The sequence below is a fragment of the Durio zibethinus genome, chromosome 6, assembly GCF_047325235.1.
Source record: "Durio zibethinus cultivar Kanyao isolate XHJ-2024 chromosome 6, ASM4732523v1, whole genome shotgun sequence".
NCBI classification, from domain to species: Eukaryota; Viridiplantae; Streptophyta; class Magnoliopsida; order Malvales; family Malvaceae; genus Durio; species Durio zibethinus.
In genome coordinates, this window is record NC_143167.1 from 23,912,179 (window position 1) to 23,984,267 (window position 72,089).

Here is a 72,089-nt window from a genome sequence, read left to right on the forward strand (position 1 = left end):
AAGATATTTTGATTGTTTGACAGCCAAGTTCCCCGGACCATGTGGGAGCTCCAGTTGTACAGGGGGCAATCCTCAATGGAGTCAACTTGGTCAACATCAAAATCTGCAACAAAATAAGGCTTAATAATTATTCAGGGAATAAAACTAAAAGGCAAACTAATAAACAATCAGGGAGAGTAAAAAAAAAAAAAAGTATTGGAATCCATTAAAGAATATATATATATATATATATATATATATATATATATATACAAGCTAAGTGAAAATAAAGCTTCAAATACTCCCAACATATGTAGGGGCTGTAGAGTGCTAGAGGCAAGAAAGTTACCCAATGGAATCACATCGTAAGGGTTGTCTCCTAGTGGTAAGAAACCATAAAAGGTAATAAGATGTGAACCAGAGAAATTTCCATAACTAAGACAGCATTGTTCTCCAACAGTGCAAGGTCTTGATAGAGGAAATTTCAAGGAATTTGTTGCAGAATCTACTTTGCCATAGTGAACTATGTGTGGATGTAACTGAAAAGAACAATACCTGAATATCAACTAGAATAAAAACTTAGAAAAGACTGCAAATTAGATGAGAATAAGTCTTCGTATATATGCATAAGACATTGGAAATCATCATGGACTTGGTTCAAGAGAAACCTGGGATATGCTTAAATTAGATCTGAAAATTTAAAACATGATATGGTGACACGATATGAAAAATGAACACGAAGGTGACATGCTTTAAAATTTTATAACTATAGATAGATTTAACAAAATAAAAAAAAATGCATTTCTTGTTTTCATGTTAATACATATTGTGACACGTAATTTTCATATAAAACATGATACAAAAATAAGAATTTCAGTATTTTATACGACACGAATACACCAATCGCCAGTATAGCCTAAATATCTGCCTTAAAAATTGGTTGTACCTATATAAATGTTTGTAACAGCAATTTTAGGAGAACATATAAAAGTCATCTAAATAATAAAGAAAAAAACCAAGATTTTCTATACTAGCACATATAGGTTGGTACATGTGGTATAGGTGTGGTATTAGCAATACTAGAAAAAATAAATTGATAAACAACCAAACACCATAAAGGTAAACATGGTCTAAGATACATATTAGCACTTAATATGTTAATGATTCTCCTACCAACCAGTACTTCAATGGTATATGAAACTATCTCTGATGACCTTAAATTGTACTATAGTCATCTAACATCAAATAAGAAAAACAGATTGAAGGATGGTAGATAACAAGAGCAAGACTGACTTACAGAATGATTGAGAAAGCCTCCAACAGGAATCAAGCAAGTCCTCAGCTTTCCATCAGCAAACAAAATTTTCATGCTGTTAGAATACCACAGTTCGCAAGCCCATAAAAACTGCTCCCACGTGTAGAGCTCTGGTGGAAATATATCAGGATGTTCATTGGATAGTGCAGGAAATAACTCATCATATCGAAGATGCAAATGCTGCAAATTGAAAAAGACCAAAAAAGACGAAAGGTTATACATTATATTCAGAAAAGTTCACATCTGTCCACATAACGCATTTATCAGATAGATAACAAATAATAGTTGCAGTTTTCTTGAATGACCCTAATTAATATCACAAGATTGAACTTTGGTAAGCATAATATAATTCCCAAATGAACCTTGTCTATAGCTACTAGAAGTCACTTTGAAACAGCTTCAAGTCATAATTTGTCAAGTATTCAAGGTTTAAAACCAATGGCTAAAGCTGCATAAACCCAACCAAGGTAAAATACTGAGTGATGGAAATAACACCACTTAAAACTCTCCCTCATGTGTAGGCCTAATAGAACAACTAAGGCTCTGTTTGGCAAATGCTTTTGCTTTTTTTTTTTTTTGGCAGAAAATGAATAAAAAGGAAAAAAAAACCAAAAATAAAAAAATGAATAGAAAACCAAGGAAAAGTAGCAAAAGCATCTACCAAACACAATCTTAGGAAAACAAGCTTATTATACAGAAAAGGAAGCAAGAAGAAACCCAAGCTCTAACACCATGTTAATTATCCAACCTAAAACTAGTTGGCTACAAGTGGAGTGATCCAACTTTAATAGGAAGGAACAACAAAGCCGAATCCTAGCTGATGTGGCATATAAGACTACTTAAAAATCATCAAAAACCCAAAGATGCACAACTCTTCTAACATCTACATCATTTCTGCAAGTCCATGATCCTATCAGAAAAGAAAGTCATAACTCTCTAGTAGACTCTATATATGAAAACAGGGTATTGGACAGCATGATAATGGCCAACCTCTTTTGCTTGCATTATCTCTTCAAATAGCAAAGTTCCATCCAAAGCCATGATTGCTTCAACTCCAAAGCTCAATCCTGTAAGACCAAAAAAAAAAAATGGTGGACTCAAAAACTTAGGAACACATATTTTACTTTAAAAACATTCAAAAAGATAGAAACATTATATAAGACTGGTATTGCACCTAAAAGGATTATACTAACCTAGCTATTAGTTACTTTATCCTTGAATAAGATTAAAGCATTTATTAACTTATGCACAGCATGACACAGGAAAAGGAAAAAAATGGAGTCTTTTCCATTTGAATCTATAGCCTCTAAAATTTCAAAACCGTTGTCATTGTCAACAAATAGGACCTACTGATTTACAAAATATGGGTTTGCTAATGGGCATTGAAAAGTACCAACAATCCCTTTCTGTTTCATTCTCTATTTGATAAAACTCTTGATATAACTAGCATATTAAACTAGGGCAATTCCACCACCCTAGGTGTCTGATCCAAGAATAATACTTCTTCCTTATCCTTACTTCAAATTATCATTAATATTATCTTACCAATGCAATGATGTTGTACTAGAAAGCATAGAAGGCTTTCATTATCACAGAAAAATAAAAAGGCTAGATACCACTGAGTTCTCATGCAACTATTTTAAATTCTTTCTTGCATTGATGTGCTGCAAACATGATACAGAAAAACTCTAGTTCCAGATTATTCTGTTAGTTCCGTCTTAAGAGAAAAAAGGAAGAAAAAAGAAAGTGGGAAAAGCAAAGAAAAACAGCATCTAGGCAATCTGTGGTTCAGTGATATGATTCCATATTATCCCACAAGAATCCTTGAAGTAGAATATGTTAAGTCTGCAATCTTTGACAATATCCTCTTGGCTAATGAGGCTGGTGATGCGGGCCATGGCAAAGAAATGGAGAAAATTCTTGTCGAAAAGGTTTAATTCTAGGTTCTGGAACATGGTGGTTTTTTGTTTAACTCTATGCTCTGCAGCATGGGGAGAAAAAGTTTAACTAAGAAATTTTAGTCTCATATTTGAATTACAAATAAGAAAATAGGACAAAAATATTACAAAGACAGTGACTCTACCACTTTAAATTTAGTCCCATGTTCAGAAAGAATCACTCATCAGCATCAACAAATTTCCAGAGTATCAACGATAAAATTCAAGAACAAAATGATCCTCAAATATACATTTCAAATTTTGAAATAGTGTTTCAACTCTCACTTTATACGGGAGCAAAGCTTGTTACTATTTGAAAGAAATAAAACTAATCTGCTACAAACTAGATGTCATCAACAATGCACATTGCAGCTAAAGGTCAAACCTGTGTTAAAATTTTCTGGTAGCGTATCAAAGTAAATCTTGAATTGTGAATTACAGTTGTACTTCTCCTTCATGCTCCACAACAATGACATAGTCTCAGATGACATCCCATCAATCTTTGCTAATATTTGATACTGCAATCAGATTAAATAACAAACAATAATGTCCTCAGACTGTTAAAATATCTATGCTATATTATATGCCATATTCCACGAATTTATTGTCACCTTCCAGTAGCATAAGTTCCATATAAGCATAGCAGGTAAAAGTGACCATGAACCAGATATATGCCAGGAAATGTGATCCAAACAGATGAACACATGCATAGAAATGACTAAGGGACAAACAATGATGCAAATTATCTATAGCTTTTAAATGCATTGCAAAGATACCAAGTAAGACGTGCTATGTGTCACGAATCCCACATTGGTAAGAGAAGAGGGTGGTCTTGGGCTTATAAATCATGGGTCTCCCTCTAACTAATAGACATGTATTTTTGGTACGAAATGTGGATTCGTGAAAAGTGGTATTAAACCAGACTCAACTCTTCACTGATGAGGGAACCCCACAAGAGATACCAAGGTGGAGGTAGGCTTGGACCAAGGTGGGTACCTCTCCTCTGTGGGTGAAAGAGCCAGTGCAATGAGGGCGTTACAAAATTGGATGGGGGAGAATGTCACGAATCTCACATCAGTAAGAGAAGGGGGTCGTCTTGGCTTATAAATCATGAGTCTTACTCCACCTAATAGACATGTCTTTTGGGTGGGAATGAGCCCGTGATACTATGTCCTATTGTAGCAGAATTTATAGACAATATCAATTTGGAATAACCAAATAATATCCAGAAATCTATTAAGTCTAATATACTTCTTTTTTCCAAGTTTAGGAGATTTTGAAAGATGTTAAATTAAACTCAGGTAAAACTAATAATAAGCTAGAAATAAATATTTTGTGAAATTATGAAATGTACCATGTCAGTTTTATGTACAAGATCCTCGGAGATTATAATAGATGCAGGAATCTCCAATGCAATGTCTCCAACTTCCAGATCTTCCATTGCAATGGCTCCTCTACCAGCTCCTTCAATATCTGTATGATAGTGAATGCAAGAGAAGGAAAAGAGTAAAAATCTAAATATCCTTTTCTTTTTCTTTCAAAAGTATTTTTTGATTTTTTTTTTTTTTTTTTTGTGGTATGAAAGCATCATTTCAATGTTAAAGAGCTATTATGAGGTCCAAAAAAGTAAAGAAAAAGAAAAGAAGGAGAAATAAAACAAAACGATGTCCAGATGCTAACTAACAAGGAATCACTAAAATATCAATTCTAATCTTGAACTTACAAGCTATCTGCAATCTTGTTTTTCCACCATTGTTTTCAGCCCACCGTACTAAACGCTTCTCTTTATCACACTTGTAGTTTATATCCATTTTACTCTCCACTTTATCCTTGGCTCCTAATGCATGAATCCTATTAAGAATTGCATTTCGTAGATCTTGCAGGGCACGCATTTGCATGTGTACTTGACTGGAGAATGAGGTTTTGATAAGTGAAAGGATCAAATTTAGAGCCTCCATCTCATTCCTGGAGCTGTAGAATTCCTCTCCATCAGCTTGACCAAAATAAAGTTCTACCTGCATCCCAGAAGCCCATTGCTATTGAAGGGACTTTGTGAATTTGTGTCCTGGCACTTCATATGCCCATTTTGGTGTCACTAGTCATTCATCAGCATATTGAAGGGACTCTGTTGTTTTTCTTTCTTTGTTTTTTTTTTTTTTTGGCCAAAAGCTTATTCAAGAAGCCTTGTGACAATACGTTCAGTACCTTTTTTTTCTTTATCACACTTCAAAACCAAGAAAACAAAAGTACCGGCTACAAGAAAAAGTACTTGAGGAAAATACAGTTCATCAAAAGTTATTTCACTGTAATCCCACCATAAGAGAAAATAAGTGGAAGTAAAAAAGCTTAACCCCATATTGATTCTTTTCACCTGCTTCCTACCATGATTTGCAGTAAAAACCAATGGTTATAAAGAGACAAATTGCAACTTACCTCATCTAAACGTATAATTCTGGCTATCTGCAGCAGCTGATTCAAAGTAGCACTTAATGAATCAGGACCCAAAGAGCTCTTAATACATACAATTTCTTTGACACCAAATCCCCTATCACTGAGTAATCTCTGCCCAACATGGGAAAGAACAGCTAGTTAACAGAGAAGATCTTTAGCATCAGCTAATCTAGAAACCTTATAACATGTCTAGTCTCAACTTCTCTACTTCAAACTATTTAATAAACAAAAATCAGACACACCATACACTTGCTTAAAAGGTGAGGCATGTTACATATTTCCCAAGATTACATCTTATTCATCTTTACAACTCTAGAAAGTAGTGATAACTACTATTAACACTTTGAAAGGAAAAGTCCCAAGTCAGCATATCTTGAAAAAGAAAATGATAGAGACTAAAACATGTTTACTATTTTCTCTAACCTTCTTTTTGTCAAAGAAAGGGTCATCGTCAGAAAGCTCAATAAATATTGAATAGCCATCACCCATTTTTGCTGTATTATCACATGAAAAATGCTGCAGGAAACCAGTAAAAGAAAAAAAATAAATAATATTTTAAGAAGGAAATCTTAAACATGATAAATTAGTCAAAATTGTTAACCCTAACAATATTTGATGGAAATTAATATGTTTTTAATTGCTAAATTCAAAGAGAAACCACCAATCAATGTGAGCATGGGAGTGCATGAAAGCAGACCTTCACTATGCACAGATGCTGATAAGCATGTACATAAGTGTGCACACAGATCTTCAATATAGCATAGATGGAAGAGAGAGAACCTATGTGGCAACATACCAGCCAATCCATGGTGGTTAATTAATAAAGCAACAGTGGTTATTGAACATAAAAAAATCGTTTCACGTTCCTATATTTAACAAGCAAGTTTTCAATTGATTTATAAAGTGGAATTAACAGATAGAAAACAAGTTTTGAGATTTTAAAAAATTAGTATTCAAAGAAGTAAACTGAAATGACATAACTCTTAGCAGAAGTAGCATGATTACTTCATATTCCTGTTCAGTCTCCGAAGAAGGCAACATGCCAGTTACACATGCAAGTGCAACATGAAAAGTTAGTTTAATATCTCAATAACCCATTTCTAAACGACAAGGCAATAACTAAAATAGAATCTCAACAAAAAGAAATGAACCAAACAAAATTAGACCCATTAAAGTCCACACTTTCTTTTGCATATTCCAATTGAAATGTGGATATACACGAGGCTGAGGTCAGCTAAAATCTGTGATGAGACATAGCAAAACCATTACGCATTTCCAATTTCAATATAAGAAATAAAACTCACATTCAGAAACTAACCCCAAAAGAAAAACGATAAAGCAGAAGAGTAATACAGCATAAATAAAAAATATATAAACCCATAAAAGAGGTCAACTTTAACATAAATGGGCAATACAATATTAGAATCAAAGCTCATAAATATCATAAAAACACAATATTACACACCGATTGCAGATAATAAAAACACAAGTAGAAAATGAAAGTTTTAAAATTTAGTTCTGGTTGGTTAGTGACAAACATAGCAGCTGCAAAAGACAAAAAAAAAAAACAAAACAAAACAAAAGCAAGATCAAAACATCTAAAGCTAAAAGTGTTGGTTTGAAGTTAAAATTTTGTGCACCTGTTCAGTTTTTCTGATAATTCCTAGGGCTTTTACAGGCAATCCCAACAAAGCAAGAGAGAGAGACGCATAGTAAACAAAATTAAACTTGAAGAAACGGAAAAGAGAAGCGAGGTGATAAAGAGGTAAGATTTTACCTTTTCTTCCTCCATTGAGATGACTCTGAAGTGAATAGATAGGGAGAGTGTGTGTGACCGTAGGTGTTAGATTTTCGAGCGAGTGAAGTTTTGGGCGGCAACTGAACTGAAAAAACGCCAACAAGGTTTGGGAAGAAGCACTGGTTCACGAATAGGGACCTGTTCAGTTCAGTTAGTCCGGTTTGAAAGGGCCCAACGGGCCAACAATACCAACTGAGAAATAATTAGCAACATCTTTTTTACCCTCGATGATTAAACGATATTTGAACTTTCAAACTATATAATTATTTTTAAAATAATATCTAATAATTTTAAATTTTAATACTTATAATTTATTTTTTATTTTAGATGCGACCTTTTTATAAAAAAAAAAAAAAAAAAGAACTTTCAAATTGTATAATACGTAGTTTAACTAATCTTAGAAGTGCTTGTCGTTCTGGTAAACAAATCCATAATAAAATAAAACACTTTGCTTTATCGTTCACTATTTCAACCAATGCTGATGTTAGAGCCGACGATAAGTTGGCATTTGCAGAATTTGTTAAAGCCCATTCTCCAAATCCAAAAGGCTGAACTTTTAAATCTGAACTCCGCCCAAGAGGCCGAACTAATTCAAGGCAACCCAACTGAATGCATGTAAGCTCGAGGCCTTAGGTGGATACATATTATTCGGCCGGCCCCTATTAATTTTGTACATACCCTCCAATTCATAAGAGATTATAGTTATAACTTTTTTCTTTAAACATTTACTCATATCTCATATGATTTGTTAGTAAATTAATTTTAGGGATTAAAATTAAAATATTGTTAGCTTCAAATATAAAAAAGAAAAAGCTTGTATACGATCTTTTATCGCATACCTAATTAGTTTTTTCTTTAATTCTTGTAAGAAAAAAACCGTTACTCATAAAAAAAAAAATTTAAAACATATGTGATCATAAGAGTTTTTATTTGCTATAAGAATTTCAATATTCATATCCAACCTATTCTGCTGTCAATATTTATTGTTTGAAAAAATAAAATAATATTATTATTTTATTTATTTATTTATTGATATATTAATTTAATAAAATTTATAATTTATGAATAAATTCATTTAACTTAATCAAATAATGCTCGATTATATCCTATTGCAATGAGCCGAGCTTGAAAAACAATCTAAAAATCCTTAACAAACATTAATTGGTCATAAATAGTCTTAAAAATAAATGAACAATCATGAACATAGTCATGTTCGTTTAAGCTTGGTCTGTTTACAACCTAAGGGCCAGAGCCCAGAGTAGGCGAACAGTGAAAGATAACAAATTTGGCCATTTTCACAAAATTAATGCTAACAGTTATACTGCTTCTCCTATTCATACAATTAACTATTTTGTTTCCTCTTAGACCCAAGATAAAAAAAAACAGTAATAATATTTATTAAATGTAGAACAAATTCTTTGCCACTTGAGCTAAAAATATGCGCTATGAACAAAAAAAAAAATTTAAAATATGCACATCGCAATGCATCAGACTATGCAGATTTGGTTTAAAAGCTAAATATTACATTAATTTAAACCGTGCTTTTTTCCAATTAAGATATTGTCTAAAGAATAATGTACCCATGATAATAGAGATTCCACCTCTAAAATGCCATGGCAAATTTCCCTGGTAATTTATAACAGCAAAAACTATTAACAAAATCCTTTGATTTGCTTACCAAATCATATACCTGGTTCTAATATCTTGGGATCTTTTTAACGACTGGAAGGAACCAAGAAGAAAGTTCAGACATATACGGTGACAATTTCAACACAACATATTCCAAAGTCTTTTGCTCAATTAATCTTACTTATTGGCCTAATTAAGAATCCAGGTTCTTGGCAGCTTGAATAAATTAAAGGCTACAGTTCATTATTCATGGTTTGCACCATTCGGGTCTTAAGATTCTGAACTTTTCAGGTTTTGTATAATCAATGGTCTAATTTTTGTACTGCTTTGATTTTCCAATTAGCATCTGATGCTCGATCTTTTTCTTGTTTGTCACTTTGAAATTAACATCCACGGCTACCATTGAAGAAGAATAGGCACTCATAATAGCCGCAAAGAATGCCCTACCAGAGGCGGATCGATATAGCTAAGTATGGCCTTTATGGACACCTACAAAAATTAAAAAATAAAAAAAATTGAAGCAAATATATATATATATATATATTATAAATGAACACTTAAAAAAAAAAATTCTAAATCCACCATTGTGCCCTACATTAAGAATTTTGCTTGCAATGTTTGTAGTTTGATATGGATCAAATGATCATTTCAATTCACTGCTTTGGTGGCTTAACTTAAGCACAACCTAATTGAATCCAGGTTTTATGCGAGACAATTTGTTAGCTACTTATTTTATTTTATATTTGGAATTGTTAAGATTTAAATTTTTATTATTGAAATTAAGAGTTTAACGCTATACTTTCATACATGTCAAGGGTATTTTAACTAGAAATAAAACGCATCATCTGTTCAAATTATGAAAATTTTAATCAAAGTAAAATCTTGTATAACTAATAACTACGAGTCCTAAGTCTTTCATGTGAAAGATGCAACTTGGAACATTCAGAATTTATTCAAGTAAATGCGTTTTTTAGAGTAATGTGAAACAATCCGAATTGAGCTATTAGTTTGAATTGTATTCGACTAGCTAGATCCAATCAAACTTCAAGGACTATTCTTGGTTTTAACATATATATTTCGGGATTCTTATTTCTTAAATTAAAAAAACATGAAAATACAAAACAAGAGCGGTGTCTGTATGTTACTATTATTAACATGAACCCCTTAAATATTAAGTACATTAATTTGAAATATATTGGAAGTTGATAGTGCATATATTCTATTCTATTCTCTGTTTATATATGCCTTTCCAAGGACTCTTCGACACTCATTGGAAGAGAGTAGGTCCTCAAATTATGGACCTTTTCCGCATGATAGAAAAAGTTGGAATTGAAAGATAGGATTCGTGTTTGACAATCCGCTGCGAAGAACGTCGACCATTAATTTATTTCATTGTTATCAATCCAACAATTTTATGTTCTTGATCTCAACCCAAATCTTGGACTATCCGGTCTACAAAACGGGCAGTGTTTATCCATTAAGCACTTGTCACTTTTAGTCTAAGATCCTCATATTTTTGAAAATAACGCTGAAATAAAAAATAAAAAAAAAAAAGAAAGAAAAAGCCGGCACCTTTGAAATTATCCTTCTCTTTGGACTGGATTGTTGTAGGAGCATGGCAATGTACTTTGAATTCATTCTGTGGGACACTGCATGCTTCCATGTAATGGAATTCTAAGAAAATAATAAACTTTGGTTGGTATTTTTCTCAGCGAGAGAGAGAAATTTATGTGGAGGGGTTGGAAGTGCTTTTGTTAGGTAGAATGGGATGGCGATTTGTGCAGCGAAGGGCTGCTTTCTCATATATCCGCATGCTTCAATGTCTACCGGTGGTCCAATTCCATCGAAGCTGTGATCGGTTTGTATTCAGAGAATGTTGCTACCTAGCTCCTTACAGCTGTAATTCAAACTTGAATGCGTCAAAATATTTGAATATTAATTTACACTAATTTATACCCATAGTCAAAAAGGCCAATTTCTTCTTTATTTATTCAAATTTTTTTTTTAAATATATTCATTCCTTAAGTCTTACATTCAGCCGTTCAAAGTACTTTTTTTATATTTTTCCTTTTTTTATTTTCAAGTTATTAATCAGGTAATACTATTAATTTTTAGCGCAATTGTGATGAAAAAATTTATCACAAAAGACCTACATCTATTACAAATATAACTTGAAGATAAAAAATTGTGATGAAAATTTTAGTCCGTCACAATTTTTATCCAATTTCATCACAAGTTTAATGAAAAATATGTCCCTTACAAATGTTACAAAATTATGTCACAATATTCAATCGGCTCAAATAATCATTTATCGTTATATTTCGTTATAAAATTTAAAATTTTATCACTAATTTTGTTAAAATTGATTTGTCACAACTTATTTATCATTACTTCTACCGTAAATTTTTGTCACAATTAAAAATTATAATTTATTTATTCCTTCAAAAGTTATATCCAAATTATTTAATTGGACTAATGGAGGCTATTAATTTGAGCATTTGATTAAAGTGTAAGTATTGCCTTGTACAAAGAACCGAGTTCAAATTCCTCACTTACCCAAAATTAAAAGAGACAAAAAACTAAAAAAAAAAAAAAAAAGGAAAAAACTTGGATGCCGCAGATTGTGAGAGTACGTATTTCAACAAGCAATTATTTTGTTCTTTGTTTTGTTTATTACAAGCGATTCTATTTTTTGTGGTTGCATTTGCATGACAAGGAATTCATTTAATCAGAACCAAAAATAGGAAAGCAATGAGTTGCTGAATTAAGGGTCCCTCTCTTCTCAAAAGAATGATGAAGAAATGCATGGAACAGAGGCACATCAATATCTTGACACAACCATAATAGCATGTCATCTTAATCTTAAATAGAAGAAATTCTCACATAACAAAAGGTAGATGCTCACTTTTTTACTGCAAAACGAATCCCAACTTGGGTTTCTTTTTTAATTTTTGATTTTCAAAATTATAGCATTCACAGTAAAAAATAATAGGCAACAGTATGGTTGGCAAATCAGGCTTAAGCAAGCTGCTGTATAAGGAATCATTTCATTGGTACGATTTGTTTCCTTCATAGGAAAAGAGATGTGAACATCAGTCAACTTCTGCTAAAAAAGGTAGTAGTAAACTTCACATTTTTGTTCTTGCCCACAATCATATTCATTTCGGATTTATTATCATATATATCTCTATATTTTTATAATGCAACTAAAATACAATATAATCAGTATTTTATTTGTAATTGCTTAATTGAATTATGACATGTAATTTTAGTTTTTTTATATTAAGTTAATTTAGATTCTTCTTAATAATTTTGTACATGACTTGATTGGTATCATCAAATCTTATTCGCTTCTTAAAAGTCAAGGAACTACTCTTGATTTTCTTTTTGAGACCTACAGTTGCACATGATCTTTCACTACAGCTTTATTTTAATTTTTATGTACAAAAAATCTTTAAATTAAATTAAACATTTATGCCAATGAAAATAAAATAAAATTATAAGTTATTCATACAAAAGATATCAATTTTAACGCGATTCAATCTAATCCAAAATGCTTTATGTCCGTAAATGAAAAAAGATTCACTGGTTACAAAATATTATAAACCTATCATCAATTCATTCTCATTCACAATTAATACTTAAATATTCTTTTATAATCTTATGAAGTATTTTCAACTTAAACAGACACAATTCCATATGGCTAACCATATTTATAAGGATTCTCTTATTCTCCTTTAGTCTATTCAAACATACACACTTATAAAAATTCTTAAACTTTTCTTATCCTATAAAGTGTCTACTTTAGTAAAATTTTACAACTCTCTTACATCTTTTTCTTATACCTACCCTTATTGAGACTCCTATCATTTATAAGCATATTAACTTACCTATCAAAAATCATTTTATATTTAGAATCCTTCTCTTGTAAGTCTTTTTCTCTATCAAACAATATCTAGTCAATTTTGAAAAAATTTTAACTACATATTTTATGGGATTTGAGTCATTATTTTCAACAATTTTCACCTTAATTTAAATTTCATCAAATAATCTTTTTTCATGATAGATATATTTGGCTTCACATGCAATAAAAGTCTTGTAACAATATTTTTTATATGTCTTCACACTTCATTCAAATCAATTTCTCAAAACATGAATTCAAATCCTTCCGTTGAATTAAGCACCTCTGAGCTTATCACCTCTTATATCTAGAACCTTTATTCTAAAACCAGTTGTTAGGATTATGATAGCTCAAATTCTAGTTGTTAGACCAAACAGCCTCCCAATCAATTGAACATTCATTCCAATAAAAGTGAAATCAAACTGTAAATCATCCATATAGGAGATCAATTTTATATGGTTTGACTTAACCCGAAATGACTTACATCCACAAATAAGAAAAAAGATCCACTAGTTATAGAAAATTATAAACACATCAACAAATTAATCTCACTCACAATCAACACTCATGGACATTATCCTATACTATTATGAAGTATTTTCAATTCAAACAAATATGTACTCATGTAGCTCATTGTACCTATGTTGACCTCACATTTTCCTTTGATCCACTTAAAGATATACATTTGTATTTATTTTGATAAAACATTATAATTCTCTTACATTTTTTTTTCTTATCTCTAATCTTATTGAGATTTCATTATTTATAAATATACTAATTTATCTATCAAAAATTTCTTTCCACTTAAATTTTTTTTTTACAATTTTTTTTTATCAAGCAATATCCAACAAATATAAAAAAATCTCAATAAGCTCTCAGAACATTTGAAGTATTCCAAACATATATAACTGTTCATATGTTTGTATGCTTTAAGGCCTTGTTGTTTAGGTTTTTCGGTTTTTCAAGATTCCTGCATGCTAATATGGGCATGCATTACATGGAAAATAGATTTTCCACAACTGTATCCAGGTTGAGGGGTTGTTGTCAAATGTCAAGACGTAGGCCAAGATCAATGCTAGGGCTTGACAGCCCAATGCCTGTACAACAGTGTCAAAATCAACAATTAGGAAAGGTCAACTTATGCGCGTTATATAAGAGAAGACTTTCTAGTAGCTTTCGTTACTCAAATCCTACTTTTCCCAACACAAAATCTGGCCCTCTTTCGATTGTTTCACCTTTTCACCAATTGTTTTGCCCAAATTATCCCTATAAAGAGTCTATTCCTATCCATTAACCACGTCAGTTTCAAGCAGGTAAGCTCTTTTCCCAGGACGAAAGGTTTTCATTGCAACAGACCCAATTGGAAGCTGCCAAAGCAAAGTACTTCCAAGTTGTAAGTTCAAGCGAGTTCAAGAATAACTCAAGCAGAGCCATAAAAACTTTCCCACTAGAATCCTGATGAAACAATAGGGGACATGTCCCATACCTATAATTGTCTTCAACAACTATTGCAATTTCGAAATGGGATGATTCGATTTTATTAGGAAAGGATCGTTTAACTTGATGTCACCATGTATCACTCAACTATTGAATAAAAGAAAGGATTTGGTAGTACGTTATTGTCAAGCGTTACTGAGAAAACAAAGCCTTTCATGATCAATAGCAGAATTTGCTTTTTGCTAAACATCAATGCGTAATATGAAAAAACTACCTTAGTCAAGAATTAACTCCAATGAAATGATAGAATAAGTTGGATTGGTAAATAATGCTCTTGCTAAGCCAACTTCATACAAAAACTCAGTCAGAGAAAACAAAAAGAAAATCATTCATTGGTCATGCAAATTTTGATTATCATTATAGCCTTTACAAGGAAGATTATGATAACCTTGCGATTTCAATTTTCACATCAAATGCGTATGGGTTCATTTGACTTAATTTGTTGAATAAACATCAAGTAGAATAAATATTGGACTGAGTTACCATATTTTTCAATTTTCCATCAATGAACGTGTAACTAATTAATTATGGCCATGGTTAACCCTGCTTGCAGCCGTGAAAAAAATCGCCTAAAACAAGGGAAGAATGAAAGAAGTTGATTTTGCTCTTAATTTATGGGCAATGATCACCCGAATTAAGAACAGTTTCCATCCCACGTAGCTGCTGCTCTACAGTCAACATGTACGGCGGTAATGAAGCTTAAGTTGCCATGTTTGATTGAAGCCTGAAACAGTTATTTCTTTGCCATTCCCCAGGAAGATTTTGCAAATGGAAGCATGTGCTAAGGATGTGCAGAAGAACATGAAGTAGCACAAAAAGAAAATCCCACATGGCCAACGACACCCATGCCAATAATCTAATCTTGGCTCCATATATGATAGAAATTTCGTTATTAACAACTTATAAGATAGATAATACCAAACATGAATAATATGGAGACCAACCCTTTTCCCAATCATTTTTTTTTCTCCTCTCAATCCTCTCTAGTTTGCCATCCCTCACATCCCACCAACAAATTTTTTAAGATATTTGGTTAGTACAAACTCCAAAGAGCAATTTGCTTTTTACACCTTTAATATTCTGAAGAAAAGAGGAAGAAAAATAAAAAGAACCAAGGTAGCCTTCAATTTTGTTTTGTTTTGTTTGTAATATCATTTCATCTTCTCTTCATCCTCCTCTTCTTTCTTGCAATGCTCTTCAAATTCAGACCCTTCTTTAGGGCTCTCCAAAGCCCTTTTCTCCTGCTCTTCATCGTCAATATCAACTGAATTTTTCTCCCTCAAACTCCCACTTTTCAAATTCCTCTCTGCCCTCGTCTTCAATAACTCCAACAACTCACTGACAGCCTTTTGCTTGTACCGTCGGTTCTTGATTAAGACTTCACTAATATCAGCTGGAGTCATCTCTGCCTTGTCAACTACTTCCGCTAGTTCCTTCAAAACGTCATCATCCAAATCACCTTCCTCGTACCCCAAATAATTCTTCAACAATATCTTCAATGCAGGATATGAACAATAGCTCATGTAAATATGCATATCCATCCTCCCACTTCTGCGCAATGCAGGGTCAAGCTTCTCAATATGGTTTGTTGTGAACACAAAAATCCTTTCACTCCCACAACAAGACCACAACCCATCGGTGAAATTCAACAGCCCTGAAAGAGTGATGGAATTTCCACCGTCTTCACCACAACCAGAACCTGATCCAGATCTCATTTCAGAGTCATAGTAGTTCCTTGCGCCTGGATTGTTGTTATTCTTCTTCCTGTTAGTCAAATTAATCGAACAATCAATATCTTCAATCACAATAATCGACTTGGAACTTGTTTTCATCAACAGCTTCCTGAGCTCAGAATTATTATGGACCTCAGTCAATTCAAGGTCATAGATATCATAACTTAAGTAATTTGCCATGGCTGCAATCATGCTGGATTTCCCTGTCCCTGGTGGACCGTACAGCAAGTAACCTCTTTTCCAGGCTCTGCCAGTCTTCTGATAAAAGGATTGACCGTTGGCGAAATCCTTAAGATCATCCATGATCTCTTCCTTCTTGACAGGATCCATAGCCAATGTGTCAAAAGTACTTGGATGCTTAAATGGAACCGACTCCCAAGGATGTCCCCTGGAATCCAAAGATCCACCACGAGAATTCGTGTATAAAAACCTCTCTTGATTCTTCCTTCGGATTTCGTTAGCCTTTTCCATTACGTAATCCAGATAGGCATCAAGAATCAAGGACTTGTCTCTCTTCTTGATTCGGAGAGTGAACCCTCTCTTCTCATCAGGCAATGGTCGCCAAGAAAAGGTTTGGGCTTGCCTTTGAGTCACAACGTGTTCCCAAAGCACAGTGACGCCATTGACTGTATCGACGATGCAGTCGTTGTTTGAAAGACCGAATGTAATGGTGCTTGAATTGAGAGCACGAGTCAGGCTTAAGCGACTACCATTGATGGAAACAGAGGAACTTAGATAGAGTTGGACTGCGTTATAGAGTTCGTTGGTGTTAACACCGTCGATTTCTGTGATGTCAAAGTAGCAGTAGGAAGAGAACAAATGGAAGACCCGGTTGAAGAATTTTAGACAGGCAAAGCGGAGTTCTGGTGGGAAAATGACTTGGAGGAGGCTTTGGCAAAAGGCCAAAACCCCTAGTAATGAAGCAAAAGAAGTCCAATACTCTTTCATTATTTTTGTTTTTGGACGGCTGAGTTTTGCGTGTTTTTCTGGGGAGAAATAGGGGAGTGAATCAATGTTAAAAGAGAAAATCTTGAGCAATAGGATGGCGCTGTTTTGAAGAGAAAACAAAAGGGTGTTTGCTTAATTTATAGACTAAAACTGATGGATTGAAGAATTTTTGAGTGGAGAGTTGGAGACGATTGAAACTGGAAAACTTAGTGAGGGCGGAGAGAGAGAGAGAGGGAATAAAGCAAAAGGAAAAGCTCAAAAGGGGTGGTTTTGAGATGGGAAGCAATTGGCTGGCTGTGGGATATAAGTACAAGGAAAAGGGCAAGGTGGAGAGGAAAAAACAAAAAGGATTTTTGGAGTTTTTAGTTGGGAAGAGATCAGAGATGGGGCCTATCTCTCTTTTTCGGAGGGTTTTGGTTTTGGCCTTCGGGGGATGAGTGACTTACAGGAAGTTTTGCTGGGTACCTACTTCCTTTTCTCATATAGCCTTATTATGAAGAATTTGAATTAAGTTGCTGTCATGGAGGACTGAGGATTGTGAAATGAGAGAGATGATGTTTCAACATCTGGAAAGAGACAATGAATAGAAGGTTAAAATTAGGATTCACTGCTGGCGGCAGGCTTGGAAGCAGAAAAAAAGATATGCCCACATGAGTGAAAATATACCCTAACGTAGCGTCATTATTTTTCCATAGGTGATAAAGATACGTGCCTGTGATTTGCCAGGATTTTTTGAATCCACTAAACTGAGCACTGGCTAACCTCTGAGATAAACAGCAAACCAGAAGAGAAAGCAGAATGAATATCCATGCACATAGATGGCGGCTTATAATAGAATTAGAATGGGATCCACTTACCTTCTGGCCCACATGTCAAACATGTTATGTTATGTTACGTTACGTTAATTCTCGCTTCTCAAAGTTGGAAGATTTTTTCTCCTTATAAGTTGCCATTAATTGCTAACACCAACTAATTGGCAATTACTACGAGTAAGTCCTTTACAACTAAAGAATAAAGATTGCCTTATTTTCTCTATATTTTTTAGATTTGAGAATGCAGCTAACAATGTCACTGTTCAGTGCTCACCCTCTTTTCAAAATTTTTTTTTTCTTTTTGGGATTTTAAATCATGGTTTGAGGGCAATTTTGAGCCTTTAAAACAGGGGTTTTATCTTAATCTGGATCCTTTTTCTTACTGGTGTCTATGGGTTACGGCCAAGGGCGCTGGCTCTTCATCTGCGGCCATCAAAATATAGGTTTGTTATGATGGGCAATGTGCAGAAAGGTCTGTCTTCTTAGCCTGTCTGAAACGTCTGAGGCAACCCCTTTAATTTCTTTTTAGTTTTCCCAAGTCGAAGCCCTCCAATTAATTATGATTTAATAAGATGGTTAAGTATGTATATTAGGCACCCCACTGCAGTGCTGATAATAAAATCAATCTACTCCTAATTAAGAACCTAGTTGCTTTGACCTTGCGTGCGATCACAACTCAACCCCTACAATGCCGCTCCCTGGATGAAGTGGATTCCCTTGTTAAAGTTGCATCATCCATCAGGATTCAGGGCGGGCTGAGAAGAAAGATTTGAGACTCTTGGTCTTCCCTTTTTAAAATTCCCCTTTCCTTTGATGGCTAAAAATAAATACTACAATAATTAGAAAAGAAGCACGTGGTGTAAAGAGCGAAGCAAGTGCCAAAAACCTTCCTTCATTGTTCAATCCAATTCCAATCCTATTGTTTTTAATTCTCTACTTGACTCTTGATTGTGGAAAGAACTTCATCTCTTGACCAACAAGAACGGAGTAAACGACTAAAGATTAGATATTCTACATGACAAGGAAATAAAGAAAATAATAAGTGAAATTAGGTGGAAGAGAGAATAAGCATTAGATCAAAATGTGTTATGGGTTTTTATATTTTTCTACTTTTGAAAATTTAATCTCTCTAATATTATTTAAAAATTTTTAATTTTTATAATATTATTTTTTTGAAAATTTTAATTCAATTATTAACAATACACATGAATTAAATTCCTTAAAAAATGATACTATAAAAATTAAATTTTTTAAAAATAATATTACAAAATTTAAAATTTTTTAAAAGTACAAAAAATATGACACATTTTAATCTAAGCATTACTAATCGTGCTGATTTTAGGCCCACATTAATATAATATCCTGTTGATTCTTCTGATCTTGGAAAAATCAATATAAGATTATTATTATTATTGTTATAAAAGAAACTATAACTCAAAGATAAAATATATGCAAGTAAGGTAAAAAATATTATCAAATCAAATTGAGTCGGGATAGTATGAAACTTAAACTCAAATCTAAATTCAAATTTAAAACTCAAATCAAATTTGATAAAATTTTATTTTGTTAATTCGAACTCGATTCAAAATAAAATTTGAATTATTTAAATTCGTTCAATTAAATTTGTTTATTTAGTAAAAAATAAGTTTGATTTTATATTCAACTTTAGACTCTATTATTCAAATTTGAAATTGAATTTGAATTGAAATTTTTTATAAATATTTTATATCAATTAAAAATTCAAATTCTAAATAAAACCAAATGTCTAAATCTAAAGAAAATTACATAAAGCAAAACTTATATGATATTATTGATAGAAAAGAACATTCCATCCTTGTATGATAAGATTGACTCAAACCCAGAAAGATCCATGAAAGAATTGATACATTAAAAGATAAAAAAAAATTTAAAAATTTTTAAAATTTAAAAATAAAATATTTTAAAAAATTATAAAAAACAGAAATATTTTAAAAAATTTTAAAAAAATTATGAAAACTTAACCAATTCAAAAAAATCTTAAAATTTTAACAAAAATTTCAAAAAATTCAAAAAAATTCAAAAAAATAAAATTTTAATAAGAATAAAAATTTATTAAAATTAACAAAAATGACAAAAGCAAAAAATGAAAATAAAAAATCTAAAACTTTTTTAAAAATTGTCAAATATTTTTAAAAATTCTGAAAATTTTAAATTTTTTAAGCTTACAATTTTAATTTTTATATATTTTTTGAAAATTTTTTATTTTTATTAAAATTTTAAATTGTCTTTTTTTTTTTTTCAAAAAAATTTCTTTAATTTTTTTATAATTTTTAGAATGTTTAAGATTTTTAATTTTTCAGAATTTTTTTAAAATTTTTATTTTTTTTTAATTTTAAAAATTTTTTAAAAGATTTTAGATTTCTTTAATTTTCAGTTTTTTATTCTATTTTTGAATTTTTAAGAAAATTTTATTTTTATTAAAATTTTCATTTTTTTAAATTTTAAAATCTTTTTAACTTTGGGATTTTTATGAGAATTTTAAGATTTTTTTTTTAATTTTTTGAATGGTTAAAAATTTTTAAAATTTTAGAATTTTTAAAGTTTTTAAAAATGTTTAAAAATTTTTTAAAATTCTTTTGAAATTTTCTTTTAATACTGATGCGACAATTAATGATGTGACATTGATTAAATTTTTTTTTATACATGTCAGTATTTTATTGAATGTTCATGCTACATTAGTAAGTTAATTAACAATGTTAGTCTGAAGTACCATAATGAATGACGGAATGAAAATTGGAGTATCAAACTAACTCTTTGATTTTTTTAGGTACTAAACTGATAAAAAATATATTGTATAAAGACCATATTTATATTTAATTCAAAAGAGTTTGAAGGTTAGTTGTTTAGGTTTTAATAGTTATATATATATAAGGGGGTAAAATCATAAATAATTAATAAAATATTAAAAATATATATTAAAAAAAAAAACTTAATTAGGCTAGTGAGTCAAGTATTAAGTACTTGAATTCGGCTCGCTTGATAACTTGAGTTACTCAAACTCAAGTTTGACTTAAGAATGATTGAGCCAAATTTGAGCTTTTCTTGAGTCGAGCTCAAGTAACTTGTGAGCACGTGTTTCACTTACACCCTTAATTGTATGTATTGGATTTGAACATCAAACCGGTTGGATATCATTTTTTAAGGATAATTTGTATGAATTATAATTTGAATGAACTAACTAAACTAAGTTTTGGGTATATAATAATAATAATAATAATAACAATTAGTATTATTATTATTATTATTATTATTATTGAGCCAAATTCGAGTTTTTCTTGAATCAAACCGAAATAATTTGTGAGCACATGTGTTTCATTTACACCCTTAGTTATATGTATTGGATTTGAATCTCAATTCTGTTGGATACTATCTCTAAAGGGTAATTTACATGAACTAACTAAACTATGTTTTGGGTTTATTATTTTATGTATTGGATTTGAATCTCAAACCTATTTGATACCATCTCTAAAGGATAATTTGCATGAACTAACTAAACTAAGTTTTGGATTATTATTATTATTATTATTATTATTATTATAAAGTTTGAAAACTTCAATAGATCAAGATTATAAAGATTACTCACTTGATCACTCTATCATAACTCATCCTTATTAGATGGGTTTTATATATCTTTATCTTGTATTTAGCTTGTTTATCCTATAAGCTTAGCTTTTGTACTATAAATACAATACAATACAATACAACATGTCCCTTTAAGTTTTTTTTTTCTCTTAGTTAAAACTATTTTATTGTATCAAGAGCTACCAAGCTCTAATAATTACAGTTTTCATTCTTCTTTTTTCCTTTTTATCATTTGTCCATGACAAATCAAACCACTTCCACTACTACTAAAAACTATTTTAATCTAACATTAAACCTCTTTTGCTACTATTAATAACTCTTCTAATCCAACTTTCATCCATTCTAGATTCCACTTTAGTAAGTGAGTTTTCTACCAAAAAATCAATTTAAGTTCTTTTTGCTTGGTTACAAACTTTTGAACTATGTTGATGGATCAATCCCTCATCCACCATAAATGATTGTCAAAGAAAATTCCAATTCTCTTAAAATGATCCCTAATCTTGCTTATGATCATTGGATTAATTAGGATTAACTTTTCTTTATGTGGCATGTTTTCTCATCCAATGATACAATCATTCCTTTTTAATGTCCTGCAACTCTTTCTTAAAAGCTTGGAATAAAATCAATAAGTTATTTGCTAACAAATTCAAGTCAAGGATAATGACTTTTAAAGAAAAACTTTCTTAGTCTAAAGGTACTAAATCGTTGTCTGAATATTTTCAACAATTAAGAAGCATTACTAATAAACTTTTAAACATTAAGAGTCTATATCTGATGTGGTATGTGATTATTTATATTACCAATTTTGCTACTGAACAATCCTTAGAAACAAGTTTGTTAAATCTTACTATTAAGAGAATTAGTGATTATTGTCAAGAATAATCATACTTAGTTATTTCATTTACCATTTCATACCCTAGTTTAGTTAAAAATCACACCACTCTAAGCTTTCAAGTCCTACGATCTTGATTCTCACTTGACAAAGAGAGTTTTCCAAATTAATGATCTTCATTAAGGCTATGAGCAATGAAATTTACAAAAATCTTTTTTGACAAATTCTTTGTGAGCCAATAGATGAGTCATTCTTTTAAATATTCTAGATTTTGGTAATTCGATAAGTGTTAAGACTATTCCAAACACATAACTACCTAATTTTTTTTCACAAAGCTCAAACTTTTCAATTTCTTCCTTGAGGTATAATATTGAAAAGGCCATATCCTTTAATATCCTTGTTTGTCATATTTATTTATGCAACATTCCTTTTCTCTTTCATTCTTTACCCCAAAAATTTCTTTTACTCACATTTTGGTGTAAATTTATCAAAGAAACAAATTATCAAAATTTTCCAATATCTTTTGATCTAGATGGCATTCATTTCATTTCTTGTTGAATGGAGATTATATAAACATTTAGTATGGGTTGTGAAAATGAAGATTGTTACATTGAGACTTCATTTGCTGTAGTAAAATGATATATTTTAAGCTTGAATTGTATAAAAAAAAAGAAAAATGAAAAAAAAAACAATTAATTGTAACACATATATATGAGATATTCAAATGATCCAAAAATTAAAAAGAAAAAAAACTTCTCCTAAGAATTACTTTTCAACAAAGGTATCCTTATTTAATATGATAAATGCACATATTTCATATTCCTTTCATGAAAAGAAAATATCCATTTGCTACCCATTTTTGAGCCTATTAAACTCTTTTTGAAGAAACCCTAACCAAGTATCACTCTTTACACTAGGGACAAGTATGAATGACAATCTATTTGAAAAAAATATTAGATCAAGAGTTAAAGACAATGAAAGAATGCCTATAGTAAAAATGCAATCTTGTAGTAAATAGAGTTTTAGAATTTTGAACTCAATTTGTTACAAGTGAAAACATGCAAGAAAAAAAAAAGAATGAAAATGAAAAAACAAAAGATGAAAATGTATGTTCTAAGTAGTGGAAATGACAAATGTCCTTAGGGAAAATGATTCTTGGTTTAATTACCTTTAAACACATTTTGAGTCTGTTTATTTTTTTTTTCAGAACCTTAAACCCTAGCCTACATTATGTCTTTTGAAAAGCCTATTTTGATCAAGTGTGGATATCTAAATTGAAGAACTTTTCTTTAGGAAATCACCATCAGTTTTTGATTTGGATGAATTTTGAGTTTTCAAATACATGATGAAAAAGTCAAAAGAAAAAAGGAAAAAATAAAACTTTAGGGTAAAAACCCGAAAGATCAGTCAGAGCAAGATTAAAATTTTGAAAGCAACTCATGTAATTATATACAAAGTGAAAAGCAGTGAATGAAGGTATTTTCAATGGAACCAATAGGCTTTAGAAACTTTTGAGAAATCTAAGAAGATCAACAAACTTTGAAGATTTATTCTAAAATTTGAGTCTTTATTTCTTTCCTAGAAATTTTGAATTTATTATGACTAGTCTTGATATTTGTTAAAATGTCACATATTAAAAATCTAAGAAAGTACCAAAATGGATTATGCTTTAAAACAAATCATTTTTCAGTAAATTTGAACTTTTATTTGTGAGCCTAGATGAAAAAAATTAATATTTCTTTCTCATTAAGTGACAAAGTCTTTCTTAGCAACTGAAATCCTCATGTGCCAAACCATTTTGTCCTTTTGGAAAGATCAATATACGATTCACCTAATTTATTCTAGTTAGTAATCATCAGTTTCAAGAGATTCAAATATCACTTGTTTTTAAAGAATTGATACATTGTTGTTTTGGTCAAGGATAATTATTATACGAGGTTTTTTTTTTATATTTTTAGTGCAATTAATTTTGCCATTCTTTTGAGAGTTTTTGAAAAACATTCAAATTTGGATTGTTGTATATATGAATTTTGGTGGATAGGAGAAATATGATTTCCAAATTAATATCATAAGAGTGACCTTTTTGGGCCAACAAAAATGCTTATTTCTTATAATTGCATTTGCATCATTTGGTAAATATACAAATCTTTGTTATGATAATTGCATTTGTATAATTGTTTGAATCATTCATTTGTGTTATTTAGGGAATTTATAAACTACGTAATTGTGTGGATAATGTATTTGCATCATTTGGGGAATATATAAATTGCATAATTGTTTGTATCATGCATTTGTATCTTTTGGTGAGAATTTAAATTATTATTTTGAATATTCCATTTGCATCATTTGGTGAGCATCTAAATCATTGTTTGAATATTACATTTGCATCATTTAGTGAGCATTTAGATCTTTGACATTTACAAACATTTGCATCATTTAGTTAAGATTTTTGAATATATTAGGAAAGATGATTAAAAAATGACATTGGCATCTAATTTATTGGGATAGATATTTGCATTTGTAGTTTTTGTAGAAAGCATTTGCATTTATATTGGTGAGATAAGTATTTGCACTTGCATCTTAGTAGAATACATTGGCATTTATATCATGGCATTTGTTTGCAAACTTTGAGGTGAAAAAGAGGAGTAAATAGATTTGATTAGCTGGCACAATATGAGATTTAAGTTTAGATTAACTAGCATATGATGATACTTAAGCCCAGATTAGCTGGCACTAGTTAAATCTTAAGCCCATGGCAATTGAGAATTTAAGCTCAAATATGTTGGCACATGAAAAGATAAATGTTGATTTTAAAGTTTTAAAACCTCTATTGAAAATAAGCTTTTTTAAGATAAGAAACAATTTGTAAGATCCCTCGGTATAATTTTCAAGATTTTGGGCATGATTTATAAGACTTTAAGCCATGATCCCTAAAACCTCTGGTACTTTTTTATATTTGATTTTTTAAAGTTTCAAAACCTTTGGAGAGAGGAGATTTTTGGTTGCAAATTTTAAAGTTTCATAGCCTTTCATTAGAAAAGAACTTTTTTTTAAAAAAATTTCAATGCCTCTATTAGGGATGAGCTCTTTTAGTTAAGACTTTCAATCTCAATACCTCTTTGAATTTTCAAATGTGAATAATTGTATTCTAGATGCGAATCTCTAAATTTTCAAATGTGAATTTTTGAATTTTAGATTTGAATCTCTAGAGTTTTTCAAGAGTGAATTTTTAAATTTTAGATGTGGATCTTTAAAATTTATTAAATGCAAATATTTGAATTTTGAAAATTTTCTTGTGAATCTTTAAAATCTTTCGAATGTGATTCTTTGAATTTTTGGACATAAATCTTTGAATGTGAATTTTTAAATTTTTGCTGCAAGTCTCTAAAATTTTTAAATCAAATCTTTGAATTTTGAATGTGAATTTTTAAAATCTTTGAATATTTGGTTTTTGAATATGAATCTTTAAAATTATTTGCAAATCTTCACAATTGCAAAATTTTAAATTTCATTTGTAAATCTTTGAAATTATTTACGAATCTTTACAATTGAAATTTTTGAAATTTCATTTGTGAATCTTGGAACTCTTGCATAATTGGTTTTCGAATATGAATCTTTGAAATTATTTGCGAATCTTTACAATTGTAAAATTTTAAATTTCATTTGTAAATCTTTGAAATTATTTATGAATCTTTACAATTGAAATTTTTGAAATTTCATTTGTGAATCTTGGAACTCTTGTGATCTTTGATCATTTGAAAATCTTTGAACTCTTGTGAGTTTTTGATCTTTTGTGAATCTCTAATCTCTTGTGAATCTTTAAACTTTTGTTTATTTTTAATGTTTTGCAAACATTTGAATTCTTGCAAATTTTGTTTTTGTGAATCTTGAAATTTTTACGAATCTTTACTCTTGCGAATCTTTTAACTCTTTTGTGAATCTTTGAATGTTTCTAATTTTCAAATTCCTTAAATATTTTACGAATCTTGGAGTGAACCGTTAAATTTCAAATTATGAATCTTTAAAAATTTCAAATTGTGAATTTTTTAATTTTAGCATATCTTTAAATCTCAACATGTTTCCCAAATTTGAATCTTTGAAATTTTCAAATTTTGAATATTTGAAGTCTTAGTATTTATTTTTCATTAATCAAGTGATACTTGAACAAAATGGATGTCTTTTGTCTTTGTATAATTACTATTTTACAAAAATGTGCAAAGAGGGATAATTATAGACACTTCATTTTGTTTGAATATGTTTCTCGATATTCAATGGCCTTCGAATTTTATTTCAATAATATGTTACAAAATTGCTCAATCGAGTTTTAATTTATGAAATTGGATTTTAAGCCCAAATTTAAAGGCCCAAAATTTTTTTTATTTATGTTTTGTTATTTGATAAAAAATGAACATAAATTTTGATTTTTTAAAAAATATTGTGATTTATTTAGATTTGAAATTTAAAGGTTGAGTTTGATTTTGGTAATTCTTGGGAATCAAGTTTCTACAAAAAGGAAAAGAAATGTTGGTAGGATCTTGATAGATTTAGTTGGCATTAAAATTTTCTAAATTATAAAGTGATTCAATCTCTATGTAAAGAGCTTAATTTTGAGCTTAGAAAATCAAGAAGCAACACAATCAATAATTTTCAAGCAACACAAAACTTTGTCTTTTAAGAGATCAGTGCTTGGATAGAGGGAGAAGTAAAATCAATAAGCAATTGAAGGGAGAGATCACAAGAAAAATAAGCAATTCAGCAAGGCAATAAACAATTAAACAATCAACAACAACCAAGAGGAATCACAAAGAAAAAAAAAGGGCCATACACATAATATCAAAGCAAAAATAGTCGAGCAAAAAATGTACCTAGCCAATGCTCATGGACCAACCCAGAATAAAACTTTCTATCAAAGCAAAAATAGTCGAGCAAATTTTTTCTTGATAGAAAGTTTTATTTTGGGTTGGTCCATGAGCATTGGTTAGGTACATTTTTTTATTTTTATTTATTATGATGTTATATTTATTTGTTGTCTAATGTGGTTAGGATAATATTTGTGATAATAACTCTTTTATGAAATATTTTGTTTTGCTAGTTTTTTACTTATTTATTTATTATTTTATTTTGATTTTCTTTTCTTTACCTATTGATTTATTGATTTAATTGATGAAAATAAAACTTGAATTGAATTTTTTAGAAAAGTGCAAATATATTATTTTATGATTATAAAGTTTTAAGTATGATTTTATCATTATTTGTAGTTAATATTTTGAAAACAAATAAAATAGTTGTGAATAAATTGGTTTCTTTGTCATAAAATATTTAATAAATTCGATGATGGAGCATCTTCAATTAAACAACAAGTTTATCTCAAATACTCTTATTATGGAAAATTTTTCTTTTTTGGCGAAAGCCTAAAAACTTTTTTTTTTAATATTTAAATACCGATTTTGATACCAATTTTGGGCGTTGTAGGGGTACTAAAACTTTTCTTATACATAACTTACTCTTGAATTTAGTTCTGTTGATGTAAATAAGAACTTATTCTTTTTATAGACCCTTAGTCAAGCTTAAGATAATCTTAAAAAGTATAAATTCAAATAAGTAACCAATCACACCGAGGTAAAAAAAATATTAATGGTGACTCTATATTTTTTGTATATAAAGATAAGTTCTCGAACTTGAACGTTATGATTTTATTATGTAAGGAATAGTATATGTTTTATTGAAAAGTATTAATGATCACATAAATAATGTGGCCAAAGGAACAATAATTATTAAAGATTCTATTAGTAAAGTGGGAAGGCAAAAATTAGGGCTTAATTTTAAAAAAAAATAAATAAATATTGAAGTACCTTTGGATAAGGATGAATCTTTAATAAGACTAAATGGAAGTTACAAAACCATTGGAGATACTCTTAGAACAATTGTTGCATGGCCTTCTTGTTTGGTAAGCTAAATAGCTAATTAATTTTTTTTAGATTAGAAAATTTGTTATAGAAGTTTGAAAATTGACTATATATATGAAGTATATAATAAAGAATTATATTTTGATTTATACTAGTTTTATTTGTTTGTACTTTTGAAAATAGGTGACTAAAATTGAAGATTAGCTCTTCAAATCATGAAGTCAAGTTGAATGCATAGAAATTTATAGTTGCATTATGTTATGGAGCATTTGCTATATGTAAAAAGGTAGAATCTTTGGACAATTAATATATTAATTTTTTTTCATATTACAAATTACAATTTAGGTATCATGTATCCATAGTGGTGGTTTTTTTAATTAATTATATTTCTTTTTTACTTGTTCACTTCTCATATATGATTATTTCAGTTTGATTAAATTTTGTTTAGTTTGTGTTTAAAACAAAATGTTTTCCTATTAATATATACATGAGTGTATACAAATCATATAATACCATTAAATTGGTCCATAACAATTAAAAAAAGAACAATATATTTAGAGGCAAAGGTAAAAGTCTCAAAATTATTTGTATAATAATATTATAATTGTTGCTATTTATAACTATTGACAATTTTTTTTGCCTCAACATCCTAATTTAAGTTTAATTTTAATTACTTCCAAATATAAAACCAAAGGCATTAGTATGTCCTTTTAAATTATTTGGAGACAAATGTCGTAACAGTTTTGGAGCCACCTAATGAATTTGGAAACAAAATGAAAAATGAAATCGTCACCAATATTTTTTTTGGTTAGGTGTGATTGGCCACCTATTAAAATATACTCTTTTAATAAAATTTTGAAATTAATTAAAATTTATTAAAAAAATTTTTAGGTTTGCAAAATAGTTTGGGTCCGGGAATTGGTTACGTGTGGAGAAGATTAGCACCCATACAATACTTGTTTAAAATGATACCAATTAAACACATATTATCCTTTGATTTTGACAAAAACAATCTTAGTTTTGGTGTTTGAAAAATGGACTTTTGTGGTTTATAGAAATTTTTTTTTGTTTTTTTTTTGTTTTTATTATTTATTATCTTTTGTTATTTTGTTTTATTTGAAAAAAATAAATTGAAACCTTTTTACTGAAGTGATTCTTAAAATGTTCTAGTATATTGGTAACATTAAAAGAACTTTTTATCACCTAAAGATTTTTTAGGCATAACTTCTCGAAATAACTTAGAATCTCATCATCAGAGGCTTGAATTTATTTTTTGTAAAAAACTATATTGTGCATGCAATGCAAATGATAATATGTTGATGCACATATTTTATTTTCTCTTTTAGAAATTTTATTGATTTTTTAATTTAATTTTTGAAGAAAAGAGAAATTTTTATCATCTTGAAGATTTTCTAGAAATACTCAAATGCATTGGTAATATTTTAAAAAAATCTTCTCATCTAGGGATTTTGTAAAGCATTACACTCGGAATATTTCTAGAATCTCATTATTGAATAAAATTTCCTTTTTCCTCATTCTTTACTATTTTATTATCAATTTTATAGTAAAAAAAAGGAAAATTTTTATTGTATTGAAAACTTTTTATAAATACTCTAATACGTTGATAGTATTTAAAAAACCTCTTCTTAACTAGAGATTTCTTACGTATCACTACTAAGAGTACTTTTGAATTTCATCATTGGATAAAAAATCTTTTTTTTTTTTACTTTTTTTTATTAATTTTCTTGTAAAAAAATCAAAACTTAAAAATAAAAATTATGTTTTTTTTAGTATTAGTATTATAATCCTTATTTATTATTTTTATTATAATTATATTGTTTTATAAAGTTCATTTTGAGTTTTAGTAGGAAAGAAAAAAGAAAAGAAAAGAAAAGAAAAGAAAAAGATCAAAATTTGTTTTTCATTATTTAGTGTGATTTATTTTTTTGACTTCATTTTTTATTAAAAACAACAAAGTTTATTCTAACACATTTTAACATTTTAACATGCATAAATATTGATAGTAAAATTTAAAATAAAAAAAATAATATTAAAAAATAATTCAAAAAATTAAAAAAAAAATTTATTACCTAAACTAAACCAGTCAACAGGTCGATTTGGTCGATTCAACGATTCAGACTAGGTTTGTAGCGATTTAATACCAATTGAACTAGATCAATCTAGGCTGACTGAGAGTCGGGTCATAGATCGGTTGCATGAATCCCGAGTCAGGTTTTCGATTTACGTGTGGATCCTAAGACCTAAAAACGACGTCGTTTTGGCCATTCCCTTTAGATAGTTTATATATAAACCCAATTTTTTTCAGTTCATTTCAACCTTTTTTTTTTAAAAAAAAAAGCCTCCAAAAAACTATCTTCTTCTCCCTCAATATACCCAAGAGCTGGTAGTTATCCATCGTAACAATCGCCTTGTTTCTCATCGCCAACAATCGTTGATTGCTGTACCAATCATCGAAAAAACCTTAAAACTAACCCATAAACTCCTCTCGCCTCCCATTTTCCAGATCTAGCCTCCATTTCATTGAAAAGAGTCCCAAACAGCTTAGATCGACCTTCAAAGTTTTGGCCAAACCTTTTTTTTTCTTTTTGACTTGCATTTTTTATTTTTTATTTTTGTGCTTTGTCTTTTCTTTAATGGCATTGGGTTCCCTGTTTCTAGGGGATTATTTGACTTTTCTTGACTTGATTTATGATTTTTTTTTTTTTGTATTGGCAATGGTTTTAATTTTTTATGTTTTTGGTGGTTTTTTGTGGGGGTATTTGGATTTATTTTTTTGCAATGGGTTTTCAATTTGACAAGGTCTCCCTCTATGTCTCTTTCTTCTAGTTTACCACCACGGAGCTTTATTAATAAAGCTTCAGTCATGGCTCTATGCCTAGATAGGTGGTGTCCAAGGTATAAGTTTGGCTATTAAACATAAGGATTGGTGGATTTAGGTCAGGGTGTAAGGGGTAGGTGCTATAGGGCTCTGGGTAGGCTAGTGGCACTATAGTGGAGTTTTAGAGGCACTGGAGTGGTGTAGGGTATGGGTAAATGACTGTTAGGGGCATGGTGCATGGCTTTCAAAGGGTTTGGGCATGGGAGGCAATGAAATGCATAGGGCTCTATATACAGAGGGTTAACAAGAGGTGGCAGTGGTACCGTGCATGGCACCTAGTGCCATCGGCCTTTTTGTTTTTTCCTTTTTAGCCTTTTTGTATTATACTATTATTATTATTACTTAATATTATTGTATTTTAAAATTAAAAATACAATAAAAGTAAAAATAAAAGGCTAAGCTTGGGCCTAAAAAATGAAACTAGACCTTAGGCTTGATTGAATGGAAATCAAGCCTTGGCTTGAGAACTTGATAAAACCTAGTGAATTCTAAACCAACACCCAATTAAAATCTCAAACAAATTTGGTATCTATAGCTGCCCCTCTTTACGCATTGTTAAGGATCATGAATGGGGCAAAGACAAAGATAACAATTTTATCTAAAATCCAATTTTTTTTTTTTTTTGGGTTTAATTGATCCAACCAAATCAAAAGGCTTCTTTCATTAAAGACTGAAAAACTTTAAAAATCAAATTGAAATGCTCTTCTTACTTAAGGTTCAACAACTTTTGAAAACTTAAAATGGCTCATTTATGTAGAGATTTGACAATTGAAAATTTTTATCTAGAAAAGGCTCTTCTATGTAGAGGTTTAACAGCTTTAAAATTTTTTATCTTGAAAAGGGGTTCTTTTATGTAAAGGCTCAACAACTTTAGAAAAAATTCTCATCTTGAAAAAGACTCCCTTAGGTAGAGACTCTACAACTTTTAAAAAAAAATCTCATCTTAAAAAAAGCTCCTCTAGTTAGTGGTTCAACAACTTTAAAATTCTTATATGGAAAAGGGCTCATTTATGTAGATGCTTAATAACTTTAAAAATTCTCATCTTGAAAAAGGCTCCTTTAGGTAAAGGCTCAACAACTTAAAAAAAAAAACTCATCTTGAAAAAGGCTCTTATAAGTAGAGGCTAAACAACTTTAAAATTCTTATTTGAAAAGGCCTGCTTTATGTTGAGGCTTAATAACTTTAAAAATTTTTATCTTAAAAAAGACTTATCTAGGTAGAAGCTTAACAATTTTAAACAAAATTCTTCATCTTTTCTCGAAACTGAGTTCTTATCTTTGAACAAGTAAAATTTACTCTTTTGAAGTCTTTTATTTGATCATTATACTTGCTTTAAGACTAAAATTTTATTTTTCACTATGGAACAATAAGTCCCTATCCTTGTTATAACCATTCATGAATGCATATAAGCCCTAGATGCAATGCATGTAATGCGATCAAAATTATTCTTTTCTAATTATGGTAAAAAAGTTCCCAAATTTTCTCACATTTTTTCTTCTTTTATCAAAATTCTCAACAATTGTCATATGATCGATCTATTTTTAACATTTGACTATTGTATTCTTCCTCAACAATATTTTTTTTTCAAAAGATTGCAACATCAATGTCTTGTCATGCTTTTCTCATCTTTTTTCATCTGCCTTTATCAACTTTTAAAAAAGTAATGCTGAGATCTTCTATGTTTATTTTTTGTCATTTTAAGTTCAAGAAAAATAAAATACAATCACACATTTCTCCTATTCATTTGTAAGGTGAACAAAGATATCGAATGAGATAAAAGAATGGATAGGCATTATTTTTAAAAGAAAGAAAGCATATTTCATTAGACTGATAATAAATGCATGGCAACAAAAGTGCTTGGTTGAAACAAAGGTACCCATATAGTGATTACAAGATAGTCATGAACAAAATATTCTCTGATTATTTCTTTAAAATTAAATCAGGTGACTTCTTTGATTTTTCAGAGTTTGTCAAACTACATTTGCCCCTGTATTGAGAAGTTATCTCTTGATGATACTTCATTTTTATATCCAAGCCAGTTTTATAGGTTTTTAACTTAGATATGTCATTCTTTTTCTTACTTTATTTTTTCAAATGAAGTATTTTTCACAACATCTAAGTTTTTTGGAGTAGGCAAATCATTTTCGTCTATTTTTGCCAAAATCAATGCCCCACTGAAAAAAGTTTTCTTCACTATATACGGACATTCTCAATTTGATGTCTATTTTTCTCGATTATCATGTTAATTTAAAAAGATCTTTTTTAGCACTAAGTCTTTTTTTCGATAGTGACAAGGGTGAATTTTCTTATCATGTGCTTTTATCATCATCTTATGATACAATCTACCATGGTAAAGTACTGTAAGCCTTTTCTCTTTAATGAGATTTAACTGTTCATAGCAATTTTGGACCCATTCTACTTCTTCTAACTTGACTTTTATCAAAACTCTCATTGAAGAAATTTTCATTTCAATTGGCAATATAGCTTTCATTCCATAAACCAAAAAGAATGAGGTGGCCTTAGTAGATATTCGGATTGATGTTCTATAGGCATGTAAGGCAAAATGTAACTTCTTATACCAGTCTTTGTAAGTATCAATAAGTTTTTTTAGGATCTTTTTGGTATTCTTGTTTGCAGCTTTTACTGCCTAATTCATCTTTGGACGATATAGCGTTGAATTATGATAATGGATCTTAAACTAAGTGCAAACTTCATTTATCATTTTGTTGTTCAAGTTTTTGGCATTATTAGAAATAATTGTCTTTGAAAGCCCATATATACATATTATCTCTTTTTTTTATGAACTTGTATACCATGGATCATGTCACACTAGCATACGATACAGCTTATATCCATTTTGTGAAATAATCAATTATTACAAAAATGAATCTATGCCCGTTTAAAGCTTTTGGAGTGATGGGATGTATAACATCCGTGCTTCACATAGAGAATGGCCATAAAAGAGCCAAAATGTGCAAAGTTGAAGGAAGAGCATGAATTTATCAGCATAAATCTAACACTTATGGCATCTTCTAACATAATAAATACAATCACTCTCCATTGTCAACCAATAATAGCCAACCCTTATAATTTGTCTAGCCATCATATGACCACTCGTATATGCCCTACAAACTCTGTCATGCATTTTTTCAATTATCTTTTTTACTTCAGTTGCATTCACACACTATAAAAGCATCTAGTCTTAACTTTTTATATAAAAGACATCTCCATCAAGGAAGAAACCTATAACCAGCCTTCTAATAGTCCTTTTATCATTTCTATTTCATGTTCTAGGTATTGTTGACTTTTGATGTGTTGCATAATATCGTGATACCATGGCTTCCCATCAACTTTTTCTTCGACACCTGAGCAATGTAATAGTAGATATATTACATGTAGCTTAATGGGTTGGATTTCGATATTTGCTTCTATTTTGATAATTATAGCCAAAGTAACCAGTGCATCAGTAATTTGGTTCTCTTTTCTATGTAGATTTTTAAACTGAACTTCTTTAAATTGCTTACAAGTTAGAGATGTATTTATGGTATCAAGTTAACTTGGAATCTCTTGTTTCCCATTCACCTCGTAACTAATAGATGACTAGAGCTAAATCTCCAAACACATCCAACATTTTGATCTTCTTTTCAATTGCTAGTTACAGACCCATAACACAAGTTTTGTATTCTGCCACATTATTTGTGCAATTGAAATTCAACTTGGCTGTAATATGATAATAGTATCCATTAGGAGATATTAAAATTGTCTCAATATTATAGCCCAAAACAATAACAGTTCCTTCAAAATTCATTATCCAAGACTTCTTAATAGGTTCATTCTTTCCAATGGTTATCACATCCTTATCAGAAAAATCCAGTTTCATTGGCTTATAATTTTCAGTCGCATGATCGGCAAGGAACTTGGCTATTGCACTCCCTTTAATAGCTATTGAGTTACATAAATAATGCCATATTCTAATAGCATAACTTGCCATCGTACTATTCTCCCTATCAATAAAGGTTTTTCAAAGATATACTTAATGGATCTAGCTTTGCTAAGAGCCAAGTAATGTGATAAAGCATTTATTGTCTGACCTTTTGAGCTGTCCATGCCAATGCATGACATATCTTACCCAATGGTGAGTACTTAGACTTATAATCAGTGTATTTCTTGCTAAAGTAGTAAATTGCTCATTTTTTCCTATCAGTTTCATCTCTTACCTAAGCACGTATCTCATTGAATTTTTATGTACTGTCAAGTACAAAATCAAAGGCTTTCCTGAAACTGTAGCACCAACACAGGTGGATTTGACAAGTTTTTTTGACTTTATCAAAAGTTTCTTGACATTCATCATTCCATTCTCTTAGATCACATTTTTTGAAAAGTTTAAAAATAGGATCACAGTTGTCGAAGAGTTGAGATATGAAAAGAGCAATATAGTTCAATCTTCCCAAAATCCCTCACACTTCTTTCGAGGTATAAGAAAGAGAAAAGTTCTAGATGGCATATATCTTATTCAGATCTATTTCGAATCCTCTTTCACTGACCACAGAGCCTAATAGTTTTCTAGATTTAGCACTAAATGTACATTTAACAGTATTTAGCTTTAGTTGGAATCTTTTCAATCTATCAAATAACTTTTTGAGATTGACTACATGATCTTCTTTTTCATGAGATTTTGCAATCATGCCATCTATATACACTTTTATCTCTTTATGCATCATGTCATGAATAGAGTTACCATTACTCTTTGATAAGTAGCACCAGCATTTTTCAACCCAAAAGGCATGACTTTGTAACACAACATCCCTCACATGGTTACAAATGTTCTCTTTTCTATATTATCTCGAGCTATCTTGATCTGATTGTAGCCTAAGAAGCCATCCATAAAGGAAAATATGAAAATCCTAATAGTGTTATCCACTAAGGTGTCGATATGGGGTAAAGGAAAGTTATCTTTGGGACTTGCTCTATTCAAGTCCTAATAGTCGACATATATTCTCACCTTCCTATCCTTATTGAGAACTGGCATTATATTGACTACCCATTTAGAATATTTTACCTCCTTAAAAAATCCAGCATCAAATTATTTTTTCACCTCCTTTTTAATTTTTAGTAGCATCTTTGGCTTCATGCACCTTAACTTTTGCTGTACTGGCTTACAATTTGATTTCAAAGGTAATTTGTGCTCTACAATATCAATACTGAGTCTTGGCATATCCTAATAAGACTATGTAAACACATCTATGTATTTTTGGAGCAGTTTTCTAGCCTTTGTCTGTCAGTTGGTGAAAAAGATGTACCAACTTTAACCTTTCCTCTATTTTCATCATCCCCTAATTTATTAATTCAATAATTTTCTGGTGAGGCTCAATTGGCTTATCTTCATGTTTTATTAATTTCAACAAAACTAGAGGCAATGTGTAATTATCTAAATCTTTTCATTATCAACATGAATTGGGTTTTCAAAATCAAATATGAGATTATTGTCATGATTATCTTCGTGTTCATTATTTAGGACCTTGCACAAGGTGAGATGAAGAGAATATTGGCACACAAAGTGGGATAGCAAGAAAATGATTAAGGTAAAATGAAAAGAGAAATGGTTTGAATGAAAGTAAAAACAAATAGAAGAAATGTAGATGCATTTTTTAAGTTTTTATTAAAAGAATAAACCACAAAAAATCTTTTAATGCTTATGAAGAGTAATTTGAGATTAAATTACATTACTTTTCAAAGGTTTAAACACAACAAGTAGTTCTATGACATTTCAATTATTTAGCTTAAAGTTTGGAGGGTAAAAATGCATAAACAATTCTTCATCTTGGCTTTTTTTTTTTTTTTCATCCATAATTTGAATGGCTAGCTCAAAAAAAGCTTTCATCAACTTTGCATTTGGGGTCTCAAGTGAATCTAATTAAATATATCCTCTCTAATGGAAGGAATCATAAAGGTACAAAATAACCATTAGCTCTGACTCTGGCTTATATCCCTAAAGATTAGCCATTCTCTTTTCTTTCTTTTCATTCATCATTTTCATTCTGTCTCCTTTTGTTGGTTTATAACCCAAGCCAAATCTATCTTTCTTATCATATATTATTGGCAGCTTCATAATTCCTTATAGATTCTTCTCAAGTCTAACTTTAAGCTACCATCCCATCTTGGTAAGTTACTTGATGACCATTTTAGTAGTTATAGATAAGTGTGATGAATATAATTTAGATCTCTTAGCTACATATGTTACCTTGGCAATCTTAAAAGATCTATAAGAGCACTTCAAGACTTCATTTGTTGTTTCCACATAAAGAGTATTTACCGATTGTGTTACTAATAAATCTTTTTTTCCTACCATGCATGTAAGCTTTTCATCAACAAGGAATTTAACTTTTTAGTATAATAAAAATGGAACAGTACCTACTATATGAATCTATAGCCTACCTAATTAGTAACTATATGAGAGAGATATATCTATAACTTGAAATTTCACATTTAAAGTGCAAGAGCCAATTTGCGATGGCATTTTTATATCTCTTAATACCTCTTTTTGAGCCTCATCAAAGGCTCAAACTATCATATGACTAGGTTTATGTAAGATCTATCAAATGGTAGTTTTATCAAAATAATCATAAGCATAATATTGATTGATAAGCCATTTTCAATCAAAACCTTAGCCATTATATGACTCTTGCATTTTATAGTAATATAAAGAGCCTTAGTAATTTTTTGACCTTCAGGAGGAATATTTATATCACAGAAAGAGATATAATTTGAGATTGTCAAATTGTTAATAAGTTGTTTCATGTATTAAATAGAGTCATTATGGGACACATATGCTTGATTCAGTACCTTTAGTAAAGTGTTACGGTACAACTCTGAGTTTAGTAATAATGAAAATAGTGAAATTCTAGTTGGCATCTTGTTCGACTGTTTTACCATGCTATACTTGTTATATTTTATTAACTTTAAAAATTCATAAGCTTCATATTTAAAGACCGACTTCTAGCATTCTTTATCTGGGATTACCATAGGATTACTCTAACTTCCCTCTTTTTCTCCAACCTTTGCTTTTTTTTTCTTAGCTTTCTTTAGTATTTTTAGAGTGTAACATCTCCCACTTCATGTCATACCACCTATGCTCATTATATTTGCAATATCTAGATTGACTACAACATCACAATCATACTTTCATGGTACTATTTTGTCATTTTGGTATGAAAAAGGGTCAAAAACTTTAATTGTCATTACTGGTCGAGAGATAGGCTTTTTTGGCCTCGAGTTCAACTTTTCATCATAGTAACTATCGATCTATGCACAAACTTGTTCTTTGAATCAATGGTAGATACAGGTTTCATCAACTCTTCTTTTTCTTTGTAAAACTCTATCCAACCCATGTCCATCAACTTCTATACCTCTTGATAAAATTTCGTTGCAACCCTCGATAGAATGCCCTAAAGCACCTCAGTGATAGTTGCAGCTATCGGCTAAGTTAATCATTTTGGAGCAATTTTAAGACTTTATTGACTTCAACATATTAGCTTTGACCAAGGTTTCAAACACTTTAGCCAGCAGAGTTTTAACTTTGCAATCTCTTTTTTCACATAACTTGTTTACCTATCAATCAAAGCATTTATTGATGGTTGAGTATGGTTTGGTAAAGGGTTCTTATTAACATTTGGAGTCCTTCATTGGCTGGTATCAAAATTTAAAATTCTTTCATTGATTAGCCCTTGCACTTTGTATTTTAATATATGGTCAAAAGCGGTTATTTCTTAGGTCTTTCTTAAGGGTTTTGGACCATTACTTGGATTGGGTTTCTATTTTGGCATGGTAAGTGCAGCAGGATGGTTGTATGAATAAGAGAGTGTCTAAAAGGATGGCTAAAAAGGTGGTAAATAAGCTAGTTGTTGTAGCGATTGATATGGTTGATATGGATAAGGTATGGATATAACATTGTTTATGAGAGGGTAATAGGTTTGGTATACTGGTACGGGATATGGCATGAAGCCTCTGAATTGTTGCCCTACATAGTTCACTATTTGAGCTTCATTTTCTTCTTTTTAAGAGCTTTGCCTTTTTTTGCTTTGCTTGTCCCTCCTGCATCGAGCTTGTCATTTATTATGATATTTTTAATCATCTCACATGATATCACCATATCTACAAAATTTTTGATTACATTACCTATCAGTCTTTTATAGTAAGGTGCTTTAAGAGTGTCACAAGCAGAACATTTGTCTCTTTCTCAATGAAAGAGGTTGTACTTGTATGGCTACATTTTTTCATCTCTGTGCATACTTTTTAAAGTTTTTTGTTGCTTTCTTTTTCATGTTCTTAGAGATAGACGATTTGGAGCTAGATCCATGAGATGCTAGTATTGTGTAAAGAATACCCTTATGATTTCCTACCAAGAATGAATACGAGTTCATGATGAGAAGCTGTTGATGCATGTATTCCAAGAATCCGACTCGACTTGACCTAAAATTTTTTTTATTTTTTTCATACCCGAACGCAACCTGATATTGCATAAATTGTACCTGACCTGATTTGACCAGATCTGAAATTAATAAAATATTATTTTTTAAATATAATTATATAATTATATAAATAGATAAATATATAAATAAATAATTAAAAAATAATTTTTATATAATATCGGGTCGAGTAGGGTCAGGTTTGCTTAAAATCCGAACTTGACTCGACCTGACCTGAAACTCAATTTTCAAAAAACAAAAAAATTGACCCTATTAGGTTGAGTCGAGTCAAAACCTACCGGAGACGGGTTGGGCTGCCAACCCTACATGCGTTATCATCTTATGACAGTACATGCTGATATGAGTCATTGGGCATTTTGTGCAATCATTTTTTTTGAAATTCAGAGACCTTGAATTTAGGTGAAATGACCATATTTGGAACCAAACAAAGCTTAGATGTGTCTATAAAGCCATAAAAATCTATTTTTTTTATAGTCCTAAATCTTTTTTTAAATAATTTTATCTTCTACTGGGCATTGGTATTTTTTACTTTCTCAGATGTTTTCATCCCTAGCTTTTCTCTTTTTTTGGGATTATCCAAGTCAATCAGGAACTAAGATTGGCTCGGGTGATTTTTCTACAATGACATATTTACAAAATTTTAAAATTGTCATGGAACAATTGTGGATGTCATTCCTAGATGAGGATAGGAATATCCTCTGGGAGTAGGAATTTGCACTTTGGCTCCTTGAGAATGTTGAGTTGGTTGTAGCTCAAACCCTAGATGGTATACAAGATCCACCATATCTGGTGATTACTTTTGAAAGCTAGGGTTTTTTTTCACCACTTTTCTTTTATCAAGATTTTTGAGTATGTTCATTATCTTACTAAGATCCCCTTTTAGTTCCTTTTGAGACTTCTCAATCTTTTTAAATCAACTGGTATGTTCTTGTTTCATGATTCTTGTTTGAGCTTTAATGTTGTATGAATAGTGAGTAGGTTAAGTCAAAATTTTTTATGGGTGAGCTATTCTTGAACTTTTATTACCACAAATTTTTAAAATCAGAATGCTATGTATTGGAAATTTTATTTTATTTTAATTTTTTAAAAAAATGCACATAATGCATGAATGCAAGTTTGAAAGAATTTTAACATTAGAAATTTTCATTGATGCCATACAACTTTTGTTACATAAGATTTATCATCCTAGAATTATATTCATAGAAATGTTTGACTTACTCATAATGATCCTTAGCCTCATTTAGAAAGTTCACTAGACGCTGTCCATATTTTCTTATGAGATTGACTTTTTCTTTTAATGCCTCTACCATTTCAACCATCTGCCATATCTTTTTTACTACCTTACAAACTTAACCAATCAAGTGCTCTATGTACTATTGCTTTCCTAAGCTTTTTACTCTCTATTTCATAAAGGCATTTCTTTTTGAAACACATGTGAAGATCTAATCTTTTTCTTTCTCTGTCATTAATCTATTATTGCTGAATATGATTCTTAAAGTCTTGTAGTTGCAACTTTAACCCTTGGATCACCTGGTGAAGTAATTCTTTTTTATTTAGTACTTTAAGGTCTTTTTTTCTCTCTTTTGCAAGCATAGTCTTTCTTTTTGACATTCCACCATTCTTGCTAAAGTTGTCGAGTATAACCCCTTCTAATTCTACCATTTTTAAGAAATTTTGGTGGTCTTCTTTTGCTTTGCTTGAGCTTTGCCTTTTCATTGGTCTATTTCCTCTCGAAGCTCATTTATTTCATGTTATCGACTAAGGTAAGACTTGGTAACTTTTCTAGTTTTGAATTGGACTTGCAATCTCTTATTTTCTTGGTACAAATCTTTCAAATTATAGTTGGCCACATCTCGTTCTTTTATGATTTTCTCCAATTTGCTTTTTTGTACTTTTGATTTATATTTCAACTGTCTTATCTTTTCATAAAGTCTCAAATTTTTTCTTTTTATTTCTTCTTTTTCAACTTTCAATTCCTTTCTAACAATTTCAACTTTTGATAATTACACTTCTAGCGAAAGGTTAGCTAATTGATATGGGCTATTATTACGAATGAGCACCATGTCTTTAAGTCATTTCACTTTCCAAATCTAGTAATCAGAAGTGACTTTGTTGAAGAGAGGCCCTAATTTCATTCTTCAAATTTTTTTCCATGCTTGAATTAACTGCTTCGAGGTTTTTGGTAGATTGGACTTTTCGTAAGTGAATTCTACTTAAACTAGGGCATGAATGGCAAAAACAAACCATTTTGCATCGAATTGCCTCAACACCATCAACAAAGTGTAACTTACCACACCCCAAAGTCCTAACAATGGTATCCATGGTTTATTTCCTCCTTGATACAACATAGGCACACGGGGCATCCATGGCACCATCCATTCTATTTCATCCCTAATAAGCCTTTGTAAGAATAGAACTCGTTCTTCCTAGAACTTCAATGTTGGCCATTGGCTTCTGTAAAACTCTTTGATTGGTGCTTTATTTTAAAGATACAGCTTTGAAAGTACACTCTTCCCACACTTGAAATGGCTCCAACCCACACATATAATAGAGGTGCACACCCTATGAACTATCTTTTTCAATTTTGTCGATAGAAATTCAATGACCTAATAGTTTCAGCTAAGACTGTTATGTAAAATTAATTGCTTGGATTTTAATTTACTTAAAAAAGTCCACAATAGTTATCTCAATGTAACTGGAGGTCTTCAAGAAAATCACCTTACCATATAATGCCCAAGCAAATACAATTATGCCTTTATCATCATTTAAATGTCATTAAATAAAATTTTAAAAAAAGTTTCAACAAATACCGAGATGTTTACTTTTGGGCTTTGCGAAAGAATCTATGGTTTTCACTTTAACCCCCATAAGCTTAGCCAACCTTTTGTGGTAACCTAATTTTGACTTTTAGGTAAATACTTTATCTGGACATTGTAGTTTTACCCTAAGCAAAATAAAATACTCTTCAATAGTGGGCACCAAATCTTTTTGATTAAAAGTGAAGCATCTATAGGACAAATCCTAAAATTGTATAACTGCCCTGACCAACTGTTTTTTTATCACTACTGGAATGAGAGATACAATCTGTCCATACTTCTTACAAAAGCCTTTTCTTTTCAATTAATTGACCTTAGATGATGGCTAAGTCTTCAAAATTATTCTGTGTGAGATCCAAATACACCTTCTTGGGTAACTCAGACACATAACTGATAGTCTCTTTTTTTTTTACTAGGCTTCCTTTGACCAAACATATACTTCATTATATGAATCACATGGGGCATTTATGGAAGACAAACAAATTTGTAGTTCTATGGGATCCATGATTAACTTCTTAGGAAAAAGATATCCCAAAGCAAATACCTTGATTTAGAACTGTACGATATGATTTATGTAAAAGGAAAAAAAAAGAAACCAAAATTGAGTTAGTATGAGGATGTGGTTTGAGATTTAGAAATTTTTTTTTTGTTTTGTTTTGTTTTTTATTTTGTTCTGCTCTGTCTTGTTTTTCTTACATGTTTTGGACTTAGGTATTTTCTATAAAATGGTGGGTGAATCTCTACCTAAGGTTAGCCTCCTAGGTTTATTACATGCTTGGTTTGGATTAACATGCATCTAAAGGTTCCCAAATTATTTCTCACTATCATCTGTGCTAGACTAGTAAGGTACCTCGATCCTCACCCATTACAAGCTACAAAATAAAAAAGGTTCAATCTAAGTGAAAGTATTTCGTTTGCCATTACGAAGGTTATCACCTCATGAGAGCATATGTACTTTACTTCCTCTTATAAAGGATTGAGGTTGGGTATAGAGCTTATGTATAAAGTGCAACATGTTATCTTATGTGTGAATATATCCTAATTTATCGAGAATAATATACAAAAAAAAAAAAGAAAAATGAACAAAAGGCATAGTAAAAGAAATGCGTGTGAAATTTTTTCTTTTTCCTTTTCAATTTGTTTTTTTTTTTTAATTTTTGATTAGTTTTGTTTTGTTTAAAAAAAATAAGATCAAAATCTAGGAAATTAAAATTAAATACCGATTAAGACCATTTAAAATTAAGGATAACACGTAATTAATTTTAGTTTGACTATCGAAAAATAGCTTCCTTAGTAGAGTCACCAAATTATCATAGCGATTTTGGAGCTGCCTGACAAATTTGGAAATGAAATGAAAAAACAAAATATAGGGTCACCATCAATATTTTTTGGCTAGGTGCGATTGACCAACTATTAAAACATATCATTTTAATAAAATTTTAAAATTAATTAAAATTTATTAAAAAGATAATTTTAGGGTCTGTGAAATAATTTGGGTTTAAGAGTTAGTTACATGTGGAGAAAGATAAGTACCTCCACAACACCTGTTTAAAATGGTACCAATTAAATACATGGTATCTTTTGATTTTGTCAAAAGAAGTCTTAGTTTCGGTGTTTGAAAAATAAATTTTTTGACTTCTTTTGTTTATTGAAATTTTGTTTATTTTTTATTATCTTTTTATTATTCATTTTCTTTTGTTATTCCATTTTATTTAAGAAAAATAAATTGAAACATTTTCATTGAAATAATTCTTAAAATGTTCCAGTATGTTAGTAACATTAAAAGAACTTTTTCTCACATAGAGATTTTTTAGGTATCACTTCTTGGAATATCTTATAATCTCATCCTTGGAGTTTCGGATTTATTTTTTGTAAAAAACTATATCGTGCATGCAATGCAAATGATAATATGTTAATGCACACAATTTATTTTCTTCTTTAGAAATTTTATTTATTTTTTTGAAGAAAAAAGAAAATTTTATTATATTGAAGATTTTCTATAAATACTCCAATACATTAGTAATATTTAAAAAAAAAACTTCTAACCTACGGATTTTGTAGAGCATCACTACTCGAAATACTTTAAAATTTCATTATCGGATAAAATTTCCTTCTTCCTCATTCTTTACTATTTTATTATCAATTTTATAGCAAAGAAAAGAAAAATTTTTATTGTACTGAAAACTTTTTATAAATACTCCAATATGCTGGTAATATTTAAAAAAAATCTTCTCACCTAAAAATTTCTTAGGTATCACTACTCAGAGTACCTTTAAATCTCATTTCAGATAAAACTTTTTTTCCTACATTTTTTATTTTTTATTATTTTTCTTGTAAAAAAATCAAAATTTAAAAATAAAAATTGTGTCTTTTTTAGTATTAGTATTTTAATCCTTGGTTATTATTTTTATTATGATTATATTATTTCATAAAGTTCATTTTGAGTTTTAGTAGGAAAAAAAAGAAAAGAAAAAAAATTAGACTTTGTTTTTCATTATTTAGTGTGATTTATATTTTTTTTCATTTTTTATTAAAAACAACAAAGTTTATTTTAACACATTTTAACATTTTAACATGTATAAATATTAATAGTAAAATTTAAAATAATAAAAATAATTCAAAATTTTTTTTTTATTTGAACCGGACCAGTTAATGATTTGATCAACAAGCTGGTCTTGTCAGTTCAGATTGGGTTTTTGGTGTTTTGATACCAGTTCAACTGGATCAATCAAGGTTGAGTGGGAGTCGGGTCGTTGAATCACGCACGGATCCTCAGGCCTAAAAATGGTGTCATTTTAGCCTTTCCCCAAACGATATTGTTTTGGCTTTAGACAGTTTATATATAAACCCAATTTTTTTTCAGTTCATTTCAACCTTTCTTCACAAAAAAAAAGCTTGTAGAAAACTCTCTGCCCTCTCTCCCAACAAACCCAAGAGTCACTAGCTATCCACCGCAACGACCACCGTGTTACTCATCGTCGATGATCATTGACCACTGTGCCGATAGCCGAAAAAATCTAAAACTTACCCATAAACTCCTCTCACCTCCCTTTTTTCAGATATAGTCTCCCTTTCACCAAAAAGAGTCTCAAATGACTTAGATTGACCTTTTAAAGTTTCAATCAAACCTTTTTTTAAAAAAAAAAAAACTTTTTGGCTTATTTTTTTTTTATGTTTTTGTATTTTTCTTGATGCACTAGGCTCCCCATTTCCAGGGGATTGTTTAATTTTTCATGGCTTGGTTTTTGATTTTTTTTTTTTTGATGTTTTGGCAGTGGTTTTTTTTTTTTTTTTTTACGATGGGTTTTTGGTTTGACAAGGCCTCTCTTTGGGTTTTCTCTTTCTAGTTTGCAACCATAGAGCTCTATCTATTTATAGAGCTCCAATCGCGGCCCTATGCCTGGGTAAGTGGTATATAGGGTATAAGTTTAGCTGTTAAATAGAAGGGTTGGTGGATTAGGGTTAGGGTGTTGAGGGTAGGTGCTATAGGGCTTTGGGTAGGCTAGTGGCACTACAATGGAGGTTCAGGGGCTCTGGGGTGGTGCAAGGTATGGGTAGGTGATTGTTTAGGGCATGGTGCACAAGTCTCAAGGGGTTTAGGAGGCAGTGAAATGCATAAGGCTTTAGGTGCAAGGGATGGATAGGGGGTGGCCTTTTTGTTTTTTCCTTTTTTGTTTTTTAGCCTTTGTTTGTTTGTTTGTTTGTTTTTTTTGTTTTTGTATTATACTATTATTAATATAATTACTTAATATTAATGTATTTTAAAATTAAAAATATAATAAAAGTAAAAATAAAAGGCTAAGCTTAGGCCTAAAAAATGAAATTGGACCCCGAGCTTGATTGAATCGAAATCAAGCTTCGGCTTAAGAATTCAATAAACCCGATGCTTCTAAATCGAGACCCAATTAAAATCTTAGACAAATTTGATGTCTATAACAAATAATTGAGTTTTTTAGACTAATCTATGCCTTTATATGTCATTTGTGTTATAATGAAAGAAATAATTTTTCAGTATTTAGATCACTTTAGAGAAAAATATTTTTAAGTGTTTGTTTCAGACAAAAATACAAAAGTATTTTCTTCATTATTCATGTTCTTTTTTTTGTTTCATCTTCTCTTATAAACCTTTCTTTAACTAAAAAAAAATACTAATTTTTTTATTTAAAGGATGAAATGATAGAGCCATTCTTCCTTTAATTTGCATATAATTAATACTTTTTTTTACAAAAAAAAAAAATTATTAAGATGGTTGCTTGGCCAATTGACCTTTTATAATAGAACACACTCCAGTTATAAAAGAAATGCAACCTAAACTATAAATTGAAAAAAGAACCCACTAGGCCACCTTGTCATATTAAAACGAGGGGCGTTATTTTCTGATTACATTCACAATAATGAGAAAGGTCAATTGCTCGTCAAATTAAACCTCTCACTACTGTGGTAATTGCCGCAAATAAAGAGTTTCGCTTAAAACAATTTTGTTCTTACAGCTTATAAACATGTGAAGATTTTATTGAGTATTTATGCTCAAATTAGTATCAAAGAAAATTAATAAAAGAGGCCACCAATTTCTATTTTCAATGACATAAGAAAAACATTTTACGTCACATTGCTCTTGTCAAAACCTACCGGCTGACTAAGGCACATTGCTATCGTCAAAAGCGAAATAAGTTTATTTAGATAAAGAATTTTGGAGACAAAAATCATATAGATTAAAATTTTAATAAATATATATATATATATATGTATTTGAAAGAATTGAAAAACATATTTTATATTCAAATTTATTCATAGATATTATGACACAGAAAATTTTTATATTTAACACATTTAATATAATTAAATATGATACAGATAATCAAATTATCGTTTAATTCCAGAAAAAGTTTATCCACCTACACCTACAACTTTATAAAAAGGATGGAAAATTTTAAATTGAAACATTGTATGGATAAAGGAGTAAATCACTATTGTCAAACTTCCTCCTGTCGTGTTCGTCCTTCCTGTTGCTTTCTAATGTTTAGTACCCACAGCACTTCATAAAGAGATTGAGATTGGAAATTAAACCATTATAATTCCAGGAAGAAACTTCAAAGCTTTAGCAAAATCGTCCCTGAACTTCGAGAGGCAAAGGCATTGTTGAAGAAATGCCAAAGATCTAGGAAATCATTATAAGAAATTTCAGAAAATAACACTGGCATGAAACATTCAGCATAAAAAAAGTGCTGTGGTGTCATCATTACAAAATTCTTCAAAATTGGGTTCAATTTCCCCACCAACGTTTTGGTAAAAAACATTCATCAGCTCATCAACTGATTTTTTTTTTTTTTTAAATTTTCAACATAATAATCTGGGTGAAGAACAACTCTCCCGTGGGTTCGGGAAAAAATACATCAAAATTTAAAATATGAAATTCAAACTGCTGAATGAGAATAAACAGATCTGCCTGGTCAAGGCTTGAGTGCAAGGGCAAACCCCATCTTAGGGGATGCATTGATGGCCTTTGAATCATACTCCGCTGAAAAGGTTATGAGTGATTTGGGTCTCCATTCACGTTGGCATAGCATTGCAACCTTCCCATTGTCAGAGAACCGCGTTTTTACCACTGTAAAAGGATCCACAGCATGGAAACTTCCAATAGAGAAATTGTTTTCATAGGTGGAAAATCTATGTGTCATCTCAGCAGCAACAGAAGTGAAGGCGTTAACAGAATGGATATAAGATGCCTTCAGTGCCTGTCCTTTATCAGTCCTAAATACAGAAACACTTGCATTCAAAATTTTAAGGGAAGAACATGATGGCAGAGGGAAAGCAAGTAAAACAACAATAAAAGGGGAATAGGGATAGTCACTAATTTTCTAAATAAAGTTTCAATTGGATCATTAAGCTTCAATTTATACATATTAGGTCACTGAACTTCTCTCTCAGCAAGAACTGCTGTCATTCTGATATTACAAAGAGAAACAAAAAGCTGATGTGGCAGCGACATAGCATCCAAGTCAATGCCAATGAGTAGCAGGCTATTCTTTTCTTTTCTTTCCCTATTTACATTCTTCTATTCCTCTTTTCCCCTCTTTATTCTTTGGGCAACCCTATTTCCATGCATACTTCTTCCTTAAGGGCATTTGATTTGAGAGAGTAAGATTTATGGTAGGAATTTTATTTTTCGTAATTTAATTCCTCAGTTTAGTTCATAGAATATGATTTCTGAGGTTTTCTAAGATTTCCAACATTATCAAAAAGGGGGAAAGTAGAGGAATAAAAAAAACCCTTCACTTTGTACGGTTTTTTTAGATTCTAGAGAGAATTTTTTTTCCCATTTGTCTTCAATTGCATTTTTGGATTGTATAGACAATGTTATTTACCTTATAAACGTATTAATTTTTTATAAAAAAATTATGAAAATAATTTTTTCTTAATATGTTTCAATAGAGATCACATTTTTTAGATTAAAACCCTGATATTTGTAATATTTTCAACAAAGATCATGTTTTTAAGATTAAAATGTGATTTTTGTTGAAAATATACTATGAAAAAAATTATATTTTGCTTGTTGATATATTATGAGAAAATTTATTTTTCAATTTTCATAATTTTAACAAATACTACATTTTTTAGATAAAAAAATAGTCTTTATTAACAAAACACTACATTTTTATGGAAAAAAATAGTCTTTTTTATATTTTAAACAAAGACACTATGCCATTAAAATCCCTAATAAAAGTTATAATTAAAAATGCAAATTTTGTTGAAAATATGAAACAATTATTTTTTAGAATTCAATTAAAATGATGTTTGTAAGATAAAAAGGTGCAATTTTTGTTTAAAATATGAAAAGAATTATTTTTCAGAATTAAAAAAAAAAACATTTCTAAGATAAAAAACACAATTTTTGTTGAAAATATGAAAAAAAATATTTTTAGAATTTAATAAAAACAATGTTTTTAAAATAAAAGATACAGCTTTTGTTGAAAAATATAAAAAAAATTATTTTTTAAAATTTTTTAGTTTCAACAAAAACATGTTATTCGCCTGTCAAATATTATGAATGTTGATGAATGTTGCGTGTTATTCACATGTCATTAAGGACAATATAGTAAAAGACTTTATTCGATAATCTTATATTCTTCTAAGCCAAACACAAAAATCTTACATTCCCTATGTTAACAAAACTCAGGACTTACACATTCCACCCCCACCCAATACTTACTTTCTCCCAAAATCACTTCTTTTTTCTCAAAATCTAAGAATTCGTAAACTAAATGCCCCTTCAAAGTAAATCAGTCCCAATTACTTACATGTGGTTCATACATGCCTCATATGATAATTGACATTTGCAAACATGAGTGGAAATAGGATTTACCCTTTTTCTTTCTTCACTTACTAATCACAATGTCCCTAACTTCAGCAGCCCCTTAACTCCCTGCTCCCTCTGTCTTTAATTCTTACTGTTCGACACTCTCTTTCCCCCTCTCTCTCTCTACACCCTAGAAGTAGAACCACTCCTTTTGTCTCCCAAATATATACAAGTCACACATTCTAAGCTAAAAACACGCATGCTAAATACAAACATATTGATCAATTTATTGTAATTCCTTGTTTCAAAAGTTTCACATTGACCATTAGAGGTGTATTACCTAACAGACTCAACTACATTTTAATTTCATCCAAGTTTGTTATATCTTCAACCAAAATGCAGCAAATGTCAGTTCGTAGGGATGGTGGGGGAGTGCAAGTAAAGGCATTCAGGCTTCTGAAGGCCAAAAATAGAAAAGAGTGGGCCGAAATTGAGACAGATTGGGCCATTGCTGATTCAGCCCAAAACAAAATTTTATGTGACAGACAAATTAACTCTCTGTCACTCTCATCTAATGACCAAAATGGTGGAAGTACTGGATCTCTTACATGGTTTGTAGAGACGGTACAAATTGAAGTTTAGAGAACCACATGACTTTATTAAAAATCAAATCACTACCAGTTAATTAAAAAGTATTTGAGGCATACTCGAAACCTTTATAGAGGCTTGAATATCATCTATGGATAGGAGGATATTAGTTCTGACTGTCTAGCACTCCCAAGTATAAATTTTCTAGCGTCAGCCACTCAATTTTCATCAAGATTGATCTTTTCCACTCCAAATCAATTATCAAACCTGTTACCTTTTCTACCTATGCCTAAAATTTGTAATCCCCGAAGCCTCAAATAAATTAACCAATTTTTGGCAATTTTAAACTAAATCTGGGAGTAGCACATCAACCACGTGTTCTTCCAGCTGCAGTTCTATTAAATGCACCATGATAGAGTGGAAAATAAAAGCTATTATTAGTAGGGTTCAACTCAAATTCTGAGGTAATTATGAACAAACAAAAATGCAACAGGATATTGGGAGTTGACTATCAAGCATTTGATTGAGTGGGGATACTAAATTTGCATGGTTTGATTCTTGTTATTCCTAAAATTTGGAGAAGAGGAAAGAGCACGAGCCTGTTTTTTCTCACAATCAGTAAGTGACACAACATCAAACCAGACATATCATGCAATTTACCAGAAAATAACAGAGATTTCACTTGTCTATTAGTGTACTCCCAAGAAAGGCAGGGAAAGGAAGCATAGGGCTATTCTGTGAACCATAGAGAAAAGGAAAAACTCCATTTTTCTTAATAAAACTACACAAAATTCACTTTAAGGTCCACTATAGTATTTCAATGTCATTCAAAACATTGTCTTGAAAGCTTAATCACAATCTTCCAAGCCTACTACAATGGCCTATAGTTACAGCATGACAATCATAATTTAGACATACTCAGCACCTTGCATTCATTTATACTGCACACCTCCATAGACAATAGTCTAACTGTATTAGGATGCTCAAAAGTGGGTGTTACTGTATCCGCTCATAAATTATGCTGTAGGACTTTCTTAAGAGATGATAATTAACACTTAAAGGTATACTCTTACAAATATTTCCACTACTCATCATACCTATCTTATCCTTGGTACATTGAAAAGAACAAACAATTTATTTGAACAAAAGAATAATCACTATTTAGGTAATAATCAATTGGTTAGAGAGAGAGAGAGAGAGAGAGAGAAGCCTTTTTATAGGAGTGCACAAAGATCACCTTCCTCCACAAGTATATAGAATGTCTTCTTTGTTTTTTTTCCCCTTTTAATATTTTTCCATGACACCCAAAAGGAGGCATTTCACTGACAACTCCCTACTTTGATCAAAAGTAAAAATTAATTTTTTTGCCACTACAATTTTTATATCCCTGTTAAGATTTAAACCAATTTGGCACAAAACTAAAACTACATTGACTAAGACAAAAGATGTTATACTGGAAAATACCATGGACATCACTCATGCAATTTAAAGCAATATGTTAGAATGGGGAAAAGGGTAGATAAAAGTGGTTTTTTTGTTGAACCAGCTGCAATTGACCAAGCTTTTCTGCCTATAGTCAAAGTGCTTGGGCACGTAAGTCCTAAGATAGAAACATCAAGCCAGTGACTCCCTCAAATAATGGAGAATTGCAGTCACAAATGGGTTTCAAAAGGTGTATAAATAAGTTACAATAAGTTAGTATTATCAATTGGAATATTGCTTAGCATCCTATCCATTTCTTTGCTTCAATTTGAATTTTGTGAAAAGCATACACCAGATTTTCTTGGTTTTTCCCTTTTGATTAGTCAGTTTTTTTTTTTTTTCTTTGATATAACATCAAGTGTTGAATTAGTTAATTTTGTTTAAAGGTATATGAGAGTACAACCTTAGTTTGATCTCCTCAACAGGTATATGCCCTTTGAGGCATATATGAGCAGGTTCCATGCAATCCACATTTCAGATCTTCTTACTCCAATTTTTGCTCTTGTAAAATTCTAACAAGATGTTATAAAGTAACTGCTAATGATGTATCACTTGTCAACTCAAATGTAGGCATAAGAAAAAGCAAAGACACAGCCACATGTACACACAAGATAAATATAATAAATATCTCCTTAGATAGATGGTATAGAAGCACTTACAGCAAAAGTGCAACAGAGAAGTCAGGCTTGTTCAAGCCAATCCCAGCAGAGTACTTAGTACAGGAAGCAGAAGCTGTATCAAATCCAACTTCACCACCTAAAGAAAGTTCCTTGGTTCCAATTGTTGCTGAAAGCTCTAAAAGTGGAGTTGGATTCAGGCCAATGCTAGAATCAATGGCGGCATGAGGATGAAGATATTGAACATCCAGCTGAGATATGATGCATAGAAAGCGTAAGCAATCCAGTTTCTCAAACATAAGATTATATTACAATACTTCAAGAAATTGCTAGTTTGCTGCCATTAACAGGTAAATTTAGTTGATATAAACCCATCAGGCAGGTCCACATAAAAGTAAAGCTCCAACAAACTATTTGCTTTCATAAATTTTCTTCTTTCCAGATAAAATGACACTCAGAAAGCAGAATTATGTAACATACATGAAAAGAAGCCATAATAAAACAATTTATCTCAACTACAACCTTGGTAAATATGTATTAACTAGTAAGAGAATTGGAATGGCTGACAGTAAGCGTAATCACAATCCCCACTGCATGAAAAGTGTATGCTCAGCAAATTTAACAGAAAAAAAAAGAAAAAGAAAAGTTCATCTAGAACACAGTGCAATACTTTAGCTATGTGTTATTAACACTGTCGTTTTCCATATACTGTTAACATTGATGCACTGACCTTGCCAGATTTATGATCAGGTATTCTGAAACTTAAAGCAGCTTTGGAACATGGCCAGACATCATTCACAGTCACTTTTGTAGACACCTGCAGAAAAAATAAATAAAAAAAGGAAGATGAAAAAGGGCAAAGCTATTGAGATTACACAATAAAGATTTAACACCCTCCTTCAAATACAAACAGGCGATACATTAAACTGAACCGATACATAGAAAAGCCACAGATAATAGTCTTAAAATTAACAAATCTTCCATACATTAGAATAGGTATCAACTTTCACATCCACTGTAGTATTTCCACACTTGTAAACGGTATTTATGTCTCCAAAAAATATTTGGTCTTTCTTGAGCCCTGTGGCTGTAAGTCCCTGCAAAACATTTTTAAATTGACATCAGCTGACATAACAATCAAGTTGGTGGACATTTAAATTAGTCTTTTAAAATAACAAAACAATCAAGACTGTTTTGTTTGGTTTTCTTTTTTGTTTTAAGGAATTTATCAGTAGAACAGTTACAATGTTAGAACCTGTTGATGGTAAAAGTGAATAAGATATCAAAGCCTTGAAAGTAAAGACTTTTTGCAATCTCCAAGTTCTTTAGATTATTCATAATTATTAGGTATTTGGTTTCTTGAGGCATAGATACCAAGTGTTCTGTTCTTTCTTAGAACTCCCTTGTTCTTCAGTTTCTTTTTATTCTATGCTTCACAATCTTGATCTTCCTGCTGCTGGTTTCTCTAATTTCCTTAGCATCCAAACTATCATAGTTCTAACTTCCAGACCATGCAGCATAAGTTCGGTAAACTCGAATCATTTTAGACCAACCTTTGAGGAACTGCTTCCAAAAATATGATAATTACTTTAACATAGCAAGAAACAAAAAGACAGATAAATTAATAGATGAAATAGTTATATAGTACTATGTTACTTGGACTCAGGAATGAGTGTTTAATAAGGATATGTGCTCGACATGGATACTTTTAATTTTTTTCTACAGTTTTTTCCTATATTTGGAGGCACATAACCATACCTCTATCATTAAATATTTGCTAGACACAATTACTTCAGGAGAAATGAAGAGTCAGAGCAACATAGTTTATGTAATATAAAGAACAGTATGTTTTACAATGTAATATAAAGAACAGTATGTTTTACAAGAACTAAAATGGAGTATCTAAGCTAAACAAACTAACTATATATTCTTGACCATAACATCAATGGCACATATCCTGGCAAAGAAAAAGATTTAAGTTTTAAAGTAGATCAATCAAGCTCTGGCCAAAAAATAAAAATTAAATCAATAAAGCAGCTCAATAAAAGGGGTCAACTTTTTTTATTGAGGAAACACTACCATTCCAGTGGAGCTCAGCATTGAAAGAGTAAACTTCTGGTCAAAGTTGTAATCTTTTGTCAAGAGGTCTGCATAAACACATTTATAAATGATTAGAATCTATAGGTAAAAGCAAAGGACAGCAGGTTTCAAATATATGAAAGGACAAACGAACAACTGCAACAAGAATTGGTATTCACCAGAAGTTACAAATAGCATGAAAAGTCCCTGACAGTTTAAGACTAGAAAAGACAATTCATTACATCATTAAGATAGAAAGTAGAGATGATCTGTTAGATAAGTTTATCTTATTGAGCATATGGGGCACTTGTTAATCCTCACAGTGTACTAGTAAATTAGTAATCAATTGTTTTGGCTATCTATCACATATATAAGGCCTTTTTTGGTTTATTAAGGTTCCGTTCGGTGATTCCCCCCAGTACAGTGGGGAGTCATTCACCCTGCACTGAAGCCCAAGTGAGGGACAAGATGCCATTGGCAAACGACTGGCGGGAATCACTGAACGGACTATAAGTGTTTGGCAAAAAATAACTGCATTAATCTCCTCAATTCCTCTATCCCATCCATTTCCATGCCTCCAAATAAGCTGCTTGCGAACTTAATTACACATGAACCAGTTTGACTGAACAATGAACTTAACAAGTCATTTCTAGTAAAAGAATGATTATCAAAAGTGCAGGCATATCAGACAATATCTAAAAATACAATCTGGACAAGAATAAGAATAAAGAAGACATGTGCAACGAATACCTTTGGCTTTTTTGCCCATATCTACAAATGGAGCTGGTCCAGCCATCTTGATAAAGGATAATCAGCGACAACCTGGAAATACCACCAAAATAACATCATAATTTCATCATCAGAAAACTTCTATTTAATACAAAAACAAAAATGGGGGTACTTTCTCTAGTTCGAACATGTAGTGTTAACAAAAATCAAACATTTCTGTTATCCATGAAAGTCAAACTTTACTAATCAAGTCTTGAAAAGTATTTTTTTTGCTTTTGTGTACAAATGTTATTTTAACTTTTTGCTAAGAGAAAGCAAGTGTCAAAAGCAGCATGCAAATGGAGGAGATAAAATTTCAGCTTCTTTGCAAGAAGGGTGATAAAGCCCCGTTGGTTGTTACTTTGCTACTTGCATTTTACTTTCAAAAAGTTGCTAGAAAGTAAAATTATAGTAATTGATTAAAAAGGAAAAAAAAAATAACATCTAATTCTAATATAACTATCATTTAAAATAGTGAAATGTGTACTTTCTTCTGCAAAAGTATATAGTAGATTTTTAATTTATTCTTCCACAATATACTTTTCGTTGTATCCAATCACATAATTTGCAATTTTATCCCAAGGGAAAAAAGGTAACAGAGCAACAAGCAACAAGCAACAAGCAACAAGCAACAGTAACTAAATCAATGCCAGCATCCTCATCCACCACTAAGCATTTAAAAAAAATAACAGAAAGCTTTACAAGCATCTTCACGTTCGAAATGCAGGCAAAAGAAATGAACAAAGGAAGCAATAAAACGAAAAGTCCAAAATGAAGAGATTATGGCTGACAGAACACTTCGGCATATGAATCAAATTAGCTATAGGGAAAGTGATATCTTAATCAAATAAGATTTCAAAAACAATCTCATCTAGGTTCACTTCAAAACTTGAGTAATCTAATCACCAAAACAATGACTTTTAAAAATCAATAAGGGATAAAAAGCTTACAAGAAAGACTGTGGGACGAGACGAGAAGAGAAGAGCGGAGACGATCGGCGACAAAACCCTACAGCGGCTGATTCGTCACCACTTCAGGGGAAAGCTACGTTTTTCTTCAAAGAAAACAGATTTGTGTATTGAAAAATTTTGAAGGCCGAAGGTCAGAGCGGGCAGCCTAATTAGTAGACGTCAAGGGTTTTGGGTCATTTCTTAAAGTGTTGAATCTTTTATTTGATTGGTGATTTTTGTTGTCAAAGTTCGTTGGGGATTGTAATGTTAATATTTTATTGGTCTGTGATATGTGCATTATCACAGTTTTGTGAGACTGAGAGTGAAGATGTCAGTGATTTAGATTACGAAATGACGAGAGTGACACGGGATGAAATTTAAATGACGTTGGTGTCCTGGAATCGGTGGCCAGGATTCCTTTCGATTCTAGCTGGCTCGTTAGAATCTCTAGTTCTGTACGAAGTGGCCGCTAGACTCGTCGATCGCCACAAAGTTTGCGTCACATCCACGTTTTAAAGTAGTTTTAATTGTGATTTTAATAAAAATTTATTTGCGCTCATAATCTAATATATATATATATATATATATTATATTACAACATATATAAATACATAAATAAATTTATTACATAAGTGTCAACAACTCTTTTAAATGACACATAAGATAATTTAAAAAAAATAATTTTCTAATTAAAATTTAATTATTTTTAAATTTATTAAAATATTCAAATTATAATTAAAAATCAAATCAATTCAGATTTATCTATTTTAAAATTAAAAATATAAGATTTAGATTTTATTTTTTAATAAATAATTTTAGTTTTTTACCAAATAATTTTATTTAAAAAATTATTTAATTATCAAAATCTTTTAAACGTGTTTAAAAATTACAAAATTTAAGTTTATCCATAATTTTTAACAATATTTTAATCTTGTTTTAAAAATTATCTTTTTAAAAGATTTACGTAAGATATTAAAAGTATAAGCAATTTTATGTAAGATCTTAAAATTTCAAAAAAATTCATCTTAAATCTTTAAATATTAAACTCTAATTATCAAATTTATATTTCAAATAAATACAAAAAATTTAATATTTTCTTTATTATTTATTTTATCTATTTTAAATTTTAAAAAATTAATTTAAAAACTATCTATTTAATCTTAATTACCACTAAATAATTCATCTATAAATTTAAAACTTCAAATGTAATGTGTTATACATAAATTTTTTTATTTTTTTAGTAACTTCTTTCCAAAATATATTCTATTACTATTGCAAATTTTTTTTGTTTATAAATTTTTTAAGATATATTTTATTATTATTACAGTTTAATTATTATAAAAAATAATATTTTTTTCAATTTATCTTTTCTTTTTTCACATATTTTTTGTATTTTGTATAATAATTTAGTCTAGATTATTAAAGTGAAAATATGTTAATACTTTTTTATTATTTAATTTATCATTCAATAATATATATTTTTATTTTTTTAAAAAATAAGTTATTTTTATTTGATATAATTTTACAGGTGTATAAATATTATTGTAAATAAAAATATCCGAAGAAAAGATTTTTTTTACCATTTTCATAAAGTTTATTTTTTAATGACAAGTTAATATATATATAAATTTTATATATGTTATGAAATTTAAAGATTTGAATATAATTTTAAAAAGAAACTAATTTATATATTTATATTCACGTGAAATAAATAAAATTATTTCGTGTATCGCACGGATTATAATTTAGTTTTAATTATAGTAAAAGTATTATATTTTTATTATAAAATTATTTTTTATTAAATCATTTTATTATCTTTAATAAAATTAATTTGTAACATTTATCACTTAGTTTCTTTGATAATGCTAAAGATGTTAATCCTATCTATATTTAATGAAAAATTAAATTTTTTACTCAAATGACGACAGAGATGGGTATCATATTATGCATATGGGGATTATAATATGTATAATTTTAGAATTTTTATTAGATACGAGGATAGAGATGAATAACATAATACATGTTCCATACCCATATCCTATATATAATTATATCTATTTAGTAAATATGTATTTTATTAAATAATATAAATTATTATTTTAAATTAATTAAAATTAATATATTTTTATTTAAAATATATATATTAATATATATTTTAAAAAAATTATTTAAATATACAAGATAAAAATAATAAAAACTACTACAAGAAAATGACGTATTAATGATAGTTTTGTAGTGGCTTTTCACTTACAAACACCACTAGCTTCCGTGTTTTTATAAAATTTTAGGTGTTTATTATCAAAACGCCACTAAATATTCAAATAGTACGTTGTTACTTATAAACGTCACCCATGACTTAATATCAGCGGCGTTTCTGAATAAAAACGCCTTGAATAATTTTTATTAAAAATTTTAGTGAATAGTAAAGATGTATTTTTAACAGACGACGTCTCCAATAATCATGTTATAAAAAAAATGTATGAGATTATTGAATGCATTTTTTACAAGAAAACGCCTTTAATAACTGGAACAAAAAATTTCACAAGCTTATTGAAGTGTTTTTGATAAAAAAAAATGCTTTTAATATTAAGCTTATCAAAATATTTGGATTGTACGAATGTTTACCATAAGGTTGTAAGTTTGATCCCTCATTTTAGCTTTTTTTTTGGGATTTTGCACATATTATTTGTAATTGATTATTCTAAGCATTTTTCTTGGTAAAAATTCCTTTACAAATTGCTTTAAAATTTTTTTTAAGAGAATATTAAAGGTGTTTTTCACAGAGAGACACTCTTAATAATCCATAAAAAAAATATGGAGTTGATTCTTAAAAGCGTTTTTGGCCGAACTCACTTTCTATAATCCAATAAGTAAGTTTTTGTTGTGATTATTAAAGGTAGTTTGTGTAAAAAATGCCTACAATAAATCATAGACAAAAGTTGGAAATGATACTTGAATGCGTTTTTAACTCAAAAAGCCTTTAATATTTCTAATGATAAATTTTAATGGTCGGATTATTGAAGGCGGTTATATCAAAAAAACACCTTAAAAAACATTTTGTTATGGATTATTCAAGGCGTTACCCGTAAGAAAATGCCCTTCATAATCCATTCGATTAATTTTTAGTTGGTATTATCAAAGGCATTTTTTGCCCAAAATACCTTTAATATTCCATATAATAATTTTATTTTTGGGGATTATTGAAAGTGATTTTGGTAAAAAATGTCTTCAATGTTTTCTGTTAGGGATGATTAAAGGCATTTTCTTGCTAAAAATGCCTTCATTAATCCCATCAAAAAAATATATTTGATATTGTATATGTGAAGTCAGTTGTAGGTTTATGCCTAAAAAAGCGTTTGCTGTCAGTTGTATATTTATGCCCATAAAATATTTTGTTTATATATTTGATACTATGAATTACATTTTGGAATTTACATAATGAACATTGTTGTATTTCAATAAATTGACCACACATCTGAAATTAAAACTAATAATGTTGCCATATTAATATACTTTTCTAAAATAATCGTACTTAGTAATTTATTAAGTACACATAATGTATTCATATGAAGTATAATAATAATATTAAACCAATACCCTAATGTACAAACTTAAAGTTTCCATTCAACATAGCATGTTAAAAACATTATAACAATTTGTTCCATATATATTTACATTCAACCAATAATGCCTAACTTGAAGGTTTATCAACCTTGATAAATGATAATACATAATCACACCATTCTTTACGGACTTCATCCAGTTCCTCTTCCGTGAAGCTTTCTTTACTCTCCCATTAAAAAAAATATCAAAAGTAAATTTTAAGAAATGATAACATAATATACCTTTTTATTTTTTTAAAGATATAACAAGTTTATGAAATTTATACTAACATTGAATGGTGTGGTTATAAAATTATGTAACACTATCTCCCACATAAAATGAAGGACATAATATCCACATTCAGTATTACCGAGTTGATGAGGTACTTGAAAATTAAATTGAGTGGGTTTAAAAAATATTTATCTACACAAATTCAGCATAAAAAAAATATTTCACATTTACCGATACCATTTCGGTTTCTTTATCTTCTTATCGAATGCAGATATTATCCTAAATTGAAAAGAAAAAAATTACTTAATACATAAATAAAATTACTTATGAGTAAATAAAAGATATATAATATAATAAAATGTAATACCTTTTTATAAAAGTTTGAATATCGGTGTTAGGCATCGTCGTTGGATTAACTGAATTAAGTAAGTATGGTGTTAAGGATTTGGTATCAATTACAATAAGCAACCAATGACGACTACAAAATAATAACAATGATATACTCAAATTATGCATCGATTAGATTTGGGTAAGGTTGGAGTAATTAAGGTTGGAATATAGCTTAATGTGTATTATATGGAAGCAAATAATAATCAGTCGATCTTTTCATACATAGGATCACATGATTAGCATGATAAACAACTGTGCCACTCTGCTCACTAATGAAGTTGAGGTTAATGAATCTAAATCTATAAGTCAACTGTCTCCCCGTGAACTATCTATATAGGAAGCTGCACGATAACAATCAACACTTCTATTTAGTATTACACCCTAATATAGATTACTACATACTGAATGTGCATATTTGTATTTATAAGCTAACCTCATATAAGTAACAATATCAATAGCTGATAATTCATCTAGTTCACAAAATTCTTTAACCTCTTCTACACTAATGAAAAAAATGATGGTTTATCAAATAACCCTTCCTTAGACTCAATGGTTATGAAGTTTCCTCCAGATAAATGCTCCAGCGAATATTTGGATAACTCATCCATGTAAGCCTGAGCAAGGGTCATACTATGAGTCTGAACATCCTACTATAATATTTAATGAAATATAAGTATTAACACCAAATCAATCAATATAATAAACAAATTAATATTCAAATTATAAACAATATCATCCTTCTTGGGTGGCAGTGGAGGATGGGATCACTTCCTTACTTCCAATGGAAGCTTCTCATACGGGGACAATGCTATCAAGTTGGCTTATTGGCATAACTTGCTGCATTGCTGTCAATATGGACTCCAAAGCAATAAGTCTTTGCTATTGGTCATTGAGGCATTACTCTTGGTTATTAATTTGTTGCTGTCATTACTCAATTATTGCTTCATATTGTGCATTTCTCATTCGTGGGATTTTTGGTTGTTTACCAAAAAATGTTGATGGCAAGATAAATTTACCAACCCCACGAACCCGACCAGGCCTTTCTTTAGGACCTAATGCTAAAGACAAAGGATCTTTGCCATACTGGGTTACTAGTTTACCAGATTTGACTTTAACAGCATAATCATTCTGAAAGATAATAATAAGTTAGGTATAACAACAAATCTATACAAGCTAGTATATACTCATGTATACAATCATAATGCCAATCATATATTATATCAAAAAAGTAGTTATACATATAATCTTTTTTGTCATTTTCTCAGTTGCTTCATCTACGAAAGATCCATCATTCTGTAGATGTCCTTGTTTCTAGACATCCCATTTGGAGACTTTTGTACGAAAGCTCACCGATTCTTATTAAATTATCGTAATAAAAAAATCATAATGTATGAAATGAATGTTTATAAATATTCATTAATGAGTATAAAATAAGTGTGCGAATACATACAAGCTCATACTTCACATTTGCATATCCCTTTCTTACTATCCAATAGTGATATTGTTGTTTGGCCCGAATGTTACATTGTTGTTCTTTGATTTTGTACAAAATCAAGAAATTACGTCAATCACATATGAAGATCAAAAGTTATATTGTATAAAGACTTATAAACAATTTTTAATGAAAATGGGTTTGCCTACTGAAAAATCTTTTGAAAGTCAATATTGAACAAAATTTGTCCAATCTTCAACACTTATGACACTGCATATGCCACAAGTGAAACAGCCAATACATCACATTCACCAGCCAGCGGTAAAATATATTGGGTTATTAATTTGCCTTTAAAATTTCTAAATGTTTTCCCAGTAGATTGTAACACAATCTTTTTACAGTCAATTGAGACATGGAACTATTCCTAAATAAGTTAACACAATTAGTATGAACACATTGAATTTCAATTAAATGATCATTTAATAAATTTTACAAAATAGTTGAATAAACATACCACAATTGACTACCATATATCATTATTTAGATCATTAGAAACCCATCGCCAATTGACATATGTAATTGAAATCCTATGACAGACGATGGCTCCAATATGAAGAGCCATCTCGGTAGCTTCTTTAGACACAGACTACCCACTTTAATTGAAGTCAACATGAATTTTTTGTGTCAATCACTTTGATTTATTTATTTGGGCCTATTTTCTTTCTTTTTTGGCTTACACTTCTGTCTTGTGCATGTTCATTAAAAGGAGAATGATGTTGTTTGGAGTCCATAATACTTGTAATCTTGATCATAATTATACGAATTACATAATATGACTGTCTAAATTAAACACTATACATAATTTAATACAACCACTACCATACTACATATAGAAATACTATTCAGCAATGTGCTCAGACACATCTTTTAGCAAACCATTCATAAACACCATTCAACACACGATTCAGCCCCTCAATTTCATACAAACTCATTCAGTAAAACAATATTAGACAACAAGGTTTAGCAAACCATTTAGCATATATATGATTCAAACCCCTAATATCATACAATACCATTCGACATTACAATATCAGACAACAAGGTTCAGCAAACCACAATATTTAATGCATACTATATAGAAATAACATACTTGTAATATTAATAGAATCTTGGATGATTATGCTTACGGTGATGTTAATGAAAATATATAAATGCATATGTCAATATTAAGGAACCGAAAAAACAAAAAATCTCTATCGAATATTGTAAATAATACAGTAAACTAAAAAAAATAAAAGACTTATCGGTAAAAATAGAGGTGCACAACGTTGATTTGTTTAAGGTCGGTGGTGACGATAGGGATAAAAAAACTAATGGTCTGATAGAAATATGTTTAACGGTTTGGTTGAATAATGCAGCTTTTAATCGTTCTGTGTATCAACAGTCTGTAGATTTCGATGTTCAAGGCAGAGAAATGAATATAAAATTAATTATTAAAGGCATTTCCATGGAACAATGCCTTTAATAATCCCTTAAAAATTTTATTGGAGATTATTGAAGGTTTTTTTTACGAAAAAGACACCTTTAATTTAGAAAAAAAATTCAACTAACTTAATAAAGGCGTTTATTCTCAGAAAATGCCTTTTATAATTCATAAAAATTCTAAAAGGCATATTGAATAGAAAACTACCTTTAATAATGATGGATTTTAATGGTTTATAACAAATTATTGAAGGTGTTTCATAATAAAAAATGCCTTTAATAATCCTAAAAATTTTTTTAAGAAAATTATTAAAGGCATTATTATCTGTAAACGCATTCACTAATTATCTACAAAATCTAATAGGAATTATTAAATGTGTTTTTCTTGAATATACATATTCAATAATTGTGTTAAAATTTGTGTGACGGTATATTGAAGGTATTTTACAATAGAAAATGCCTTTAATAATTGCCAAAATTTTTCAAGGAAAAATATTGAAGGCGTCTGTTATTAACAAACGCCTTTAGTACTGGATTACTGAGTTTAAAGGTATATTGAATGTGCTTTTTTGAATAAACATCTTCTATAACTATTGTGATATATTGAAGGCATTTTATAATAAAAGATGCCTTTAATAATCTTAAAAAAATTTTATGAAAATTATTGAAGGTGTTGTTATCTGTAAACGTTTGCACTAATTATCTATAAAATCTAATAGGAATTATTAAAGGTATTTTTATTGAATATACGCTTTCAATAACCATGTTAAAATTTGTGTGACGATATATTAAAGGTATTTTACAGTAAAAAACACCTTTAATAATTTTCAAAATTTTTAGAGGAGAAATACTGAAGTCGTTTGTTATTAACAAGCACCTCCAGTAATGGATTACTAAGTTTAAAGGCATATTGTAGGCACTTTTTTGAGTAAACGCCTTCTATAACCACCATGGTATATTAAAGGCATTTTATAATAAAAGACGCTTTTAATAATCCTAAATTTTTTTTTAAAAAAATTATTAAAGGTGTTGTTATCTGCAAACGCCTTTACTAATTATCTACAAAATCTAATAGGAATTATTAAAGGCATTTTTCTTGAATATACGCCTTCAATAACCGTGTTAAAATTTGTGTGACGGTATATTAAAGGCATTTTGCAGTAGAAAATGCCTTTAATAATGCCCAAAATTTTTAGAGAGAAAATATTAAAAGCGTCCGTCATTAACAAATGCCTTCCGTAATGGATTACTAAGTTTAAAGGTATATTGAAGGTATTTTTTTTCGAATAAATGCCTTCTATAACCATCGTGATGTATCGAAGGCATTTTACTATAGAAGACACCATTAATAATTACTAAAAAAAGATGCTTAAAGGCATTTTTCTTGAATATACACCTTCAATTACCGTTTTTTAGTACAAGACTTAAAGTAAAAGCACTTGAAAATTATTCAATGCGTTAGTACCTAAAATAAAAGATAAGCATTTAATAATGGCATTTTTCTACAATAAACGCCTTCACTATTCGTCAAAAAATTTGAGCATTAGAATAACAAAGGCATTTTGCACTGGAACATGCCTTCAGTAAATTGCTTCAAAAAGTGAAACGAATTAGTCAAGGCATTTTTCTAGAATTTTAACATTCAATAACCCCTTAAAATTTAAGTTATGTAATATTACAAGCATTTTCAATAGAAGACACCTTTAATATTCCCAAATGGTGAAGGCATTTTTTTGTAGAAAACTGTCTTCACTGACATAAGAGAGTTATTGAAGGCGTATTATGTAAAAATTACTTTCCATTAATACATAAAATTTTATATGAAGTATTGACGATGTTTTTTTGTGGTTTAAATGCCTTTAATAGTCTTAAAAAATTCTACTATGATGCTATTGAAGGTGTCTATAATATATTTAAAAAATATTTTTGAGAAAATTACTGTAGGCATTTTTCTTAGTAAACGCCTTCCATAATCTTGTCCAATAAAAATCTTTTCAAACTTAGCGTATCCAATCACCAACTTCAAGCTTTATCTTCATTATTATACTATTTTTTTTAGACCAAGTACAATTTACTTTCCCTTTCCTTCAGTTTTTAGTATTCGAGCATTGTCTTTTAGAACCCTAGTTTGACTATTCATTATTTATTTACTTTAGCTTTTACTTCATTTGACTATTCCTTCAGTTTTTGCAATTCGTAATTTTCTTTTTGGTGTAAATAATTTTATCCAAAATCCACCTTATTTCACCTTATGTCAACCCCAACTAAAAATAATCTTAAGTATTGTCTACGTTATGGCTGATAAATTACTTCATAATAAGGAGTTTTTATTTTGTATAAGTACCGATCTTGTTATTATCTTTTGTTTAAAATATAGTAAACTTAAGTATTGTACATATTCGTTTTCATATAAATTATTTATATATATTTGGTCTGATAATGTAACAAGTACTAAATGGATACGAGTTGGATGCAAAAGTCAAGATTAAGTCAAGAGTATAGAGATGGAGTGAAAATTTTTTTTAATTTTGCATTTGAGAATATAAGTGAAGATAATATGATATTATGCCTATGTTTGAAATGTGCTAATATCGAGTGGTAAATGCATCAAGTTATTTTTGAACATTTAATTTGTATTGAATTTCTATCGAGATATGTTAATTGGTATTTTCATGGAGAATCTGTATCATCAAGATCTTTCACTAGAGTTTCTTTAACTTCAAAAGCTCCCTAACAGTAACATGATCTTTTTATAACAGATGACATTGAAGGCATGTTGCGAGATGCTTTTAATATTCATAACTAACATTTTCATAATCTTTCTCTTTAAAATGAAAGATTTAATTAGTTCAATGTTGAAATGCATAAATTTGATGAACCCGAGATAGGTGTACGTGACCAACAACCTAGAGAAGTATCAAAATTTTATAGGTTGCTTGAAGAGATGAATGAAGAACTTTTTGAGGGATTAAAGCATTCAAAATTGTCTTTCTGTGTTTTTCTTTTTTATTTGAAATGCTTATGTGGATGGACGAGAAATTCTCTGACTTTATTATTATAGTTTATGAAAAAAATGTTTCCTTTTGTAAAAATTTTTGATTCTTGTAAGAAATCAAAGAAAATGATCAAGGATTTAGGTCTCGAATATGAAAAAAATTCATAATTGTCCCAATGATTGCATGTTGTATTAGGGGGATAGAAAAACTCAAAAATTTTGTCATTTGTGTGGTATTTTTTGTTGGGTGGACAAAAACCTTGACGAAAGATTGAATGATGATGATGATGAGGTATGTGTAAAAAAAAAGCCTGTTAAGGTTTTACGCTATTCTTCATTAATACCAAAACTTCAAGGACTCTTTATGTCTTTCAAAACTACAGATTCAATAGGGTGGCATCATGAGAAGTGTACGGATGATGGATCGTTATGGCATCCTACAGATTTTTTGGCATGGAAATCATTTTATTCTAAGTTTTTAGAGTTTGCATTGATCATTTAAATGTTATGCTTAGACTAGCATATGATGTATTCAACCTATTTAAAATAATGAGTACTTTTTATAGTACTTGGCCAGTTGTATTGATTCCTTATAATTTGTCACCATGGATTGCTATGAAATAATAGTTATTTATATCGTTTATGATAATTTCCAAGAAAAAAAGTTTTCGTAATGATATAGACATCTACTTACAATCTCTTATTAAAGAGTTAAAGTAATTATGGGAATGAGTTGAGACCTAGATGCATTAAAAGAAGAGAACTTCAATATGCGTACTACTTTATTATGAACTATCAATAATTTTTTTGCTTATGCTAATTTATCTAGTTAGAGTACAAAAGGTCGTTATGCTTGTCCATGTTATGCTAGATAGATGTGTTTGACGTGGTTATCTAATAATAGAAAGTTTTGTTATATGAGACATCATTGATGGTTAGATGATAATTATCGATTTAGATTTCAAAAATATCTTTTTGATGGAATTGAAGAGTTAATGAGAGCGCCTTTACCCATTAGTGGGTCTAATATCCTATCAAAGTTAAAAGATATCAATTTCACTTATGAAAAAATAACTTTATTAAGGAAAAGAGTGAGGGACATCTTTGAAGATGTCTGACCTCATATTACGTAAGTTGGTGATAATCATACAGAAGTTGGTGATCTTGATGTTTAAAGTGATAAAGAGGATGATAAAGCAAATGACCCCAATAAGTTTGAGTTGTGAAAAAAAAGTATATTTTTTGAGTTACCTTATTGGGAATATAATTTATTATATCATAACCTTGATTTGATGCACATAGAGAAGAATGTTTATGAAAATTTTATTGGAACAATTCTCAATGTGAATAAAAGATCTAAAAATAACTTAAAGAGTTGACTTGACCTAGTTGATATGGGGATTTACCCAGACCTTCATCCGAAGTTGCTTTCTAATGGTAAATATCGATTGTCTACTGCTTGTTTTGAGATTTCTACAGTTAAAAAAGATGTTTTTTGTAAGGTTTTGAAAAATGTCAAAGTTTCGGATGGCTAGGCGTCAAATATATCAAGATGTGTGAATTTGAAGAAGCAAAAACTTTCTCCATTGAAGTCATATGATTATCATATTTTGATGCAAGACTTACTTCTAATTGCTTTATGTTCATCAATGTCAAAGCAAGTCATTTTCGTGGTAATTGAATTGAGTAACATATTTAAATCTCTATGTCAAAAATGTATGAATGTGGAAGAGCTTGACAAACTTTAAGATCGAGCCGTAATTATTTTATGCCATTTAGAGAAGATTTTCTTTCCAAACTTTTTCATTATCATGAAGTATTTGGTTATCCACCTTCCATATGAAGCAAAAGTCGATGGGATGATTTATTATTGATGAATATATCCTATTGAAAGATATTATTTGTTAATAGATTGATTACATTTTTATTGATGATCGAGCCACTTAACTTAAAATAACATATAACTAATGTTTTATGCTATAGGTTTTTGGGGAGGTTAAAGTCTTATTGTCACAACAAATGCTATCCAGAAGGTTTTATTGCTAAAAGATATTTAGCAAAATAGTGTATGACATTTTGTTCTCATTATTTGAAAGATGTTGAAACGAGATTTAATAGACCATTGAGAAATATTGGTATACAACATACAGACTTTGCCTATAATTATCTTTTTCAAAGTTATGGACAACCCATAAGCAAAGCTGAATTGGTGGAGTTAGATGATAAATCTTAGGCACAAGCACATTGATATGTTCTTTTTCATCATGACTCAATTGAATCGTTTTGCATGTAAGTTTTGTAGCAAGAAAATTATTCATTACATTAAGCATAATTTATTGTCTTTTTTTATTGTTAATATTTTATCATGATGCTTTATAGTGAGTATAGAAATAATTTGAGAGATCCTCCACATTATTGATTATCAAACCCTCGAGAGCTTGATAAGTTATTCACTGAAATCTTTCATGAATAGTTATGAGCAACTGTAAGTAATGCCATACTTCTCATTATGAGAAATCTATATAGAATGCTTACGGTATAAATAACATTAATAACATATATATATTTATTTCACTTTTATAGGTTTGGAGTGGAGGGCTTGTTAGTGAAAAGGTGAAGTGTCTTTCACATGGTCCAAACTGGATTGTGAAATGATACAAAGGTTTCATCATTAATGGATTTAGATTTCACACTAAATCCTGTGAGAGATTTAGAAGTACACAAAATTCAAGAGTTATTATGACTTCATCAACTACTAGCTATGCTAGTGCTAGGGATACAAACCCTTTAGATGAAAATGTTGACTATTATGACATGATTAATGACATCATTGAGTTGGATTATTATGGCAAGTGAAAAGCTATTTTATTTTGATATGATTGAGCTGATGTGAATAGTGCGAGAGGTATTAAGAAAGATCGGTATAGATTAACACTTATAATTTTTTTTCGATTAATTCACACTAGACAACAACTTATCGATGAACTATATGTATTTTCATCTCAAGTCAAACAAGTATTTTACTCTGAAGATCCCAAAGAATTGGGTTGATTTATTGTTCATCGAAACATACCTAAAGACTTATTTGATATGGGGTTAGATACCAAAGATGATGTTGGACATGAAACTGAATGTTATTCTTTTGCTAAACAAAACTTGGATGAAAATATCTCCAGTACTTATGCTCAGTGGGTTTGCCAAGATGTTACTAAAGATATTTACGAATCATGAAATGACGCATCTATAATTTGTAATTTGAGTGTTTAATAGTAACTGATAGTATATAAATAATGTGACATTCACTATTGTATTCTTATTGTATTCTAAATATACATTATATTTTGATTTAATTAAATCGATATGTTCTTTATCTATCGTAGGTTTTGATTTCTTAAATTGTCAATGTCTTTATATATGTTCTAAACTAATATTTTTTCTATATTCGTTTTTATGATGTAGGTAAACTACAATGCGAAAGAGTAGGTTGAAAGAAAAACATATCAGAGATATTAGTTCAAAACAATTTGCGGCACCTGTAGATATTGGCTATGGACTAAATCTTTTGGAGGGAAATGAACGTACTATTGAGTCTAACTCTGTCACTTCTCACTCTTTAACTGATATTAGATCTAGCAATATGGGAGGTCTAGGTTTAGATAGTACCCCATCAATTGATTAGGCTTTAAATTTGAATGCATGTATGATATACTCCAATTTTGGAATTCGAGTATAACGATAAAAGTATTGTAAATTTACAAATATATTTTATATTTGTTACAGTTGATAACAATGGTCAATGGAGGACCAGAGGCTGGACAACTTTGAAGGAATTATTTGCACTAACTCATAACGAGCGTATTGTAATGTCTGCAAACTCTAATAGGCAACCAATTGATGAAGAGGTTCAACTATTGGCTGGATTTTTACGCATGCTAGTCCATAATGGAATGAAATTACCTATTCATTATGAAATATGGCATAAAGTTTCAGAAAAAGTTAAGGCCGATGTGTTAAACTTTATTGAGGTATTATTATAAGTAATTAGATATAAATTTTTTTTTATTTTACATATTGTTTACTTATTCTAACTTTTCTTATTGTATTATTATAGTCAAGATTTGTACTTAAAATACTAATTTCATTTGTGCTTAAGTCATTGAAAAAAAATGGAAAGATTATAAGCATAGTTTGAAGAATAAGTGTTTCGATCAAAATACTATTGTAAAGACGATGATGAAAAATCTACCCCATAGTATGATTAGGTGGCAATATGAACAACTTGTTAGATTTTGGTTCTCAAGAAAAAAAGAGGTACTAGTTTATAACTTTATATAATAGAATGAAATGATGAAAGTGTTTTATGGTTTAAGTTTGTAATATTTGTATTTCTATCATATACGCAATTATTTTTTATGACAGGAAAGAGAATGGATTGAGATTGGTAGCAGAAACCAATAAAAATATAGCCACACAAGTGGATCAAAAAGTTTTGCAAGAAAGCAAAAAAAAATTGTAAGTTTATGATAATAAACATATTCCAATGAATAAACTTTTTCTACCGTTAAAAGGTAAATATGCAAATTAACAGTTATTGTTCTGTTTTAATAGTTTTGATAGTTTCAGTATATGATATTAAACTTATCGAAAGTTTTGAACTTAGTTAACATAGATGATATGTATGAAAAGTTATTGTTTACGTATATTTATGCCTTTAATACATATTTGTTGTTATTGTTATATTTTAACAGTTTGGATAACTTCAAAACTTGATATTAAACTTATTTGATTGATTGAACTTGGTTTCTATGGTTGATATGAGAGAAAAAGTTATCGTTTATGTCTGTTTGGGAATATTTTTGCATATAAAAAGCAAATATAGAAATTAAACTTTTTGATGTCTTTCAACATATTGAATGGTTTCAATCCTTGATATTAAACTAGGAGAAAATAATTGAATTTGGTTTCCATAATTGATATGTGTGAAAGCCAAAAATGATTTTATTGTTTGTGTATGTTTAAGACTATTGTGTTGTTACGGGGCCAAAATATAAATACATGAGATTAAAATTACTCAAAATTTTAATACTTGATTGATAGGCTTGATATGCATGAATAAGTTACGATTGATATGTATCATATCAAATAACATATGTTTTTGTCTAAGAGAATGAGATAGGCGGTACAATTGGACGTGTGAAACTTTTCGCATAACATAAACAAAAAAGACGAATCTTACATGAATGTCAAAACACAAGAAATTGTAGTAATTTGTATAATCTATTTTAACAGAAAGTAAATATTTACTTTTTTTAACATATAATCTATTAATCATTAAACTTGATAGTTGTATATGACAAATTCTAAGAAGAAAGTAAAAGAGAAAATGGTTGCTGAGATTGAAGTAGCATTTAATGGTTTTATCAACATACAAGAAATGAAAATTTGGATATTCATAGAAGTTGCTAGAAAAGAAAGGCATGGATGGGTCCAAGGCCTTGGATTGGTTCCAACACCATCTGCCTACTATGGACATAGCTGTCTGCAATTTACATTCTCAGCAAGTCAGTCTTCATGAGACATTTTAATATTGAGAGAGGAGTTACAAACTATGCAA

The 72,089-nt window shown here is 29.8% G+C and overlaps 3 protein-coding genes across 12 annotated transcripts in view; all 3 read right to left on the reverse strand.

Moving 5' to 3' along the window:
* The window catches only part of LOC111286311 (ribulose-1,5 bisphosphate carboxylase/oxygenase large subunit N-methyltransferase, chloroplastic), an 8,733-nt gene extending 1,021 nt beyond the window's left edge, over positions 1-7,712 (reverse strand). For 2 of the 9 annotated variants that reach the window (XR_016342906.1, XR_016342904.1), the window contains exons 1-11: positions 7,460-7,712; positions 6,380-6,923; positions 6,106-6,198; positions 5,665-5,793; positions 4,955-5,246; positions 4,586-4,704; positions 3,617-3,749; positions 2,285-2,361; positions 1,277-1,474; positions 329-545; positions 1-103 (exon numbers count right to left, since the gene is read on the reverse strand). The exon at positions 1-103 is cut by the window's left edge. Coding sequence is in view for 5 of the 9 variants with exons in the window: in XM_089762322.1 (XP_089618448.1) it covers positions 1-103; positions 329-545; positions 1,277-1,474; positions 2,285-2,361; positions 3,617-3,749; positions 4,586-4,704; positions 4,955-5,246; positions 5,665-5,793; positions 6,106-6,198; positions 6,380-6,490 (1,472 nt within the window). In the remaining 4 variants the exon portion in view is untranslated. Of the gene's footprint in view, positions 104-328; positions 546-1,276; positions 1,475-2,284; positions 2,362-3,616; positions 3,750-4,585; positions 4,705-4,954; positions 5,247-5,664; positions 5,794-6,105; positions 6,199-6,379; positions 6,924-7,322; positions 7,342-7,459 lie in introns of those variants that run through there. The other 7 variants (XR_016342907.1, XM_089762323.1, XR_016342905.1 and 4 more) reach the window with 6 other exon arrangements.
* Positions 7,713-15,353: 7,641 nt separating this feature from the next.
* On the reverse strand, positions 15,354-18,150 carry LOC111285730 (AAA-ATPase At5g57480-like). Its single transcript, XM_022875311.2, has one exon. It carries the CDS (start codon positions 17,186-17,188, stop codon positions 15,659-15,661), a length of 1,530 nt encoding a protein of 509 aa, XP_022731046.2. The 5' UTR covers positions 17,189-18,150; the 3' UTR covers positions 15,354-15,658.
* A 29,590-nt stretch (positions 18,151-47,740) lies between these two features.
* On the reverse strand, positions 47,741-56,524 carry LOC111285371 (mitochondrial outer membrane protein porin 4-like). Of its 2 annotated transcripts, none has more exons than XM_022874792.2 (7): positions 56,343-56,524; positions 55,375-55,446; positions 54,625-54,692; positions 53,532-53,642; positions 53,276-53,362; positions 52,588-52,796; positions 47,741-48,327 (listed from the first exon to the last, which is right to left on the reverse strand). In XM_022874792.2, the coding sequence occupies exons 2-7, from the start codon at positions 55,418-55,420 to the stop codon at positions 48,012-48,014; spliced, it is 837 nt and encodes a 278-aa protein (XP_022730527.1). In that variant the 5' UTR covers positions 55,421-55,446; positions 56,343-56,524; the 3' UTR covers positions 47,741-48,011. The 2 variants fall into 2 exon arrangements, with proteins under 2 accessions (XP_022730527.1, XP_022730528.1); XM_022874793.2 differs by having other exon boundaries at positions 47,741-48,312; positions 56,343-56,521.
* Between the last annotated feature and the right edge of the window lie 15,565 nt (positions 56,525-72,089).

Excerpts from the sequence above, each read along its gene's own strand:
- LOC111285371 (XM_022874792.2), bottom strand. The coding sequence starts at position 55,420 with ATGGCTGGACCAGCTCCATTTGTAGATATGGGCAAAAAAGCCAAAG. Across the intron at positions 53,363-53,531 it reads AAGTTGATACCTATTCTAAT|GTGTCTACAAAAGTGACTGT; the intron begins GTATGGAAGATT and ends TTTTTTCTGCAG. Across the intron at positions 48,328-52,587 it reads TTCTCTGTTGCACTTTTGCT|TGTTTCTGTATTTAGGACTG; the intron begins GTAAGTGCTTCT and ends TTTGAATGCAAG.
- LOC111285730 (XM_022875311.2), bottom strand. The coding sequence starts at position 17,188 with ATGAAAGAGTATTGGACTTCTTTTGCTTCATTACTAGGGGTTTTGGCC.